Source organism: Solanum dulcamara, chromosome 1 (genome assembly GCF_947179165.1).
Source record: "Solanum dulcamara chromosome 1, daSolDulc1.2, whole genome shotgun sequence".
NCBI lineage: Eukaryota > Viridiplantae > Streptophyta > Magnoliopsida > Solanales > Solanaceae > Solanum > Solanum dulcamara.
This window is the reverse complement of record NC_077237.1, coordinates 8,441,927-8,514,015: the sequence shown is the minus strand read 5'-3', so window position 1 is coordinate 8,514,015 and position 72,089 is coordinate 8,441,927. Positions and strand designations below refer to the sequence as shown.

At 32.7% G+C, this 72,089-nt stretch overlaps 3 protein-coding genes and 1 long non-coding RNA gene across 4 annotated transcripts in view; 2 read left to right on the top strand and 2 right to left on the bottom strand.

The window, feature by feature from the left end:
- Window positions 1–814, bottom strand: part of LOC129886792 (cell wall / vacuolar inhibitor of fructosidase 2) — a 929-nt gene extending 115 nt beyond the window's left edge. The window contains exon 1 of the mRNA XM_055961644.1: window positions 1–814. This exon is cut by the window's left edge and continues 115 nt beyond it. Within this exon, the coding sequence (XP_055817619.1) occupies window positions 100–660 (561 nt within the window). The 5' untranslated portion in view covers window positions 661–814 and the 3' untranslated portion in view covers window positions 1–99.
- A 23,699-nt stretch (window positions 815–24,513) lies between these two features.
- On the top strand, window positions 24,514–27,005 carry LOC129886789 (uncharacterized). The gene is made up of 3 exons (XR_008766254.1): window positions 24,514–24,743; window positions 25,705–25,748; window positions 26,471–27,005. It is a non-coding gene; the product is annotated as an uncharacterized LOC129886789 (long non-coding RNA).
- A 4,559-nt stretch (window positions 27,006–31,564) lies between these two features.
- On the top strand, window positions 31,565–34,888 carry LOC129886781 (uncharacterized). The gene is made up of 5 exons (XM_055961627.1): window positions 31,565–32,105; window positions 32,188–32,698; window positions 32,942–33,143; window positions 33,682–34,158; window positions 34,380–34,888. Exons 1-5 carry the CDS (start codon window positions 31,808–31,810, stop codon window positions 34,773–34,775), a joined length of 1,884 nt encoding a protein of 627 aa, XP_055817602.1. The 5' UTR covers window positions 31,565–31,807; the 3' UTR covers window positions 34,776–34,888.
- Window positions 34,889–45,108: 10,220 nt separating this feature from the next.
- Window positions 45,109–49,183, bottom strand: LOC129886772 (uncharacterized). Its single transcript, XM_055961615.1, has 5 exons — window positions 48,761–49,183; window positions 48,026–48,536; window positions 47,720–47,921; window positions 46,145–46,621; window positions 45,109–45,783 (listed from the first exon to the last, which is right to left on the bottom strand). The coding sequence occupies exons 1-5, from the start codon at window positions 49,107–49,109 to the stop codon at window positions 45,331–45,333; spliced, it is 1,992 nt and encodes a 663-aa protein (XP_055817590.1). The 5' UTR covers window positions 49,110–49,183; the 3' UTR covers window positions 45,109–45,330.
- Window positions 49,184–72,089: the final 22,906 nt, after the last annotated feature.

The following is a 72,089-nucleotide window of genomic DNA, read 5'->3' as shown; positions in this document are numbered from 1 at the left end:
GGGGGACCGTGGTACGTAGTCACATGCTTTAATCCTCTGAGCTACAGGCCCCATTCCGTCTCCACTTGATCTGTTTCCGGGAGTAAAAGCAAAAAAAATTCACCAACCAAGAGCATCAAGAATACCTAAAACCACATCACAAATATGTTTAAATCCATCTTCCCTAATAGCAAGTTGAGATGGATAATCTAATCTTGGATTCCTCCTAAATCCATTGTGACAAACATTAGGATAATCAGCCGCGGCCATAACATGCATGTAAGCATAGTCATAAACTTGATTATTCAAATCTTGAAGTGAATCTTGAAGTGCATTAGTGGCTAATGTATATTTATCAGCACAATCTTTGAGGAGTTTCTTCATTAATGCCAAATCATTATTTGTGTAATTAGTAGTATTAACTACTAATTCAGGTGAAGAAAGAAAAGTGTTTGTGGCTGTGGCATTGACCATTCCAATTTTGACCATGATAGTTGCTAACCCCTTTGTGTCTGCTTTGAGACTTGTGGAATCTGATTTGAGAGATGACACACAAAGATCATAGTATTTTGTGTTCTTACATGTTTTTTGGATCAAATCAATTGATGATGATGTGGAAATTGTTGGTTGGAGTGAAATCAAGAAAACAAGAATCAATAAGAAGTGGAAATTACAAGTCATTCTTGATGATTAAAGATTGATTTGCTTTTCAATATTTTGTTTTCTTGTTTTGGATATATATGAAGAGGGTATTCGGGGATAGAAACTAAAAAGGGATTTTGATGTTAGATTTCTTGGTCTAGTATAGATAGAATAATATAGTTGTATGAAAAGGGGGTTATTTTCTCTTTTATACTAAGGAGAATTTCTAAGTGGAGAATATGAAAACTAGATATACACTTTATGGGAATTTATTTTTCAGAAATATTCTAAATGGGATGAGATAAAGATGAGTATTCATAAATGTGTTAGGAGAAAAATGGAAAATATTCATCATAAAGTTATGATAGAATGAATATGATTCTACCCTTTAATTAGAGCTTTTGGGATCAAGTTCTGAGAATGAATTTTTTTTTGATAAAAGTAGAATTGTCTAAGTTCATATAAAGAGATTATTTATATTATTAATAATTATCAATGTGAGAGATTTTCATTCTTCAACATCACATCTGATCACATCCAGGGGGCCCAACTCTAGACATCTGATACCATTTAATTTTTTTTTATCTTGAATCTAACTCAATCATAAAAGTTAGCTCATGAACAAAGAATTGTTCAAACCCATATAAAGACATCAATCACCGATATAATTCTTCAACAATAAGAAGTGTTTTGCCTTAAATGGGCTAGTACTCGTAAAAAATGTCTTTAGTTAGAATGTAATGAACATTAATCACAATAAATAACGAAAATTCTTAAATAGGAAATGACAGAATATATGAGTCTTCAGCACCACTTTTTCTTGGTTTCCCATTAGATGTATCGTGTATGTTCGATATTCATATTGAGGTTCAATATAATTTAATTAAATTCGTATTGAAAAGTCTCACAAAAAGGTAAAATATTTTTTCTTTCAGTATAATAAAGGTGATTTTGTATGTCTCAAATTTAAAATTTTTGATTAAATTAAAAATAAAGAACTACTTACCGGTTCACTGTGGCCCAATTTATTTTTGAGTGCCTCTTAGGTTTCTTGGTATTTTTTGTGATCTATCTGTTTGTCACTATCGAACTATATATGGTACCAATATAAAATTATGGACTTTATTTTTTAGTTGTTTTTGTATTTTTTTCTCCTAGTTGTAGGTAAGGGTCTGCTTGGCAGGGACAGTAACAATTAATAGGCCCTTTTTGGAACTTGCCTACCTTCCAAAATGAGTTCACGGGAAACACTGTTAGGAAAATATGGACCCCTTCAATTAATCATGTCTGGAATATTTGTTTCTTTTGTACTAGGCTTTAGCTAGCTAATTCATTAACACATCACCCACTTTCCAAGTACATATGTCTTTGATGTGAAAGAGTTTCACATTGGTTATTTAAACGATGTGTTTTTTTAGGGTTTAGCCGTTTAGATTGGTTAGTGTCTATTGTTATATTAATTATTGTAGTGTTTACTTTTGATATTTATTATTATCTGTTATTTATTTATTGTGTTTTGATTATTACATTATTTTGTTTCTTTTTGTTATTGCGTTTTGACTCATCTCCTCAGTCCCCACTTTAGAATTTCATTGGGTATGATATTGTTGTGGTCTCTTTTATATGATTTGGATAATCCTCATTATTTGAACTAGTTTATAAGATAGAGTTAGGTTCAATATCTAATTTTTTAAAATCATGGAATTAGAATCGGATCCATCTCAATTCTCATTTTTCAACGTTGAGCGTTCATATTAAATTATCTATGCTCTGAATGTTCAGCTCCAGGCGCGAGGAGGGTGATGGGGGTGGGCCGTGGGGTGGAGGTGGGAAGAGTCCCACACCAGTCATTCAAATTTCAAGGAATGCATGATCTCTTTAATATATTTTGAACAATTCTCACTTTTTAAGCTAATTTTTTGGGTTAAATTAGACTCAGTGTCTATTTTTTTATCAGGATGTCTACCATTATTGATTCCCTTTCAACATTTTTGTTTCTTATTTTTGAAAATCGATCTTATGGTAAATTTAAATACTTTTTTAATTATATGTCCTTTTTAACAGGAAATATATTAATTATAATCTAATTTTTTTATCCGACAATAATGACTTAACTCTATGTTTTTGCAATAGAATATATTACTACTTCTGTGATTTTAAAAAAAGACAATATACAATAGTACGTACATGGACGTTTCATTCAAGGGTGCAATTCTGATATTTTGCAATGTTTTTTTATAAAAAAATTGCATTTTTGAATTTGTTATCTTATCACATTATTCAAGAAATAGTTGTGAATAATTGTGAAAGTGAATCATGCATGTGCATGTTACGTAATTCCATCCTTGTAAAGCAAGATTGTCACTATGTGAATTGACAAATCAAATTAAAGTCAATAAAATCTTTCATGCAAGTGGGTTGAGATTTATGTCAGCTAATGGCCCATTATTAAATCATATATAAAGGTAAGTAAATAAAATAATCTTATAATTAATAGAATTAGTAAATTAAATTAGAGAAAAGCAAGTAACTTTCTATAGTATTCTAAAATCATTATACAGAAATAAGAATTACAATAAATAATTCACCATTAATCTGTCGCTAAATTACACAGATAATACTTTATTAATCCACCATTAAATTAATGGGACTAATGATTATTGTTTAGTCATTAAATTATCGGTCGCTAGTTTTTCTTTATTGTTATAATGAATACATTGGTGATTGGTCAATTATATCAAAATATTCGTTACACTATTATTAGTGCAGATAATTAGATAAATCTTATCTTTATTACACTTTTTGTCCGATATTTTTGTTTGGTTAATCTTTCGATTTGTAGATCGATGTCCCAAATTATTTGTAAAAGTATTAGTATATCTATATCAGTTCCCTCTATGTACATTGAACAAAGAGAAAGCTCTAATAAAAATAATTAGTATTCATAGTCTTTCTCAAAATCAAGTTTAAGTTCCAGTCTTTGTATATGCTCAATGATCCATATATATATGGATGTAATTTTACAGCAGTATCTTTTAATTTATATTCTCGGTATAATTGTCAATACCTAGATCTTAAATCATGATGAGCTGGATGTTTTTTCATGAACTTTTCTTGTTTTAAGGTTTCCTAGAAACTTCTCGCTCTAATATCAATATAAAAGGATTTGGATTTTTTCAATGGTTTTGAAGACTATTTAGTCCGTATATTATTGCTAATACTTCTGCGTCTATGCTACTCATATTTCTCTTTTCCTTATATTGTTCACTTTGGTAGGCACAAATTTTTTCTTCATTTTTATGGTTGTATTTATTAGGTCTAGATTTTAAAATGGCCTCCCCATCCTAGCTTACTTCCATCTGTCTGGATAATTAAATAATCTGATTCTAATGGTATTTTGAGATTTCTTAACCTTTTTCTTTAATTTGTTGGACTAATTTAACGTCTTTCATATTGAAATGCTTTTGTCCTGTACTTCCTGTTTTTGCATATAAGGGTCCTGCTATCTTTCCTAGATCTTGTATGAAGTTTCGTGCATAATTTACAAGTCCTAAAAAATTTTGTAAATCTTTTGTATTATCTAGCTTATCTGGCATAGCTAATACTTTTTACGCTATGTGTGGCTGGAGTTTAATCTTTCCATCTCTTAGAGTTACTCCTAAAAAATTATATGTCTTTTACATAGCTCCATCTTCTTTTTGCTAATTATTATTCCATATTTAACAAATAATCTAAAGATTGTTTGTAAATGTCCTAAATGTTCTTGGATATTTCGACTAAATACTAGAATATCATCCACATTCTATGCTTTCTGGATGCATTTTAACCTGCTAATATCCTGATTTACAATTGAATTTACTAAATATCTTCTTTCCTTGTATCCTATTAATTAATTCATTTTTGTCAGAAAGCTTGTATGCATCTGTTCTAGTATTATCATTTAATCTTTTATAATTTATTATCATACGAGCTTTTCCTCTTACTTGTTCACTATGGTTTCTAACCACGAATGCCGCAGATCTATGGTTGGATGTAGATCTTCTTATTACTTCTAATTTTAATAGTTCTTTAATTTGTTTACTAAATTATTCTGTATCTTCAATAGATGTTGTTTTTATTGTATACTCGGGATTTATTATATCTAATTTACACATGATTTTATTAGCACCCCAATGTACTACCGGTTTTTCTCCAATTATCTCCATTTCGTCTAGTATTGCTACTATATTGTCTAAATCTTTTGGACTTCTTATTGTACCTATCTTATTTATTCCTGCTTGAAAATTATAGAATTTTGTTTCAATATTTATTAATGTATAGTCTTTTCCTATATCTTCTAGGTATGCTAAGTTTTCTACATTCGATTCTTGTTCTATGTCTTCTATGCTGCCTTTTTCTTCATACGGGTCTTTTAAAGAGCATTTATTGTTATTGCCGCAGCCTTCACAACATGGTTGCGAACTTTCGGCTAAAGTTGGGGTTTCTTTATTATTTACCTAATATCTACCTTTTGTTTGGAATTGTATAGTTTGTACTGGAGTATGAGTTGTTTTCTTAAATAACATTATCCCATCTCTGAAAAATAAGCAACTTCCATTATTTTGTAGAAGGAATTGTAGTCCTATTATTAAATCAGTTTTAATGTTTAAGTCTCTTGCTAGTATTTTATACATATTGTATGTTGATTTGTAAAACTCATTACATGTATTTATAAAACTTATTTGTGCTTTTTCTATGTAATGGTCATAAGTATTATAAGTTCCATCAATTTGTATTACTGAAATTGGTTCTTTTAAAACTTCTAGCAAATCTTGTGATACTATTTTCTTGTTTATTAGGCAGCTAGTGCATCATGTATCTACTAAGGCTAAAGTTTCTATTTGTATATCTTATATCCTAATTTGGGCTAGTACTTTTATTGTTCCAAATTTTTTATCCTCATTACATATGAAACTTGTATTATTTTCTTCAATATTCATTAGTTTTGTTTCTATTTGTTCTAGATGTATAGTTCCTTGTGTAGATATATTATCTATTTCTATTTTTTATTTTCCTTTTTCTAGCAAAACTAATCTTTGTTCTAATTCGTTTATCCTTGTTTCTAATGTTAGTAGTCTCATATTAGTAGCTTGATCTCTTATTTGTGTATTTTCTTGTTGTTTATTTATTTTTATTTTTAGTTTATCCTCTATACAACTAATACAGGCTTCCATATAACATTTTTGACATTTATGTGATGACCCGCCACATCATCACGCCACATAAGCGCCATGTAAGTGCCACATATCACAAAGTTGCCCTTGTGGAAGCCTTACATAGGAAAAAGGCTAGTCCATAGTGGAAGGTTCTAGAGACATGTGGAGAATTTCCTTGGAAGACTTTAGAATTCCATGGATTTGCATGAAAAGTCCTTAGAATCTTCTAGTTGTGTAGAGAAATCTAAAAGAGGGACTAGTTTGTAAATATGGAAGGACTTGTGTAGTAATTTTTATTTACACTTAAGCCCCTTAAGAGTAGTATAAATACAAGGGGCCATTCATTTGTAAAACAATCAAGCATTCTTCCAAAGCAATACAAAAGCCTTCTTCATAAAAGCTCTCTTGTCTTTCTTATAATCTAGCATTCCCTTAGCGATCTAGTTTTAAAGGCTTATTTAAGCTTGCAAGATCGTGAAAGATTCGTAAGTAAGTTTTCAAGTGCCGCACGAAGGTCTTAGTTGAAGTCTAAGTCTGTGACAATGTGGTATCAGAGCGAGGTTCTACTAAGGGATATGGAAAGTGAGGGAGACATCAATGCCACTACCGCCACAAACGTCAAGCAAGATGTTGGAAAGAAGCACCGCAAGGGAAAGAAGAACTCTAAGAGAAATGAGGAGATGCCGCTTGAGCCTACACCAAGAGAGGCCCTAACATCCTACTCACCCTCGGCAATTGAGGTGAGTGACGATGAGCAAAGTGAGGAACCCGTGGATGTCACGCTCGGCATTGAGTGGATCGCAAGGGTGGATGCTGCCCGATAGGCCGTAGAGATATTGGGCAAGCGCTTGAACAAGTTCGACGGCAAGTTCAAGTCTCTAGAGGAGTTTACCCTTGAGGAGAATGACAACATCCGAAAAGAGTTGGAGGTGCGCAAGGCTGCCGAGTACGAGATGAAGGAGGTGATCACTTCCTTGGAGTGTCGGCTCATGGACGTTCTAAGCACGATGGAGACCATGAGGACCGAGATAGCAACACTCAAAGGAGACATAGATGCTGGGAGATGCATGACGTCCAGTGAGGAACGGGAGGCCAAGATTGAGGCTCCCAAGCCATCGATGTTCAAAGGTGCCCGTGATGCACAAGAAGTGGAGAACTTCCTTTGGCACTTGGAGAATTACTTCAAGTGTCACAAAGTAAAGAATGACGAGAAGAGGATTAACACGGTCGTGCTATACCTCTTGGAGATGGCCATATTGTGGTGGAAGCGCAAGGAGTCCGAGATCGAGAAGGGTCTATGCACAATCAACACCTGGAGCAGTTCTGGGGCGAGTTTAAGAAGGCCTTTTTCCCCAACAATGTCATCTATAAGGCCAAATGCAAGTTTTGGGAATTGAAGCAAACGGGTTGCATACGGGCCTATGTGAAGGAGTTTACTACTCTCACGCTTCAGATTCCCAACCTCACGGATGACAATATGTTGTTCCACTTCATGGATGGGCTATAAAATTGGGCCAAGACGGAGTTGGAATGCCAAAAATTCAGGACTATCGATGAAGCCATCACACAAGCCGAAGCTTTGACAGACTTCAAGCATGATAAACATGATCGAGGAAGAGGAGACGAGACGATAGGTAGTCATGAACAAGGTGGGGGAGGTTTTAAAGAGAAACAACCTCATCCAAAATACCATGACAACCTTAAGTCCGATAGTAAGAAGGCTGGACGACGAAGCGATGCCGATAGAAAGGCACAGACTGCGAAAGGGAATGGATGCTACATATGCGGAGGGTCGCATGGCTATGCAAGGTGTCCTGAACTAAAGAACCTTGGTGCCATCCTATGGGAATGGAAGGAGAAATATGTACAAGGGCAAGAGAAAGGTACAGACATGACACAATTGGGCCTGATTGGACTATGCAGAGCTATCACAAAGCAATCAGGAAAGCCAAAGAAGTACGACGCACAATATATAGACATCATGATCAATGGATAACCCGCCCGTACAATAGTTGACACAGGTGCAGAGGCTAACATAATGACCAAGTCAGTAGCTATGAAGTTGGGGCAAAGTTACAGTCCAAGTGACGCCCGCCTCAGGATGGTTAATGCACCCCTGACACTGGTGTGCGGAGTCGCTAAAGGAGTAGACATCATATTGGGTAAGTGGCGAGGTAAGACCAACTTTACCGTGTCTCCCTTAGATATCTTTGATATCATCCTTGGGCAGGAGTTCTTCCAGCGATGCCATACGGTGATCAACCCCTACCTCCAACAACTCCTGGTTATGGAGCAAGAGGGATCGTGTATGGTGCCCCTAGTCAAGGTGCCGAAGATGGAAGAACCAACCCAACTTTCGGCCATGCAGCTTGAGAAGGGCCTAGAAGAGGGAGTACCGACGTTCATAAAGACCATTGCGAGTTTGAGCGAAGACAATGGTGCTAGAGAGGCATTGCCACCTTGCATGAAAAAGGGCTTGATGCCGAAGAAGTTGCCAAGACACTTGCCTCTAAGGTGCTTAGAAGAACGAAGGCCAGTGTTGACTGAACCAAGCAGAAATAGGGACAATAGGACACTGCCATGTTCCTCGCCCACGGGAAGAAACAATCTCCGAAGGCGGCCACATAAGAATGGTATGAAGACTTGTGGCAGCTTAAAGACAAAATCCGGGAGCTTTTGTAGAAGCAGTGCGCCGAGGTCACCGCAACATCAAATGGGGGAGAGTGTGATGACCCACTACATCATCACGCCACATAAGCGCCACATGTCACAAAGTTGCCCTTGTGGAAGCCTTACATAGGAAAAAGGCTAGTCCATAGTGGAAGGTTCTAGAGACATGTGGAGAATTCCCTCGGAAGACTTTAGAATTCCATGGATTTGCATGGAAAGTCCTTAGAATCTTCTAGTTGTGTAGAGAAATCTAGAAGAGGGACTAGTTTGTAAATATAAAAAGACTTGTGTAGTAATTTTTATTTACACTTAAGCCCCTTAGGAGTAGTATAAATAAAAGGGGCCATTCATTTGTAAAACAATCAAGCATTCTTCCAAAGCAATACAAAAGCCTTCTTCATAAAAGCTCTTTTGTCTTTCTTACAATCTAGCATTCCTTTAGCGATCTAGTCTTAAAGGCTTATTTGAGCTTGCAAGATCATGAAAGATTCGTGAGTAAGTTTTCAAGTGCCGCACGGAGGTCTTAGTTGAAGTCTAAGTCCGTGACATTTAGCTCTATTGGTTTTGCTGGGGTACCATCTACATATAGTACATTGATTACTATCTATTCCTTTTTGTCTTTCAAAGTTATGATTACATTCTTGGATAACATTCATCATAGTACTAATTTGTAAATTTTCTAGGTTTAACTCATTTACTTCTAATTCTATTTCATTTATTAGATTATCTTCTTCAGAATCAGATGACTCCGATTGGGTTTTGTCTTCTACTTCTATACTCATAATAGAAAATATACTTTCATTGTCTGACATATATTCATCTACATTCAATAGGGTTTCTTGAAAATCTTCTATCAATTTGGAATTTCTGGTTCTGCTGTTATTTCTTTTTGGACATATGTTTGCTAAGTGTTCTATACATCCACAAGTATAGAATTCTAATTTATTTTTATAATTTGTATCATTTCTATTTTTTCTAACATGTCTATCTTTATTTAAGTATGGCTTTTTAGCTGAAGATTTACGTAAGTAGTATTTTTTACGGCTATATGGTCTCTGCTAAGTAGATCGTCTTCTATATTTCTTTGGTTTACATGGTTCTTTATCATAGCTTTGTATTGTATATATCATGGTTTTACAGAAATTTATTTCATTTTATTTTAGTTATTTTTGTATTTGTATGTTGGTACATTTTTCGTGTAATACTTCCATTACATGTTGTATTTTTTGTCATATATATATATATATATATATATATATATATATATATATATATATATATATATATATATATATAATTCCATTATTAATTTCTTAATTAAATACAAGAAAAAGATAAGTATAAATCCAAAGTATTTCATACATAAAATTATTTATATATCGTGCTCATAGAAATCCTCAAATTATTCATATAGGATGGTACAAACTAGCACTATATTTAATGACCCTCAAGGTCATTTTTTGAAATTTTCATAAAATGACCGTTTTACCCCTTTTGATAGTTGTTCCGAGTCATTTTTGATTAGTGTTTCGTGTTGGTTACATTTTGAAAATTCTGTGAAAAATCTAGAATTTAAGAAGTTTTTGAGTTTTGAAGGCTTAAGTTGTTCAAACGTGGTATTTGGGACCAACCAGAGCTACGAGTCTCGGAATAGAATTTCGTTAGTTTCATCAGCTCTAAAATGTGAAATTTGTTCTAGAAGAATCTTCGTTTCTGGAATTGAAGTTGTTTCGGGAATTTGAAGTCTTAAGTTTGAAGTTGAGGTTATTTTAGACTAAGGTTTGATTTTGATCAACAATTGGAGTTCGGATGCTCGGATTGAATTTTTGATGATCTGTTGGTTTAAGGAGGTGATTTCAGGCCTACAAAGAGTTTTAGTGTATTTTTCGGGAGCTCTGAGGGTGTTTTGGTCTTTTTGAGGCCTAAACTAGTTTAGTTGCGACTAAACGGATTTCGGATCAAGGAGATCTCAAATTCAAATTCTGAAAATTCTATTGAGTCTGAAACGTCGAATTTACTAGGGTGGCATGTATGATTTGTCTTCACGAGATTCTGAACAAATCCTGAGGGTCCATTCAGAAGTTTGAGAAGTGGAAGAATTTTTTGAATGTTCATATCTGGCGGCCTTCGCTTTTGCGAAGGGAGGATCGCGAAAGCGACCTCCACTTTAGCGAGAGGCCTTTCGCTTTTGTGACCAGGACCCTTAGGGAGGCCTCGCAATTGCGACCAGGATGTCGTGAAAGCGACCCTGTGTTGCTTAAGTGACATCTAAAAGGGGTTTAGTCGGGGTTATACCCCATTCCTCTATTTTTGGGATCCTAGAGCTCAGAATAGATGATTTTAAAGTGATTTTTCAAGACTTGTTGATTGGGTAAGTATTTTTAACTAAGAATCTTCAATACCCATTGATTATATTGTGATTTCAACTCTGAATTCTTGATTTTGGGCATCAAATTTTGGGAATTTTATCAAGAACTCAAAATTTTCTTATATTGGTGATTGAGGGTTGTTTTTTATTCTGTTTTTGAAATAGTTTTCACTAATGGATTCCAAATGCTTTGAGGAATATTTTCAGGTATTAATTTTCTTATTTTAACCTCGTTGTTAGAATCGGGATTTTTAGTCGTTTTGACCACTTTTCCCTAATTTTGTGATTTTGGAGTCGTTATGTAACACCCCAAATTTTTTTCGCCAAGACTTGAACCATTCTTCATATGTGTGTAGATTCGAACTGAATGACTTATAATTTTATATATGAGTTAGGATAAATTCCTAAGTATTTGAAGGGTATTAGATGTGGTTTATGTTACACCTCAAAATTTCTACGCTAAGATTCAGACCATTCTTCGTATACGTATAGGCTTGAACTTGAAGACTTCAAATTGTATATATGATCTAGGATCAATTCATAAGTATTTAAAGTGTATTAGATGTGATTTATGGTCATAAGGGATCCCTAAAACCAAGCCAAGTCCAAAAAATTTCTATCGGCTATGTTTCTGAATGAGTTCGTATAAGGATCAACTTCAAATGACCATGAACTTGTCATTGGCACCATTTAGGTAGTAAAGATAGAGGCTTTATAGACTAGATAGTGATGAATTTATTTTGATGTCTTTAACTCTTGATTAGTTTTATTAGTTTTCTTTCAAACTATGTTTTTGATTTGAATGATGGAGATTGATGATTGAGTTAGCCCACTAAGATTTGTTTTTCTCTTAAACTAAGTCTTCCGTTGATCAATAAATGTGTGATCAGGTCAAGTGGTTCGCTTGAGAGCCAGCAATGGCTTCTGAGTGCCGGTCACGCCTAGGGTACCCTCTCGGAAAGTGACACGTTAGTACCAAAATTTGATTATAAATCATTGTTTGATTAAATTGTGGTGATTTGGACATTATTCGAAAGGGAAAAACTCAAGTGTATGATTGATCGAATATTGATTAAGGCAAGTGAACTCCTAAACCTTTGTTAAAACTTATAGAATCTTGTATTTCTTGTTATGTGCACTGGGGAGTAATATGAAATGGTTCGCATTACTTGTTCATTTTGTTTGATCCTAATAATGTAGAAGAGGGATGATAAAATGACAACTCGATGATTTATATTGGTGCGATCGATATGATGATGACTTTGACATATCGTAGACATGTGAAATGATTATATTGATGTGAAATGTGTATTGTTGTCGATATCATCCTATTATCATAATTTGTATGAACATTTCTTATTTGCATTGGTTCTGATATGCTGTGATGAAATTGAAATAATGATGATGCCGAAGGGAAATGGTTCCAGCGATTGATGATTATGCCGAAGGGAAATGGTTCTGGCGATGTCGAAGGAAAATGGTTCCGACAGATACATGAACCATGTGAGTCCTCCATGGGTTCCGGCCAGCTAGTCAACAGATGTGTATCATTAGGACAGACATGCATCACTATACATGACATTTTATTGCATTGCTTATTTTTTTCCATTGTGGACTGTTTTTTTTCCCCTTTGTTGTATCCGTGAATGATAGTGTTGAACTTGATATGATTTGATTGATACATCGTTGAGCCATTCTTGATTGCGAGCTATATGATATTTGAATTGTTAGATTGACTGATTTCTATGCAGGTTGTAGTTTAGGAGGTTTGGTTGGGATGACAAGAGTACTTATATTCTTTTTAGCTTTTCCTAGTTTTAGTTGTCCATTTGCTGAGTACCGTGTTGTTGGTACTCACTCCTTGCTTCAACACTTGTGTAGGTTGTGAGTCCGGACCCGCATGAGTTCTAGCTTTTCTACCACATCCAAGGCTTCTGTTAGAGTGTTGAGGTAGATGTTGAATCCTTCTAGTGAACACTTCTTACTCTGTTTATGTTTTAGTCCTGTTCTTGAGACGAAGATATTATGATTGTATTTCTTTTCTTATTTTATTTTTCATTAGTGGCATTTACACGTGACAACCAGTCTTGAGGAATTTTGGGTATATTTATCCTCTTTGTTTAAGTTAAGCCTTGTTCTATCTTATTTACTTCTGCATCTACTTTTTGTTAAGTTTTAGGCTGACTCATCTCGGTGGGTTGAGATGAGTGTCATCACATCCGTATTCGGATCGTGACACTATAACAAATGGGACATGATTTTTCTTTTAGCGACAATATTTATTGCAACAAAAATATTTAGTGGCAATAGAATTAATGCTAATGTATCTAAAATTGCTAAAGCCTTTAGCAATATTTAAATAAAGCATTATTATAAATACTCATATTTATTATCATCGATAAATATTATCATCACTAAAGTAATCGATTTGGGATGTGGATACAATTGTAAATGAAAAGAAAATTCTTCATAGGATTAAAGTCATAATTATTATTTTTAGGCAAACTATTTAACACTTGGAATTGCAGCTTTCACAAGCCTGCACATAAAAGTAACAACATATATATTTAGGACAACACATGTTACTCCTAGATATATATATTTGACTCAAAAGAGAATCAGATGAAAGAAATCAATTTTTTTAAAAGTAGAACCATCTTAGTTTCTTACATAAACTTGAAAATTACAAAAGCAATAAAATAAAATAGAAACTGCTGCTGTTTATCTTTGATCACATGTTCGGATCCACTAAACATCACACAATCTAAAGAGTAAACACTAATTTATGTTTCATTATCATCATTAATGAAGCATGTATTAGTGTAGGCTCATTTGGTAATTTCGTTAATCAAATAATCTCACCTCCATTGATATTGACGTCTTGTCTTTTCTAGCTTTTACTTCTTCTGTTTAATTTTACTATCTCTGTTCCATATTATATGAGCATTTTACTAAAAATATTTGTCTCATATTAGTTGATCACTTACTAAATCAAGATAGAATTAATTAAATTTTTTCTATTTTACCTCTACAATTAATATGGCCTTTTGAATGTAAACAATTTTCAATACTAGTTATTTCTATATTCTATGTAAATTGCATTGATATAAACAAAGAAAATCTTTCAATGTACTAATAATTTTTTAATCATCGTGTAAACTTAGAAGTGCCCATCTAATATGAAAGGGGTAGTATTTATTATATTTGAATTTGGTATATCCATTTAAGAGAATAATGATTGGCATGTTATTTATCACTATCATTTGTTAATTAATGTTTAGTAATAGGTTTTGTAAAATAAGTAATTGATGTTAAGGATAAAACATGAGAAAAAAATTATCTTTTCTTGACATTTAGATAAAGCATTATTATAAATATCCATAAAAATTTATTTTTAAAATAACTAACAAGTAAAATAAAGGTAATAAAAAAGAATTCTCTAACTTTTTGACATCTATTGGAAACACAACCCTAGTCCTCCTTATCTATAGAATTAGTTTCATACATCAAACGTTAGCATTAAAATCAAATCAAAATTATCTCCTCCTTGTTGCTGAAGGACTTTAGACTTTAAGTTGAGCATTATACTGAACATGTAAATCCCTTCACCTTATTTGATATCGATGCTGCTGAAGGACTTTAGACTTTAAGTTGAGCATTATACGGAACATGTAAATCCCTTCACCTTATTTGATATCGATGCCCATTAGGAGGTGCGAGCAGTTGGAGTTAGGGGTTATGAGGAGGGGCAGTGGTAATCCGAAAAAATACTGGAGAGAGGTGATTAGACAAGATATGACGCTACTTCATATCACCGAGAACATGACCTTAGATATAAAGGAGTGGAGGTCAAAGATTAGGGTAGAAGGCTAGTAAAGATAGAATGGTGTCTGGTCGTGTGCCTGTTTAGGGTGGTCGTAGGTTTAGGTGTCTAGCCGTGTGCCGGTTTAGGGTGGTCGTAGGTCTAGACATGTTTTTATAGTTGTGTTGTTATTACCTTTGATTATCACTTTATCACATTACTTTGCTATTGTTATAGTTCTTATTATTGTTCTTGTCATGTAAAATTTGCACCGCTTTTCATTATTTTGTGTCATTATGCTATATATATTATTTTTCTATTTTACTTGGAACTGTGACTTTTGAGCCAAGGATCTTTCGAAAACAGTCTCTCTATCTCCATGAGGTAGTGGTAAGGTCTGCGTACATCCTATCCTCCCCAGACCCCACTTGTGAGATTTCACTGGATATATTGTTATTATTGTCGATATCATTCTAGTTGTGTTTTATATTTGATTCAACAAACGCTTTATACCGTTTAATGGTGTGATTTGGACATATCAGAATCCTCTTCGTTTTTTTAGTTTTCATTTTCAAAATCTGTATAACATAATGTATAAAAATGTATATATACTTTTTATACATCATATATACATTACATATACACCTTTTAATAATATTTCTCATGAATCAATTTGAATAATATATAAATCAACTTTTAATGAATTAAAATAAATTGAACTAATAAATACACGAATCAATAACTTGTCCAAACTTTATTGGACTCTATATATGTATACGATTTACAGAAGAAGAGAGAATTAGATTTGGATTAGAACGGAGTGACATTACCAGAAATCAGTTATTCTTCTTTCTTCTCTTTGACTAGTTACAAGCGTTCGTACTAGTACAAGCCCAACATATGTTTTTTTTTCTTTAATCAATTATGTGATACAAATAGAATTTAAAGAGTTAATTAATTTTTTAATTATTATAATTTATAGTATTTTTTATGTAACTTTCAATAATATATGTTACTCTTTTTTGCCCAATTTATGTAACAGTAATAGATTTTTATTTGTTCTTAATTTTAAATTGTTAATTATTGTGATTTATAGTACTTTTTATGTCATTTTCAAAAAATATATGTTACTTACTTTGTTCCAATTTATGTTGCACATATAAAATTTTGAGACTCAATCAAAATTTTATGTCTTTTAAATATTTTAAACTATTAATTATTGTGATTTATAATTTCTTTTACGTAAATTTTAAATAATATATGCTACTCCCTCTATCCCAATTTATGTGGGATTGATAAAATTTTGAGAACCGTTTAATTTTTTTATATGTCTTTTAAATTTTCAAGTTGATAGTTATTATGACTTATAATACATTTTACATCATTTCAAATAATATACATAAATTAGGATGGAAAAAGCAACATTTATTATTTGAAAATAACAAAATATAAATCACAATAATTAGCTACTTAAAAATATTTTAATCTTCAAATATGCATTTAATTAAATATTTATATGATTTAGATTTTTCTTCTTCTAATACTTCATATTAGATAATTTATCCAAATGTACATGATTATTAGTGTCAAATTAAATCATATACAAAAGCAAAGAGATCCAAATTTTCTCCTGCGTGTCAAAGCGTAATGACAAATCGTAAAACGTGTCCATGTAATTTTTCGATCCCTACAAATTAATTTTTAATGCAAAGTCGAGTGAATATTTTATAAAATAGAGCTACCTATATGTAGCATCCAATTTAAATGAAAAAGCATAAACTTTTTTGGTCGGTAAGCAGCAAACTACTATATCCGTGTTAACATGGGCCCAATAATTATTTGAAATTTTTAATATTTGATCTTATTAAAATAAAAATATTCAAAATTAGCTTTAGCAATACTTTTGCACAATAAATTGTGGCAATTTATCATAGTTTTGTGGTCAAATTCTTGTGATTTGCTAAGATTTGTGATAAAATATCTAGAGATTTGTTAAAATTTGGCTACAAATTCTCATGATTTGTTAGGATTTATGAAAAGCAAGTTTCTATCGCAATTCAAAATAGGTTATGAGTGACATTCACATTTAACCTTCTAGGTGAAAGAACCAACGATACAAACCCCAACTTATATTAACTATTCAACTTATGAAATACTATAATAATGCGGAAGCACAAACCTTATTAAAGTAAGAAACAACAATCCGCTAGGGTATATTACATATCATTTTCAAAACCTGAAAGTTATCACATCAAGGACATCTAATTCTAAGATACTAAGTCTGGAATATCAAATGTTAGAATGAAATAAATAACATAGTTCGTGTCCGAAAACTAAAGACATCATGTCATGATCAAAGGAATCCAACACGAGCTAGAAGACATAGCTCACCCTGAAATATGACATGCTGGACACTTGCTAGAGCTGAGGGCGAGTCGAAGTCGATGGTACACTCGCTGCACTCCACAAGATAAAACAAAGAAAAATACAAGTAGGGGTCAGTACAAGGCAACATGTACTGAATAGGTATCATCGACCGACTCGAAATAGAAATCAATATGCATAAAGTAATAGCTGAAAATCAACTATAACACTTAACAGGTGGCAAACAACAAGATCAATATCAAGTGACAACATAATGAAACAGTTACGTAATCAGTCAACAATATCCAAAGTATACATAAGGACTCAACCCTCCACACCATGCTCTTTAGGGAAATGAGTTATTTGAGATTGGGTAGTATTAAGTCATTTTAATATGTTTTCCTTTAATATTATCGTGCCGGAACATGACACCCGATTCAATAATATCGTGTCGGCTCGTGACACCCGATCCAAATATACAGTGTCGGAACGTGACACCCTATCCAAATATACCGTGTTGGAACGTGATGCTCAATCCAAATATACCATGTCAGAACATGACACCTAATCCAAATATACAGTGTCGGCTCGTGACACCCGTTCCAAATATATCGTGTTGGAATGTGACACCCAATCCCAATATAATTAATTTATCATTCTTTATTATCACATTTCACTTCATTAACAATATTTCATTAAGCCTTCTTTATTCAAGGTATCACTTTTGATAAGGCAAGTTCAAAATTATGAATTTCACGGTCTTGGAATTGTAGACCAATCACAACAACATATCAACCATTCAAACCACAACAATTAAATGCATAGTAAACTTCACACATTACTCAATGACTATCAATCGCAATTGAAAGTCTATCTATGATATAGAATAAACCATAACCTACCTCAACTGAAGAACTGAAGTCAAGCAAGCTAATTCACCAATGTTGTCCCTTTCTTCAATGCCTCGCGTTTCCAATCTATCAAGTATACAATATTTATAAGCAACGAATTCGTAGACACCAATATTTATGTCTAGCCTAGACCCACACCTATTATTTAATTACCTATCTTAATATATCAAAACTTGAATTATAATATGATAAATAGAACTTAACTACACAAAACAGTACTTAAACCATGAACACACTTAATTAACCCACCAAAATTTTCCTGTACACTCACCTATATGCCTGAATTTTACTAGTTAACATATTATCTTTTCTATCCATAATAATTTCATTATATCCTAATGACTAATATATGCCAAGAATTGCCCAGGGAGAATTAAATGATTGTCCCCCACCAAGTCCAAAAAAACCATGAATAACATAGCAACTCAACTTAATAATATCTACAACGTACACCTTTTCCTGCCACCTCATTCTCTCCTTTCAATTATATAATAACAATAGCAAGTAATATATGACTATCTATATTCGTAATAGGAGAATTGAGCGTGGGATGTTTACCTGAAGAAAATTGGTATTCGTTTTGCAGTCGATGCACCACCGGAATTTTCTTAACCTAATTTCCTCCTCTCTGTTCTTTTTCTAAATTAATCATCTACTAAAAGTATAAACCCTACTTATTTTAATAATATAAGACAAGTAGTATAGGGTATAAAATAAATTATTAATTTAGCCCACTAATTAAATTAGTTATCTAAAATTATCCCTCAACTAAATAACCATTGTTATCAAATAGTCCAAAATATCTATTAAAAATTTACGGAATAAGTCTTTTATGAAATAAAAAGTTCTAATACTAAAAATGATCTAATGGGTCATTATAGTTTCACACACTAATTTAGATTGGTTAAGATTTGTTTTCTTTTACAAAAATGCATATTAGAAAATATTAAAAATTGCATGTTATCATCATTAGTGATAAATCATGCATGGATTGATTATGAATGAATTTATATATTATACATATATTAGTTATGCAAGATTTAGTTATTCCATCTTTAATAATGCATAAAATAATATATACATTCTCTATTTTATTTGGTAAAACAACTTGAACAAAAAATGTCGCTTAATATTTTTTCCAAAGAACAAATCTTCATATGCTCAACCTACGATTCAAATTAATGGCATTTAAAATGCAGAAGGTATTCTGCAAATTAATTTCAAAAATAAAATTAATGAAGAAAGAAGATATAATTAAGTCCTAATTTTATTCAATGAAAAATAAAATGATTCATAATATTGTTGCTAATAACTTGAATATGCTATGTTTCCTTCTTTAGCGGTTAACAGTTCATAATCAACGCAGATATTTTTAATTTTATTTTTCATACAAAAGAAAACTAAAAAATTGATCTTACTACTCAATTTTTTTCTACATAAAATAAAAAAAACAGAATAATAAAATCGATCTATTTCAAAATTAAAAAAAAACTAAAAAAAGTTACAAACCAATTACAACTTCTGAAATTAAACAAATTCCGTCGTTAGAGCACAAGATTTAGAATAAAAACATGTGAGAAAAGAACTTTTAATTTTATTCTCATTGTGAAAAATTTGTTTCTATTAAATATAAATAAATCTCTCCTCATATATAACAGATGATATTTTTTTCTTTTTATAATAAATTTTAGCATATTCAAGTCATTAGTATCAATAATATATTTCATTTTATCCTCCGTTGAATAAAGTGATGACTTATATTTTTTTTCTCGTGAATTTTATTTTGAATCATTGAGGTTAAGGTTTTTTCATAATAGTAATTTGAAGAAAAAATAGCGGGAGAGAGAAACAATTGAAAAAATGAGTTAAGATTTTAATTTCACTTAGGCATGAATTCCGTTAATATAAACCTAAGTTATTTATACAAAAAATGGACACAGACCAAACATGATGAGTTTTTAAATATTTAAAGGACTAAAATCAGTAAATATATAGTTAAGGAACTAAAACGATAAGTATATATAGTTATGAGACCAAACCTAATAAGTTTTTAAATAGTTAAAAGACTAAATCTGATAAATGTATGGTTAAGGGGGCATTTTAGACCTACTCATATAGCTAAGAGATTATTTCTGGCATTTTCTCATTCACATGGCATCTCTAGTTGTTACCTCTTGTATTCATGTTGTTAATTTAAATATAATTTTTATTTTGATTGTTATTTAAATTCTATTGTATCATATGTTAACTTCATCGTTATGTAACTACAAAAAGTTTCATTTTATGTAAACGATCAATTTGATATAATCAAGACGTTATCTTATCCTTTATCGTACCTTTTTATATAGTTCTACTTCTTACTCTACTTTTCTCGTGAATACATTCTATAAATTCTTGATATGTGACATTATATTATGTAATAATTGAAAATGATTCAATCTATCCAAAAGTTGTATTCATGTCACGACCACGATCCGTCGTGACTGACATCCACAATAACCCTCCAGTGGGAGAACCATTTTTACAACCCAACTTCTCAAACTTAAGAGATAATAATTTAAAACTTGCGGAAGCACGAATAAAACTAGAAATAATACTGAGTTCCTATAAACGTAACTAATAATTTTAATATCAACGAAATGCAGAAACATCCTAGGAACTGAAAGTCATTTCGTACCAAAACTCTAACCAAATGTCAATATAAATAAAAAGGAGAACACTCCCCCCAAAAAGTCATAAAACTAAACAGTGTTTGAAAATTTGAGTCATGAAAAAGAGACTAGAACAGAGAAGAGTCCACGGCAACTTGAAACAAACAGTTCACCCTTGAACTCGAATAAGTTTTACTCTTCTAACCTTGGTCTCTTCGCAGCCAGCTGAATATGCCTAGTACTCAACAAAATAGCAGAGCGAGAGTAGTATCAATACACAAAAACAACGGTGTACTGGTAGGACCACGCGGTTAGCCAGTAAGAGGATCATAGACAAGTAAATTCCACACAATAGGCATATACATATACATAATAAGTTAACTAATCTCAAGTTCAACCATATGCAGCAACTCTATATTTTCCATACGCTATAACTTCACACAAGAGTCCTCTCAAGGGACCTAAAAACAATCAACTTTGTGTCAGAACGTGACACCCAGTCCAAATATGTGTCGAAATATGACACCCGATCCAATTATGTGTCAGACGTGACACCCGACCCAAACATACCATAATCACAAATACATTCAATATTTACAACATTATATCGTCAAGAACAGGTTCATCATAAAACAGGCCAGCAGGTGATTATTTCACACATAATCTAGCAGGTTTCCCTATTCATATACACACATGCATATGATGTAGCAATTTAACAAGTATATGAAATACATACGAAAACTAGACCATTACCTACCTTAAATTCACACTTCAACAATCTTACAATGCAAGAGTTTTTCCTTTCCGGGTTCGTTCTTCTCGTTTTTGGTCTAGAAACAGTAAACACATATAAAGGATCAACATCATGGCCTAACTATCATGAAATATAACACAATTTCACCATTAGTTTTTAGTTCAAACCCTCCCCCAATGATTACCAACCATAAATTCTAGGTTCTAGGAATCAAAACATAAATTTAGGGAATAAAATCCTTACCTTAAGTGTGAAAATCCGTGGAAAATTGATAGATTTCACCCTAGGTCGTCTTTTGAAGTTTTAGAAACTAATTTTGCAGAAAAAGACCATTTCTGAACTTTGTCACGACTTAAGTCGCGAATGCCCTGCTCTGGCGGGAATAATCCCAATCTGGTGGAATATGAGAAAATAGTGAGCTCAAAGTTTTTCTCCAAGCCCCCATTTCACAACACCCCCCTTTCAAGGACGTATTAAAATATAACTTTCACGCCAACTTCGATTTGGGGAGTTTTACTCGCCCAAATGCGATTCCACGAAGCCATAAATGCTCTGTATCGTCTTGGATAACAGTCTGTCCAATCAAATTAGAGATTTGACCTCACATCATTCACATGATCTCCCTAGACTTCAAATGACTCAGAATTCGTCCAAGTCTGGCTTAGGCTAAATTTTTCGAAGTTACTACCTCAAGTTTTCTGGCCCGAAATCCTTCCCCATTTGCCTTGTTGACACCTAATTTTGATCCTCCACAACGCAAATTATCTATCAAGTTTCTTTAAATTTCGAACAATTTTTAAATAATTAGCTTTTATAAAAAATAAAAATATTTTCATGTTATTCTTAACTATTTTTATCTTTTTATAAATTTTAGTATAATATATATGTTTTTATATAACTATATCTTTTATTACTATTTATGTGGTTATTTAAAAATCATCTCAAAAGACTTTATTTTTTTACTAAATATAATGTTAGTTAGGTTAGTTTAATTATAGTTTATATTTCTGAAATTTTTAGTTTTTTCTTTAAAAAAAAACCATACTCCCACATCGAAAATTCATGAAGAACTTGGGATTTTTGGAGCCTATATAAAGACTCATATTCTTGTTAAGAAAGGGAAAGAAGTGAGAGGTTTTTTAGTCACCCAAAGTTAGAAATTTTCTTAACTTGACTAGGATCAGAGCGGTTTGATCCTCGGAATGTCTACAGACCGTGTCTAGTAGAGTTTTGTTTATCGGTGTGTTGTGCACCACATCTATAAACAGGAGGCTACAGGACATTTAGGATGTTTCATTTCTTTCATATCTAAGATCGTGCGATAGAGCCCAACAATAGGACATGCAATTCTTTTTCTAACCTTTAATATCAGTTGAAAAATGACATCGATAAAAGAAAGTGACTGATGATATTGGAAGCTACACAGTATACAGGTAAGTAATGGTGCGAAGGAGGCATGCTAGATAAGGTAAGAATATTGTAACATGATTGATATGTAAAGTTAAAAATTGATAGGAAAGTGTAACAGATGCAGTTCGAGTTGGAAATACGAGGTAAGTCCATCATTTTCATACTGTTGTTGATATTGGGCGCCCTGTGTGGCTGAGATATGATATGATATGAATATATATATATGTTGGCCCTGTGAGACATTGTTGGTATTTTATGCGTGCAGATTTTGGGATAGTATGAAATACAAAGGAAACTCTGCCCAATTTTTTCCAGAAATAAAAAGAATAAGAATTCAGTAGCAATAATGTGATTGCAATATTTTAGATACATCAAAGAAAAGTATAAGATGGTTTGAGGCACAACTAAAGAGATATAATTAGTATTGAGGGCAAAAGCCATAGTTGAGCCCTGATATCAACTGAAAAAGGTAAGAGAAAATATAAGGTCTGCATACAGACTAGTATGGCAACGTTAAGATAATTATGGGCTGATTTACGCACCTACACATATTCGTGTGAAGATTGCAATAGGATGCGTGGCAAGAGAGCTAAGAGCAAATTTGAGTAAAGGGGCAATGGAAAAGTTTGAGTCACAAATAGAGAAACAAATCAAGATAATATGCCTAAAGTATTGCAAATTAAGGTAAAGGAAATTATGAAATGATTTACCCAAGACAATCAGAACAAGTGGTTTACTGGTTACTGGATGACGGTAAGGTCATAATATGAGGAAATCCTAGCGCCAATTGATAGCCAACCCAAAGATGGAGATCAAGAAGTAAAAGCAAATGATAGTTAAAGACCTTCAAGAGAAAGTTAGAAAGTGACACATGATACAGATGACTTCAGAATACGGACTGTCACAGCAGAATAAAGCAAGTATATTGGAGTACAAAAATGTTACACCCTGTGAAATTTCATTTTACTCGTAGAACTTGGAATACGTTATAATGAACTAAAGCGATTAGACAAATGGAGGAGGTATGTGAATGGCATAATTAACTATAAGAACACTTGAGAAAATATTGAGAATTTAGAATCAATTTAACATTCGTGGACGAATGTTCCAAAGGAGGGAAGGATGTTACACCCCAGAATTTTTTTTTGTCTTACTAAGGCTATAGATGGCTTAACCGTGAGCTGAGATGGAGCCCACTTAATGGGTTTTTATAAAAAGGACATATGATAATTTATATGAATAATGTATGTGAAGTTAAACACAACTCAAGGAGGACCCTTGAGCCAAATCCAAGTGTGAGCCCTCCAAAAAGATGTTTTTAAGTTATGTTTTTGGGCAATCTGACTTGGGGAGACCATAACGCTATCATGGCTCAGGAATTTGGGAAACCTTATAAAATAAAAGTTGTAGATAATTGGATTATCTTTCCAACCATAGGTTGTGGTAATTTATTCGATATTGATATCAAGAGATATGACTATTTTACTGAACAAAGGTGCTGGCTGTGAATTTTAATTCCGAATTTTAAAAATGGCTCGATCGGTTTTCAAATTTCTACTGATATAGAAATATTAATCAAGATTAGGGATTAATTAACCATGGTTGAATTATTAAATAGGAATTTGAGATTAATTGAGATTAATTAAGTTAATAGTGGATGAAAAGTGATCCCCACTGCCACGTGGCCAATTTCTATTGGCCCACATTTTTGTAAGGGACAATTAGGCCTCTTGGGCAGCCACTTGGTCCCCCTTATTGACAAAAATCTGCATCCACTTCTTTTCCAACTCTAGAGAGTTCTCCAAGAAGGAAGAACTCTTATTTTCAACAAATGAAGATAGAGAGAAGTAACGAGAAAGAAATTGAGGGAGAGATTAAAGGGTCAAGGTTGGTGATTATTCAAGTTTATGGCAGCAAGGATGGGTCCATTAAAGAAGCAAAAACATTTTTGACCAAGCCCTCAAGTTTTCAAGCAAATTATGTCATAAAAGCCTAAGGTAAGATTTCATCTCCTTTTTCGTTTTTCCCTCATCTTGAAGGTAATTGAAGCTTGTGTGAGTTGTTAAATGAGTGATGTTTATGTTGAGGGGCTGCTGTTATAGGTCACGAAAATTTGATGAAAAGTAGTATGAAATAAGGTGTAAAAATTATAGGTGGTTTGCTTGGCTTGTGGTATGTGTTCATGAGGTTTTTGAGCATCTTTATGTTGTTAGTTAAGGGCTATTTTGATAGGTTGTTATTGTTCTTGTTGAGATTGAAATATTAATGATAATTAAGGTCATATGTTGCACTATATGTTTGTTGGGCTGTTTTAGAATTGTTTCAATAAAACGTTAACACTATGAATCATTAAAGATAATTGAAAGATGTAGTAGTTGTATGTGGATTGGAATTGTTGTTGAGTGTTATGAATGTGGGCTGACTTAAATTACCAATAAGGTTATAATGAAGATATTAACTTGTATTAAATGGACTTGGAAGCAAGAAAACCCCATGATTAGTGTTGGTATTAAAATGGACAGATTTGGAGTATTTTTGAATATCGTCTTGGCTTGTCTTGACATGGCATTTGAAGGTGTGATTATTGATGTTGCTTGGGGATTTTATGACTGATTTGGAAGTGGAAAAAAAAGTGAGCAATATAAGGGAGTTGCTGCCCAGAATTTTGTGTTTTGCAAACCCATTTTTGGATGGGACTGTTGTTAGTAAATTTAGCATAACTCCTTTTGTAAAGCTCCGTTTTGGTTGATTAAAGATGTTTTGGAAAGCTATTTGATAGATCTAAAACTTTCATTTAGACTCTAAAACCCAGTTTTACTTTTATATACTCGAAAAAGGGTGATGAAGTTAAGGGGAGGTGCTATCCAGTTTTTTTGTTTGTTAGAAATAATCTACTAACGATAAAAACGTTTTATGCCTTTCCATATCTTAACCATAACGCTTAACGTATTAATATAGGTATGAGGCAGCATATACATGTTGTGTGTGGATAAACACTAAAGGTATGTAAAGCCTATCCCTTCTTTCTTTTGGCATGATCCATATGAAATCAGCGGACGATGAATGTATAAATTCCAAAGAAACTCCTATTCTTAGAGACACTAGGATGGCTAATGTTCGTAAATTCCTAGAAATTATATCATTGTATTTTGATACATGAGTTTGATTCTAGCCATCCTATTTTGATATAATTCATCTTTTGATATAATTCATGCTTTAGTATAATTCATAATGACAATCGAAGGTTACTTGAAATAACTATTATCTTGATTTTTAAATGATAGTTATTTCAATTATTCAATTGATCCCCATATTATGTTTTGAAATATGGAAAATGATTTCTGAAAAATTGTTTTGACATAGACCATCGTAACATAGAAAAGAAGTACACTATGATTATAGCTCAGTTTATTTTATATGACTTGTCATCAGGATTAAGCTATTGAGTCTCTATAAATGTTTTTATATTTTAAATTGCATTTAGTTTCTCATTACTCTACTCGTGCATACTGTAACCATTCTTTCACTGAGTCTGGGCCAGGATATGTTATCAAGCGTACTTCTCTGCATTTTTTTTGCCATGCCCCGACGTGAGGGGGCAGGTATGACATGTACATGGGTTGTGGTATATGTTATGCCACGGAGTTATGCTGTGCCATGTACATATATAATATGATATGATTTGATTTGATATGGCCATCTGATATGATATGATCTGTTACAGAGATATTTCCTACTCTGGTGTTATGATGTGCTGTGGCGCCAATGACAGGAGGGCGACCACGTTTTGTTCACCGAGTCCCATGAAATAGGGCCGGATACGGCATATGTATTTGCATATATGATTTGGGATTATGATAAGTATTTTGAAATTCTGAACATTTATTTCGTTTTCTGCACATACTATTCCGATTATGATTTTAATTTATTGTAATTCATGCTTTACATATTCGGTACATTTTTCGTACTGACCCCCTTTCTTCGGGGGCTGCGTTACATGCCCGCAGGTACCGAAGTTCGATTTGCTGATCCACCTGTTTAGGATATTTACTGCGTCGTTGACAGTGCTCCCTTGTTCGGAGCTTGTATTTTGGTACTGACTTTATCTCTGTATATTTGGATATTTTGGTCAGGGGTACGACGGGGCCCTGTCCCGTCATATGACTATGCTATCATCTGTAGAGGTCTGTAGACATAGTTATGTTGTGGGTTTTGTATATATGTTTTGGGTTGAGTGTGTTTCGTGATGGCCTATTGGCCCTCGTGCCTACATCTATTTTTGTGATCTATTTAGCAATCTTTCCTAATCACTACCTATGTTTATTCAATTAAAATGTTAATTTGGGATAAGGGTACATTTGGGTGCCCAACTTGGGGCACCAGTCACGGCCTACGAGGTTGGGTCGTGACAATGATATATTCCTTGGTTTAGCTTAAAATGAGTAAATGCTTATATAATTTTATTTTGGTGCATGTGATATTAATTCGAGTCCATCTTTGGACTCCATCCTTGTATATCATTGAGTTTTGAGTCTCCCATCATCTTGCTCGAATTACTGGAAAGTTGATGCATGGAAAGAAAGCTAATATACATGGTTTGAATATTGATATTGAATTATATACACGGAATAGAGATGGAAAACAGTGTCATATACACTGATATACAGTATCTATACAATCCGATATGTAAGAAAACAATGTTGTATACATTGATATAATATATATATATATATATATATATATATATATATATATATTATAGTTATATACAATAGATACATGGAACAAACAGGTGGCATACTGTATGTAGATAGTTCCATATACAGAAATAATGTTATATACACTGTATGCACCGTATATACAGTACGATATACAGTGTATATATAACTGCGATATACAGTGGAATTGTGCTTAAGGCCCAAAACGCAGATGACCCAACAACTTAGTCCAGGCGTACATAAACTAATACAGAATCTAAGTGTCGGTCCATACTTTCATGTGTTATTTATTGTTTATTTATATCGATTCGGGTTGTAATAATTTATTTACTTATGTTATTTATACTTGGTTAGATATTAATTTTAATTTGTTTTAACTTAATTAGATTTCCCTAAAGATAAATCAATTCATGTTAATTTACTCTTTAAATGATTTTCTACCTTTACTTAGTCATTTGATAAACTTTTTACTTTTTTTTTATATACATGTATATTATTTTCAATGTTTAAGTTTCATCATTTTTTCTAAAAAATAATTTTAAAGCCTTTGTTTCCTTTTAAATTAATATTTTCAAAAGTTAGTCAAATAATTTTTCAAATCGTCGGATAACCGTGCGTTAGCTTCCACTTTGAATGCTTAACACCTTCTCAAAGTGGAAATAAGAACTTCGTACCTTTTTCTCTGAATTTTTAAAACTTAAATCTGTTAGGGTCTTTTAAATTAATTTTTTTCTTAATTTCTTTAAAAAATTAAATGGCGACTCTTTTTTTCTAAAATTATTTTTTTCTCTATAAAGTTAAAATTAATTTTAAACCGTATTTTTTCGATATAACAGGCCTATTCCTAACGATGAGGATAGATTATTATAATTCATCAAAACAATCCAATACATATAACACATATAATATAATATAATACAATATATTATGAAGCAATGTAATGCGATTCTCCAAGCAAATGTAATTGTTTCTCCAGTGCTTATGCAAAATTTGCTACACATGTCTATTCCCTATAGAGTTGAGATAGTATGGGATGTGATTATGGTACCATAGCCACAAGAAATATTTGATCTTGTTGAGCTCGCTTGGTCCAAAATATAAGACACTTGTAATATTAAAACATGTTAAGTGACAACGTGTCTCACCATGAAACACTTATTATGCTTAAAAAATTATATTTGTCTTTGTCAAGAACATTATGCCTCCAATTACTACTCAAGGAAAATAAAGACGAAGACGGATTTCTTTACATGACATATATCGGCAAAACGTTTCATGAGTTCCTCTTGGAAACTAATTTGTGATTTAATTGCTAGTTAACTTTTATATTTTGGTTAAAGAAATGCATATATATATATATTAGGTGATGTTGTGCCTCACCATAAAACGCTTATTATGCTTAAAAGATCATATTTGTCTTTGTCAAGAATATTATGCCTCCAACTATTACTCGAGGAAAATAAGGTCGGAGACAGGTTCCTTTACATGCTGTACATCTGCAAAAATACGTTTGAGTTCCTCTTGGAAACCAATTCGTGATTCAATTGCTAATAAACTTTTATTTTTTGGTTAAAGAAACACACACACATACACATATATATATTCTTCGATGCATGGATGTCCTGAGACCTTACACTGAACCGTAAAAGTAAATTTCAGAAGAAAAAAAAGCATTTGATACCAGTTCAATCTAATTTTTTATTTTTTAGGTATTTATGCCCACGCCTAGCCTAGAGGTAGAATTAAAAGAGATAAGGATATTTATAATAGTTTGGCAGTTTTTTGAATTATTGGGTCTAGCCATTAAAATAAACTAGCTGTGTGTATGTGTATATCGACATTAATAACAATACATATTTAAAAAAGAATAAATTATTGTGTATACTTATATTATTAAATACATAATATTTTTAAAAATAACATAAAATTTGTAAGACAAAAAATGTACTTAAAGATATTAAATTAATTTTGTCAATTAATCTACATATGATTAATATAAAAAAATTAAAAATTGAGAGAATAATTTCACAATAAATAAGATTTCGTTTGAAGACTACGTTATGAATGTCATTATAGTCCATAATATTTTTCTCCAAAAAAGAGGTTACCTAAATATGAAAGTTCGATCTCAATCTATCTAGAGTTAAAATTAAAAGAGGTAAGGATATTAATAATAGTTTGGCAGTTTTTTGAATTATTGGTTCTAGCCATTAAAATGAATAAATAAATAAGATATATGAGTTGTCTTTTTCTAGATTTTTTTTAGGTGTATCAAATTCATATCAGAAATCCTCATTATGGATTGTTCAGCAAAGTAGTTCATACACATTGAGAAAATAAATGTAAGAGGCATGGATCACCCTACCAAGTGAAAGTAGCCGGACCAATATGGATTGCGGTGATGTGATGAGACTTCTTTATTCTTAATTAGAGGTCTCGGATTTGAGCCTTGAGTATGAAGATTTTTTTTTATTGGGAGCGCCACCTCCGATTGGGTCCTGCAATGCGAGATCTACATTTAGTCGGGGTTTCAATATGAACTTCGAACACTGAATACGAAAAAAAAAAGTAGCAGGTACCTACCATATCTTGCTTCGGGATAGATCTTTTATATTAAAGCAAATAAATTGAATAGTTTTTTATATTTTATTTATTAATTTATTATTGTATGTCTCTTTCACCCCTACTTCCCAATTTATTATACGTATTTCTAATGAAAAAGGTCGTGTACCACAATTTGAATTTAAAAGAAGAAAGGGGTTACTATAGAAAGAAAGATTTAAGAAATTAGACTTATGTACACTCATAATGTGAAAAAAGAAAAAGTTACATCATCGAAGTAGTTGAGTAATTAAATGGAAATAGTTAGAGTGATTTTTGTGTTATAAAATAAAGTTGAATGACTTTATGAAATAATTACTATTAATTGAGTAATTTTCCCGCTTTACAAAATAGGTCATTTCACGATATGGTGCCAATTCAAATTTTGTACTATTACAGACTTGTTTCATAATTTTCAATAGAGAAGCAAAGCCCGTATGAAAGTAGAGTGATCTTTAAAATGAAAATTATTAATTGAATGACTATGCAGATATGTGAACTTTTCTTTTAAATAAAGGAAGTGCTCTAATTTGCATATACTCACAGAATTTAGAATAAAACACCAAACAATAATTCTTATTTCAAGAATAATTTTCAAAAGTATTTTTATTTTATTTAAAAATCTTAACTCTTACACACTTTTCTGTTATAACTCCTAGCAAAAGTAGATGCACGAATAATGGACAATATTTGTTCCTATTGTTTTGGATAAATCGATGGGTGCAAAATAATAGAATTATCAATCATATAAAATAAGCTAGTTAAACCTTCAACCACCCATGAATAAACAAACCAAAAGGCGCCAGCAGCTTGGAAACAATAAACTGCTGCACGTTTTTCAAAATATTTAAAACCTTTTTTCTTTTAGAATATTGAAATTAATTAAACTTTTAGTTAATATTTTTGTTAGGATCAAACTATCATCGTGTCAAAAGCTACAGAGCACACATCATGAGCAGAATTTTATTTCTTAATCAAACCTAAATCAAGCGACACTTTTGATCATTTGGATTCGAGGCGAAACCCCTCTCCTTAGAGTCAAGTGGCTTTAACTCTAAATAGGGACCCATCACCTAACCAGTCATAGGTAGGATATAGTCACACATGTCTGATGCAACTTATTGTTGTTGGTCCTAATACCAAATACTTGTTAGGATCAAACAATTATCATCATACTAAAAATTACAATTCGTATCAAAAGACAACTTTATTTTTTAACCAAGTTTATCAAGCAAGCGTCATGTTGAACTATGATTCCGATCTTGACTATGCCCCACCCATCACAATACCTCACCATATAATATTATTGTTATTACTAATTAATACACATCACAACAAAACTCATGGTTTCGATATTTTGCCCGATAAAACTAGTTCCTCATTTATATATAGTCTCATAGGTAAACAAAGGGAGCAAAACCATCAAAAAGAGAAATAGACTAACGCAACTTCATGGAAAACATTATTTCTTCATCACTTTGCTCGTCAATGATAAAATAAATTAATTGATGGATCTAGGTAGAACGACGTCTATATCTTTCAAGTTAACATTAAAATAAATACTCAAGTATTGTGGAAATACCAAGTGATCGACAATTCCTCTAACTATTTATTCCAAAAAATTCAAACATACCAAACATAATTATTAATTATCTCTTCTAAGCCTTCTATGCTCTTATTATAAGTTTTGTAACATTGAATTTGAGCAGCACATATTAAGAGAAAACATAAGAGGCCAAACCATGGAACACAAGAAGAACTACAATATTGAAACATGTTCTGATTCTGCTTCCACTGTTACTACACATGAAGACTTCAGGATTAGAATTGAGTCATTTCATGCGCGAGAGAAGGACATTTCTAAGAAAGATTCTGCAGAAAAGAAACTTTCTTGGTTGCGTTCTCAGATAATTGGTACAAATATCAATTTTGAGACACCATTTGGAAAACGTAGGCTTACTTATGCTGATCATACTGCCTCTGGGAGATGCCTTCACTATATCGAAAACTATATCATCGATAATGTCCTTCCTTTCTATGGTATGTTTTTTATTTTACTAGTCACTGGATAATCATTGCATAAATGTGGTATCACCATAAATGATGTTATTCTTTTGTACAGGTAACAGTCATACTAGTGACAGTTATGTGGGATACCAAACAACAAAATTGGTGCATGAGGCAGCGGCATACGTGAAGAGATGCTTAGGTGGAAGAGAAGAAGAGGCAATTATATTTTGTGGTTCTGGTTCTACTGCTGCAATTAAAAGGCTTCAAGAAGTCATGGGGATTTCAGTCCCTTCTATACTAAGAGAAGAAGTACTCACAAAATGCTTTAGCAATGAAACGAAAGAGAGATGGGTTGTTTTTGTTGGACCTTATGAACATCACTCAAACATCCTTTCTTGGAGACAGAGTTTAGCTGAGGTTGTGGAAATTGGTTTGGACGAAAACGGGCTAGTAGACATGGAAGCCTTAAGGGTTCAGCTTGAGTACTACAAGTATACGAATAGGCCAATGTTGGGTTCATTTTCAGCTTGTAGCAATGTCACTGGGATTTACTCTGATACAAGAGCCATCGCTCGTCTTCTTCACAAAAATGGAGCTTTTGCTTGCTTTGATTTCGCAGCAAGGTATACTAATTTAGTCTGTTTCAATAGAGAAAACCTTTTTTCTTTTTTTAGAACTTTCCACGTAACATGTTTAAGACCACGAGATTAAAGAGCATTTTGATACATATAAGATCGAACACATACCAAAGTCTTGTGTATTTTCTTAAACTCCATGTCAAGTAAAAACAATACAAACAAATTGAAACCAAAGGAGTATTTGATATCCTATGTTTTACTTCTTAATTTCCAATTTACATCTTGCAGTGCTCCTTATGCAAAAATAGACATGAGATCAGGGGAAATAGATGGATATGATGCTGTTTTCCTCAGCCCCCACAAGTTTCTTGGAGGGCCAGGGACACCTGGAATCCTTCTAATGAAGAAGACACTCTATCGGTTGAGAACTTCACCTCCATCAACTTGTGGTGGTGGAACTGTTGATTTTGTCAACCCCTTTAATGAAAAGGTAATTTATGTCTAATATGATGTCTTTTTCTTTCTTTTCATCTTCATGTCCTTTTCACCTACAGTTTCTTTGTGTTGAATTTTTTTTGCTCATAAAACATTCGAGTGAGTGTCGTCTAGTGATCAATGAAGTAGTGGAGGGTTCAAATCTCAGCGAAGACAAAATATTCTAGATGATTTTTCCCATTTGTCCTAGTCTTGGTGGCCAAAGTTACCAGGTACCTGTTGCTGGTGGAAGGTGGCATTGTATTCCACGAAACTAGTCGAGGTTTGCAAAAGCAAATCTGGACATAAAAAAAAACATTCCAATAACTTGATAGATGAGTTTGACTGCCATTTGAAGTATAAGCAGGAAACAAACTAGTATAAAATTAAACTTCTGAGCTCTAGCTAATATAAACCACACTAAACTTGCTGTAGTCATTATATATAAATATTGAGAAGAAATTATAATTTTTTCTTCAGAAAATGTTTATCCTTCTGTACATGTTTACTACTATTTCCTTTTGTATGTCCTTGATATAAAATACTTTTACCAGGACACACTGTATGCGGAGAACATCGAAGAAAGGGAGGATGCAGGAACACCACCAATCATTCAGAAAGTAAGAACAGCACTTGCATTTTGGGTGAAAGAGTTCATAAGTCACGAAGTAATTGAAAGAATGGAGCATACCTACATTGAACTTGCACTACAAAGGCTTCTCCCAAATCCTAACATATGGATTTTGGGAAATGTAACAGCCAAGAGACAGGCTGTGCTTTCTTTTCTCATATATACCACAACTTACTCTTCATCAAGTGATATCAATAGTGAGGAAAGCGAGTTTTACTTATGGGGAGAAACAGCAAACAAAAGAGATAAGCCTCTTCATGGTCCTTTCGTCGCTAAGCTTCTTAATGACCTATTTGGTATTCAGGCTAGAGGAGGATGTGCTTGTGCAGGACCCTATGGACATAGCTTGCTCAATGTTGATGAACCTCATTCTCTTGCTTTCAGAGATGCAATTCAAATGGTGAGTCTCCATATACAAATCTAGTCTGATTCACTAAGTTTTCGACATTGCATTTCTACATGTGCAAATATTTTGCTCACAAAAGAACTTGTCCTGTTCACAATGTTTTACATCAATTGCAAGTGCTGATCTCGATAGAATTTCTTTTTGATCGCGTTTAATGTTAATGTCTTAAGTAGTACTACTACATCATTTGACATAAGTTATCTTTGACTTGACAGAGTTATTGTGGAGTAAAGCCTGGATGGACAAGGGTCAGCTTCCCCTACTACATGTCCAAGGAAGAATTTGTGTTCATTCTAGCAGCAATAGAATTCATATCGATTTATGGACAAAGGTTCCTCCCTTTGTACCATTTCAATTGGAGGAGTGGTGCCTGGACTTTCAAGACAAAAGCTTTCAATTGCAACTTTTGCTGCTCACAAATGATGAAAGTATTGAACCATGACACAAAAGAAAACAACCATGGAGGAAGTGCTACCAAGAAAGGTCTTGTTTACAAGTATGTAAAGTACCTTGAGACAGCCAAGCGCATCGCTAGTCTACTTCCCAAGTTTTCACCTCAACGGACGATACCTGAAGATATAGACCCCAATCTTGTACCCTTTAGAGTCTGAAGAGAATTAGCTTGTTCTGATCCTTCTCCAATATGATCATACACTTTGCCAATGCCTGGTTAGTAAATTCAAAGTTGACATGTAATAAACTAAAAGTAGAAAAAAAAAACAATTTTGAATATAATATACTTGTAAAGGAAAATCAAAATAATGGTTCTCAACTTCTCATCATATGAGTTATTGGTTTATCACAGCTTTAACAATGTGTTACATATCAACAGAGTATATTTGGTCTTCAATCTAATCAAATTTGGTTAGTAGCCATATAGACACGTTGGGCCAAGCTAACTCAATGTTAAAGTTAGTTCATTAGGTGAGAATTGCCCAAAATAATAAAAAGCGACAAATATCCACATCCCCACCTGATGTGGGAACTTAACACCTCCACACGTGAGGGGGCGTGTTGAGGATATAGTCTAAGTAAAACAAAAATGTACAACTTATTACAGTTTTGGTTGTTGGTATTCATATCATTGTATCACTCAATCTAAGTCAAGTCAATTTTACCATCAAGTTAATTATCAACTGTCCCAATTAAGTATGTGTTGTTTTTGACAAGAAATAAATGACAGTCAAATTCATTCATTAATCTCTTTGGATTAAAACAAATAGTACAAAGTTTCATAATTGACAAATGTGAAAAGGACATAACAAAACAGCATCATATCCATCTATTTCACCTGATCTCATCTCTATTTTTGCATATGGAGCACTGCAACATCACAACAAATGAAAAATAAGGCACAAAATTAGTTATCTTTTCATGATGTGATCATTGTAACGATTCTTATACGTACTGTGAGTATATAGAACTATATAAGTCAAACTCAATTAGCATACCTTGCCGCGAAATCAAAACAAGCAGTATTAACTTGCAGGTATACTATAAACATCACCACTAGCGGACTCTATTCAATTGCCACAGCAGCGTCAAGTATTATGTGATTCTCCATGCTGTTACTATCCACTGGCTGTAGAATGTTTTGTTGGAATTCTTCGTAGAATTCATCCAAGGTCACAAGTAAATCACTAGACAGAGATTTGAATACATAAGAATGAAAAGGGAACACTAACCTTTATCCATGACAATAACTTGATTGAAGAACTTGATTTTCTAAACCTTGAAGATTATTCTTTATGGTATTCTTTATCTGAGATGGAGAGAAAAAGAAAAGAAAAATATTATAGTTTTAGGGACCATGTTTATTTATAGTTTTAGAAGTGTCTTTTCATGTTGAAAGATATCTTTAATTAGAATGTTTTTTAATGAAAGGTACATTTTCTTAGAATACCTTTTCATGAAAAGATACATTTTCTTATAAGTTTCCATCATAATTATAAGAAAAGGTTCATGAATGATAGCATATCTATGTACAAATATATTAATATGTGAGTCCATAAAAAAGAAAATTACTAACAATCTCCCACTTGGACCATATATATTTATGAAGAATCGTACATATATGAAACTTTATTGTGCACAAACTTTTGTTATCTTAATTAAAATATCTCAAAACTAGGGGTGGGCATAAAATACCGAAAACCGAATTACCGAACCGAATCGATTATTTCGGTATTTCGGTATTCGGTATTCGGTATTTCGGTCCGGTATTCGGTACCTAAATGTTAAATTTCGGTATTTCGGTTTCGGTTTCGGTATTTTATAATTTTCCCGTTCGGTATTCGGTATTTACCGAATACCGAATTTATTTCTATTGGCAATTGGGCCTCCTATAATTATTTCTGTTGGGCCCATTCGTATAATTTAACTATATCTAACCTACCCTAAGTCCCAGCCCAACTATGTAACATACCCTAAGTCCCTAACAGCCCATTAGCCCAATTAACTTATCCATTTCAGCATTCAATATTATCTCTATACTGCCCAACGCCCCAACCCTAATCTTCACTCTTCACTCATCACTCTTCACTTCTGAGTTCACCATCACCACCGCCCTTTAGCTTCACGCACGCCGCCTTCAGCCCTTCACGCACGCCGCCTTCAGCCCTTCACGCACGCCGCCTTCAGCCCTTCACGCACGCCGCCTTCAGCCCTTCACGCACGCCGCCTTCAGCCCTTCACGCACGCCGCCTTCAGCCCTTCACGCCACCATCAGCTTCATGTTCTCCATCAAATATCAAATCTTTTGGAAAAATTTGTATGGAATTAGTGAAATAGAAGTTCCAGGTAAGAGATTCATGTTGATTGATGTCTCTTATTATCCTGAAAATCTGAAAATCTGAAGTGAGTGGAACTGTAGACAAGAACTGTATGGAGGGTTCGACATACAGCTGAGTCAACATGTTTAGTCTGTCTTAGCAACATACATTAGAAGTTGGTATCAGATTTTTGTGTCCATTCTTCACAAAGTTAATTTCTTTTTATTGTTCGACTTCTTTGTGTTTTCAGAGTATAAAGTTCATATTTATTTCTTTCTTGTCAATGGTAAGGAGGAGGAAATTACAATATGCAAGAGTCAGCAAATGATTCTGTGAGCTTCAATATTTATGCTAATGTATTCTGACTTACCTACTCTCCAAGTTTTTGTTTCCCTTTTTTTTCTTCCATTTTTCGATTAATTTGTTTTCTAGAATTCAAATTGGGGATGCTGTTCAATTCCTCTTACCTAGTTAACCATGTTTGTACACATTTACAAAACATAAAATCATTCATTTTTAACCGTGTTTTGTAGGTGTTTGCCCATTGTTCTTCTTCTAATGTTTTTTTTACCTGCTGACTTGTTGTTCTGAGTTCTCTGTCTACTTACTTGGGTCCTTTCTTGATTTGTTTTTTTTCTAATATCTTTCGATGTTTAGATGGAAGATGAAACAAGTCGACAACTAATGTTAAGTTATAGGTTTCCAAGAGAGGTTTAAGCTAACATCATTCTCCTACCTTGCATTTCTCTGTTAATTTTCTTGAAGTATTTAAGATGTTACTCCTTTAATCCTTTTGGTATTATAGTCAGTCATTGAGAAAACTTAACAGCCTCATTGGCTTCTGTCACTCTTTATGCCTAATCTGGTTAATGCTCTTTCCAAACCCCAACAATTACACATCATCTTAATCTGCTGATATTTGGGATTATGATATTTATTAGCTTGTGTTTGTTTAATGGTTACTTCTTGTTAGTCAAAATTCCAGTTTCATTTGCTCATGTTGTTTGTTGTTTATGATATTTATTAGCTTGTAGTGTTGCAGCTTATGTTGTTTGTTGTTGTTGTGTGTTGCAGCTGAATCATTTTGTTGTTGTTGTTGCATGTTGTATGCTGTTGTAGGTGCTGTTGACTGTTGTGTGTAGTGTTGCAGCTTATTGTTGCAGCTTATTGTTGCTGCTGGTTGGCTTATTGTTGTTGCAGTGCAGCCTGCAGCCTGCAGGTGTTGTAGTTTGTTGTTGCTGCTGGTTGTAGTGTGTGTAGTTTGTTGTTGCCTGTTGGTTGCTGCAGGTGTTGTTGCTGCTGGTTGTAGTGTAGGGAGCTGCTGCAGCCTGCAGGTGTTGTTGCTGCTGGTTGTAGTGTGTGTAGGGAGCTGCTTGAGTGTGTTGCAGCTTATTGTTGCTGCTGGTTGGCTTATTGTTGCTACTTGGTGTTGTAGTGTGTGTAGGGAGCTGCAGTTTGTTGGAATTGTTGATGCTGAAGAAGGTGCAACTTGTTGGAGATATGTTGCTGCTGAAGAGGTGCTGGAGAATAGCCATGTAGTGCTCTAACAACTTCAGATTGGTTGTTGTTAACTTAATCTGACTTTGCTGCTGACTGCTGTTGGTTGTTGCTTGTTGTTGGCTCCAAGTAAATTGCATCCTCCAAGTTGCAAAACCATTTTGAGTGCATTAATTTGGTGGTAGTCTCTGCTGTTGTTGTGTGATGTTTCTGCATAAGATGCAAAAATTTGGGTATTACCGAATACCGTACCGAACCGAATTTTTATTTACCGATTACCGAATTACCGAACCGAAGTTTGAAAGTTTGGTATTTGGTATATACTTTGAATTACCGATTACCGAATTATCGAATCTAAATTTTGAAAATACCGAACCGAATACCGAACGCCCACCCCTACTCAAAACAATCTGGTCTATTGATAATACCAGTATAGGATCAAAGTGGTTTTTGTAACACATATATTCGTAACTAAACCCATCAATGGCCACAAATATCAGGAATATCAATGACATAGATCAAATACGTAAATTACATGTAAAATGATCTAAGTCATGTCTATTTTCAACTGGTCCTACTTTATGACTTTATAGTCCAAAATCACTTTCTTATACCTTATGGAGAAAAAAAACGAAAGTAAACTTTTTTCTTTATCAGAGTTATCAATAAAACATGAAATTCATAAATTTCATAAAACTTCAATCTATACAGAAAATAAGCTTTAACATGTCCAAAAACATATATACAATGACAAACTCCCTCTAAAGTGACTCATCATCTAATCTGACAATACCCATATGAGTCACATGCCCATGAAACACTTTAGGCGGCAAACCTTTTGTGAGCGGATCCGCAATCATCGAGTTTGTACTAATATGATCAATTGACACAATACGACTCTGAACTCTTTCCTTTACAACCAAAAATTTAATGTCAATGTGCTTTGACTTTGACGAATTTTGATTGTTCTTTAAATATAACTCAGCAGCTATATTATCACAATAAATTTTCAATGGTCTCTCTATGCCACTGACTATCTGTATTCTAGAGATAAAATTCCTTAGCCAAATTCCTTGATTTGATGCTTCATAGCATGCTACAAATTTAGCTTCCATGGTAGAAGAAGCTATTAATGTTTGTTTTACACTCTTCCAAGAAACAGCTCCTCCAGCCAACATAAAAACATATCCTGATGTGGATCTCCTACTATTAAGACATCTGGAAAAAGCTGAATCGAAATATCCTACGATCTCTAAGTGATTCGACCTTCGATAAGTGAGCATGTAATCTTCAGTTCTTTGAAGATATCTCATAACCCGTTTTGCTTCTTGCTAGTGATCCATTCTCGGATTACTTAAATATCGGTCTAATATTCCCACAATGTACGCTATATCTGGATACGTACAAACTTGTGCTTACATGAGACTTCCCATTGCTGAAGCATATGGGATTTGTACATCTTTTTATTCTCTATGTCCAAATTTGGACATTGGTGCAAACTAAATTTATCACCTTTTGCCACAGATGTATCTCCTAGTGCACAATTTTGCATACCAAATCTACTTAATACCTTTTCGATATAAGTCTTTTGCGACAATCCAAGTATGTTTCTGGTATGATCTCTATGGATCTCTATACCTAAAACAAAGGACGTCTCACCAAGATCTTTCATTTCAAATTTACTGGATAAAAATTTCTTGGTTTCATGAAATAAACCTACATCACTGCTTGCCAGTAGAATGTCATCTACATATAGCACAAGAAGAATAATGAATTTGCACCAACTGAACTTGAGATACATGCATTGATCAACGGTGTTTTCTTTAAAACCAAAAGAGGTTATCACCTGATCAAACTTTCGGTACCATTGAGGGAATGCCTATTTCAAATCATATATGGACTTCTTAAGTTTACACACAATGTGTTTTGAATTTTGAAACTCAAAAGTTTCTGGTTGCACCATGTATATTGTTTCTTTAATGTCTTCATTGAGAAATGCAGTCTTTACATCCATTTGATGTAGCTCTAAGTCATATTGAGCTTCAAGTGCCACAATGATTCTAAAAGAGTCTTTCGATGAAACTGGCGAAAAAGTCTCTTTAAAATCTATGCCTCCCTTTTGAGTGAATTCCTTGGCAACTAGACGTGCTTTATATCTTTTGATGTTACCTTTTGAATCATGTTTGATTTTGAAAATTCATTTACACCCAATCAGTTTCGATCCTTGTGGTAACTCAACAAGATCCCAAACGTCATTATCTTTCATAGATTTCATCTCATCTTTCATAGCTTCAATCTATGTAGCCGAGTTTCTACATGATTTCACTTGGCTAATAGTTATAGGATCATCTTCTAATCCCATATCAAAATTATGTTCTTGGAGATAAACAACATAGTCATCTGAAATTGCATTTCTCCTTTCTCTGTTAGATCTTCTTTTAGGCACTTCAACTTGAGGTGATATCATTGTGTTTTCTATATAATCCTAATTTACAGGTTGAAGAATATTTGGTAAAGATACTAGATCATTTTCACTAGCAGAATGAATATTATCAAATTCATCTTCAAACACAATTTATTTGTTTTGATTGCTCCCTTCATAATCAACATCCTCAATAAATTTGGCATTCCCTATTTGGAAAAAGGATCTGTTTGAGGGGTCATAAAACTTAAAACCTCTTGACCTTTCTGAGTAACCTACAAAGTAGCAACTAACAGTTCTTGAATCCAATTTCTTTACATTAGGCTTGTAAGGCCTTGCTTCATATGGACATCCCCAGACATGTAAGTATCTAATACTAGGCTTCTTACCAGTCCACAATTTGTACGAGGTCTTAGTTACTTCTTTGCTTGGAACTCTGTTTAATATGTAAACTACAGTTTTTAGTGCTTCTCCCCAAAGCGTTTCAGGTAAAGAAGAATGACTAATCATACTTCTTACCATATCTTTAGAGTTTGATTTCGTCTCTCAGATACACCATTTTGATGCGAAATTCCTGGCATAGTGTATTGAGGTACAATTCCACTTTTATTAAATATTTCGCAAAAGGCCCTGGACTTTGTTCACCTGATCCATCATATCTATCATAGTATTCTCCTCCACGGTCAGATTTGACAGCCTTAATTTTCTTGCCTAATTGAGTTTCAACTTCAGCTTTGAAAATTTTAAAAACATCCAATGATTGCGACTTCTCTTGAATTAAATAGAGATTCATATTGGGAGTAATCATCTATAAAATTAATAAAATGTTGTTGACCATTCCATAAAATCGTAGGGAAAGGATCGCAAATGTCTGTATGTATCAACTCTAAAGGTTCCTTACTCCTATAAGCACATGTTTTTCTTATATTTGTTTGTTTTCCCTTAATGCATTCTATATAAATTTTAAAATTTGATAAATCAAGGGAATCAAGAATTCCTTCAAACACAAGCCTTTGTATTCTTTGTTTTGAAATATGACTCAATCCCTTATGCCATAACATTGATGAATTCTCATTTATTAATCTGCGCTTAGTACCAAAATTGCTGGAATACAGGTTTTCATTACTATATGAGGCTTGACGATTTAATTTGTATAATTTATCAATTAGAGTACCAGTTCCAATAATATTAGAATTTTGAGAAATACTAAAAATTTCATTTCCAACAAAACAAGTATATCTAGATTTGTCGAAATAAGAATAGAAATTAGGTTCCATCTAAATGAAGGTACAACAAATATTTCCTCTAATTCAAAATAAAAATTAGTATCTAATTAAATTCTAAAGACACTGATAGCCTCCAGAGCTGCCTTATTTCCATTACCCACATAGATGTATCTTTCAGCATTAATTGGCTTTTGATCCCTTAGGCAATCCTGCATAGTGACATTTACGTGAGTAGTTGCACCCGAATCTATCCACTAAGTATCACTAGGTACCATAGCCAAATTAACTTCTGAACAAACAAAATTGAGAAGTTTGCTTCTTCTTTTTTTCACGCCAAGCAGTGTATTTGGAACATTCTTTCTTCATGTGATCAAGTTTCTTACAAAAGAAACAGGGCTTTCATCCTTAGGCTCCAATGTTTCTTTGTTTTCAGTTTCTTTATCCTTAGTCCATTTTTCGCTTATGTGAAACAGCTTTATTTTCAGAGGTAGACATCAGATGAGCATTTTCAATTCTCTCTTGTTTTAGTCTGTCCTCTTCTTGCACACATTGATCTATAAGCTCATTCAATGTCCATTTTTCCTTTGAGTATTAGATGAAATTTTGAATTGACTAAATTGTGCAGGAAGAGAGATTAAAACCAGGTGCACAAGTATGTCATCAGACAATTCAAGTTAAAAGGTCATGAGTTTTGTCACAAGATTAGATATTTCCATAATGTACTCTCTTATGTTTCCTTTACCCTTATATCGCATTGAAACAATCTTATTAAGAATAGTACTTGTTTCAATCTTTTCATTAGCAGCGAATCGGTCTGCGATTTCTTTTAAGAAACTTTTGCCATCTTCATTCTCTGTTATACTGCCCTTAAGGATTACGGAATTGAGTGTTGCATCATCACAAGCTCATATGATTTGATCACTCTCACTTTTCATATGCAGACATTTGTTCATTAGTGCTAGTTTCATTCAAGTCCACATGACGATCAAATCTTAATGCATAGTCAAGATCCATGCAGCCAAGCACAATCATGATGTGCTCTTTCCATTTCTTAAAATTTGTGCCGTTAAGCATAGGAATGTTGTTCATATTGACAGATATAGAAGACATTATAAAATAAAACAAGTAATTCTCACAATTAATCAATCAAATAAATCATGTACATGTGAAGATAAGTAAATTAAATGAAGTTGTAGCAAATTCAATAAATAATTTAAAATACATTTATCAAACATACACACATACACATAAAGGTGGGCCCATCTCAAGATACATAATACAACATTATCATTTAGTCTTTGGACTGAAATAATAACTTTTAAGTGGTACTCTTATACATAGTTCATAAACATTGATTACTAAAGCGGCCTAACAATATGCCTTTCTTTGGACCGACATATTATTAGCATACATTACAAATGTATCACCTATTCATGACTATCCATAATCTGGCCAAAATAATCTTCCTTTGGGATAATTATTTCGCATAGATATAACATGTTTACATGTTCAATGTAAATAGAATTTAGGAAATAGAGGTTACTTTGGCAACATATTGTTTCAATTTATTTATTTAAGAACCAAAATCATAAAAAAAAAAAAGAATGGCACCAAAATAAAATAAAATTGGGAAGTAACAAAGTTGACCGAATTCTTCTATTGAAAAACTTAACAGAAAATAAAATTATCTTAAAAAGAAGAAGAAACTGCTTCTCAAAAATTGTTTAAAGGGTCTCAATTTTAAATGCCGCTTTGCGTCAAAATGAAAATAAAATAAAAATAACCAACAACAAACAACCAGAGGATTCTCATTTGTTCCACTAATGACAAATAGAGAAATTGCCTCTAAAGGATTCTTTAACAATGCTATACTTTGGATTATATATCCAAAAAAAATTTATATACAAAGGAAAGAACCGAAGCTTCAAAGCCTTGTTTTAAAAAAATAAAAATTGAAAAACCGAGGAACAAATCAGTGCTTTAAAGCCACTTTAAAAATTGAAAAGAAAAACAAAGATCAAAACAAAGCCACTTTGAAAATTGAAAAAAAAATAGCATTAAATTCGATAACAATCAGTGAAATCTTAGATGACAATACTTCTCATGGATCATTAATGTCTCTATATCACGTCTAATAATCTAGCAAGACCGTGCTCTGATACCACTTGTTGGAATTCTTCATAGAATTCACCCAAGATCACAAGTAAATCAATAGACAGAGATTTGAATACATAAGAATGAAAAAGGAACACTAACCTTTATTCATGGCAATAACTTGATTGAAGAATTTGATCTTCTAAACCTTGAAGATAATTCTTTGTCGTATTCTTTAGCTGAGATGGAGAGAAAAAGAAAAAAAGTATCTTCTGATTTAGGAATCATGTTTATTTATAGCTTTAGAGGTGTTTTTTCATGTTGAAAGGTACATTTAATTAGAATGTCTTTTAATAATACCTTTTAATGGAAAGATACCTTTTCTTATAAGTTTTCATCATAATTCTAAGAAAAGGTTCATGAAATGATAGCATATCTATGTACAAATATATTAATATGTGAGTGCATAAAACAGAAATTATTAATATGTTTTACTTGTCTACTTCAACAATTTAACTCGTCTGAATTCAGTTCAATATGTTCATTTGACATCCCTAGGATATAGCAACTTGTTGACTTGATAGAGCAATTGGTTTTGCCCATCTTCATGGCTTCCCACTTGTACTTATAAAGAGTATCATGATTGTGTTTTACTAATTAATTTAAAAAGCACTTTTATCAAATATTAGAATAGTGATTTATGCTTAGCCAAGATTTCAAATTAGTGCTTCACGAGAAAAAAAAATGTTTTTTTAAACAGACTAATAAAGGTGGATAGCTATGATTTCCACAACCTTTTATGTAGTGCATTACACATTATTGCAATGTCACCTCACATTAAGGAATACATTAGACAACTTTATAAAGACAAAAACACAAAAGCGCATGTGAATTGATCAAAATTTAGATTGTCAAAACATAGTAATTGTAAGTGATTTAACCAAATAAATACTTGATTGATATTTTCTTAAAGAAAATACAAATACATATAGAACACGTTAAAGAAAAACGAATAAGGCAGTACTACTCCTGCCATCTTCTACTACTTTTAGTTTATTACATATCAAACTAGATTTTGCCCAACTAGACATTAGACAAAGTTTATTTTCATATACATATTATATGGAGACATAGAAGAAGCTTATGCTCTTATTCATCAGACTCTAAAGGACACAAGATTAGTGTCTAATTCTTCAGGTATTGGCCTTTGATGTGGGAACTTAGGAAGGAGGCTAGCAATGCGTTTGGCTGTCTCAAGGTACTTTACATACTTGCAAATAAGGCCTTCTTTGTTACTATTAGTGCATAATCCTTCTACTTTTGTGTCATCATGGCAATTATTATTGCCACCACTTAGGTTCAATTCCTTCATCATTGGTGAGCCACAAAAGTTGCAATTGTGATCCCTCCCACCCATAAGAGCTTCCTTCAAAGCTTTCTTCTTGAAAGTCCAAGCACCACTCTTCCAATTGAAATGGTACAAAGGGAGGAACCTTTGTCCATAAATTGATATGAATTCTAGTGCTGCTAGAATGAACTCAAATTCTTCCTTGGACATGTAATAGGGAAAGCTTATCCTTGTCCATCCAGGCTTCACTCCAGTATAGCCCTGTTATGTCATAAGACAACTGTCAGATCACCTAAAAGATAATTATATGTAATCGTCCATTTTATGTCATTTTTAGCAGGTTGAAACAGAACGATACATTTCTATATTAGAAACATTTTTAATTTTAAATATCTTATTTTACCCTTGATGACATGACTCTATAGTCACGTAAAATGTGTCTATGGAATAATTTAATTTAGACCACGATTTTCAGAAACCCTTCTTTCTTTCTTCAATTATATGTCCAGTCAAACACCATATATAACTTAAATTGAGATAGAAGGAGCAGTAATATTATCAAATCTCTGTAATTTGCATTGTCAGTGTACATAAGTTAAATCCTTTAGTCATGGAAACTCACCATTTCAATTGCATCTTTGAAGGCAAGAGAGTGAGGTTCATCAACCTTAAGCAAGCTATGTCCATAAGGTCCTGCACAAGCACATCCTCCTCTAGCCTGAATACCAAATAGGTCATTAAGAAGCTTAGCCACAAAAGGGCCATGAAGAGGCTTATCTTTCTTATTCCCTGTCTCTCTCCATAAGTAAAGCTCATTGTCTCCACCATTGCCATCACTTGATGAAGAGTAAGTTGTAGTATAAATGAGAAAAGAAAGCACAGCCTGCCTCTTGGCTGTTACATTTCCCAAAATCCATATGTTAGGATTGGATAGAAGCCTTTGTAGTGCAAGTTCAATGTAGGTGTGCTCCATTCTTTCAATTACTTTGTGACTTATGAATTCTTTCACCCAAAATGCAAGTGCTGTTCTTACTTTCTGAATGATTGGTGGTGTTCCTGCATCCTCCCTTTCTTCAATGTTCTCCACATAGAGTGTGTCCTGATAATTTTATTGCATATCAAGAGTCTTTTAGCTTTAGAATTATCATAACAGTCATATTTTCTCAATTTCAATTTGTTTGTCTTAATAACAATTTGAACGGTCAAAAGATATTTTCTTTCAAAACATTTATAAAGATACTATGTCCAAATTTACATTAAAAATAAAGATTCTATGTCCAAATTTACAGTAAAAATAACTAGTTAAGTTGACCCTATTACTCTGAATCAAGTCAAACAAACAAAGGGAGAGTAATAATTAAGCATACAAAAATTGATCTTTAGCGGCAATAACTTAATTACCACTAAATATATTCTTAGAGGCAATTATTAGTGACAATTACTCTCTCCGTCCCATATTAGTTGTCATGTATATTAAAAATAGTTGTCCCAAAATAGTTATCAATTTAAACAATCAAGAGAGAATTAATTATATTTTTCAACTTTACCCTTACATTAATTATTTTAGTATTAAGAGGCACATAAATAAATAAAAATTAAAGAATTAATGAGTATATTAGTCAAATAAGCTCCTAATTAATATTTTCTTAAAAATTGTGCAAAATTTTATCATGACAACTAAAATGTGACCGAGGGAGTACATGCTAGAACTTTTTGTACATGTTCCTAAAATCTATAGAGACATTGGATCCAATAATAATTAACTAGTGTCAATAAAAGTTTTAACAATTTTTGTTAATGTGTATATTTATTGTTGCTAAAAGTTATTTCTATCGTAATTTCTTATCTCCTATATATTTAATTATAACGTATTTATCCTTTAAATATGACGTACCACTTTCAATATCATGGTACCAATAAATCTAAGTCAAAGTCAATAATAATCACTAAAAGTACAATTGTTTGGCCGTCTGAATTCTTTGATATTTTTTTTCTTTCAAAATCAACAGCCACAAGATCTATTGTTTTAGAAGGAAAATGACAAGAACCACGTGACATCAATAAATGGCAGTCAAATTCATCCATCTTGCCCTTTGGACAAACTTGTCACATAGTACAAAATTTCATAATCAACAAAAACTTTTATTATAATAGGTTATATACTGATAATATAAAATTTAAATCCAAAATTCATTACCTTTTCATTGAAGGGGTTGACAAAATCAACAGTACCACCCCCACAAGTAGATGGAGGTGAAGTCCTCAATCTATAGAGTGCTTTATTCATTACAAGAATTCCAGGTGTGCCTGGACCTCCAAGAAACTTATGAGGACTAATAAAAACAGCATCATATCCATCTATTTCTCCTGATCTCATCTCTATTTTTGCATATGGAGCACTACAACATCACAACAAATTAAAAATGATACACAAAATTAGTCATATATTTTCTTGATATACTCAGTATTATCAGTATATAGAAGTCAAACTCAATTAGCATACCTTGCTGCAAAGTCAAAGCAAGCAAATGCTCCATTTTTATGAAGAAGACGAGCGATGGCTCTTGTATCAGAATAAGTCCCAGTAACATTACTACAAGCTGAGAATGAACCCAACATTGGTCTATTCGTAGACTTGTAGAACTCAAGCTGAACCCTTAAAGCTTCCATGTCGACAAGGCCATTTTCGTCTAATCCAATTTCCACAACCTCAGCTAAACTTTGTCTCCATGAAAGGATGTTTGAGTGATGTTCATAAGGTCCAACAAAGACAACCCATCTCTCTTTGGTTTCGTTACGAAAGCATTTTGTGAGTACTTTTTCTCTTAGGACTGAAGGGACAGAAATGGCCATGATTTCTTGAAGCCTTTTAATGGCAGCAGTAGAACCAGAACCACAAAATATAATTGCATCTTCTTCTCCTCCTCCTAAGCATTTCTTCACGTAAGCTGCTGCTTCATGCACTATTTTTGTTGTTTGGTATCCCACGTGACTATCACTGGTATGACTATTACCTGTATCAAATAAAGAACACTTTTCAATTTTGTGGTCCTAAATTAAAGTTATGTCAAATATTTCAAAATGCCCTTTAATCTTGTCGTCTTAGACATGTCATGTGAAAACTGAAATTAAAGTGTTGTCAAAAAAAAATCATTCTTTTTGAAATAGACGAAAAAGGAAAATACGTCATTTTTTTTTTGAAACGGTGGGAGTATAAAATTAAGGAAAACGAACGTACCATAGAAAGGAAGGACGTTATTGATGATATAGTTTTCGATGTAGTGAAGACATCTTCCAGAGGCAGTATGATCAGCATAAGTTAGCCTACGTTTCCCAAATGGCGTATCGAAATCGGCATTTTCACCAATAATCTGAGAACGCAGCCATGAAAGTTTCTTTTCAGCAGATTCACTCTTAGAAATAGCCTTCTCCCTCACATGAAATGATTCAATTCTACTCCTCAAATCTTCATGTGAAGCAATTGAAGAAGCACTACTACTAATAGAACTACTAATATTATAGTTCTTAGTCTTGTTGTTGTTGTGGTCTCTTATGTTATCTCTCAATATTGGCTGCTCAAATTCCATTTTGATCAAAAAGTAATACAATAAAATGGAGAAAATAAATAAATAGAAGGAAAAGGCTTAAAAATTAAGTGAGAATATTGCTGTGTGTGTTTGAGATGATTGAAAGTGCGGGGTATTTATAGGACAAACTTTAGGAGAGAGAATTAAATAGCTAGACGGATAATCATGAAAAGAACATTATTATTTAGACTACACAACAACCCAACAAAGTTCACACCAAAAATAAACATATTTTAATTTTCTATTTTTACAATTTTTTTCTAGAATAGTCTCAGATCTTTCCTACTAATTGTGACTTCGTATGTTCCATTATACATAAATGGTTTTAAATATAGTACTTTCTCTCATCTATATTAAGTGAATTGTTGACATTTTTTTCATAATTTAAAATAAGAGAATTTTTCAAAGTAGTGAATTATTGGGACTTTTTATCATGTATACACTTTATTTAATAAGGTTCTTAACTACTTTATATTTTCTAGTAACATATACTCCTAGTTCCTTTCATGTCTTTAATTAAATATCCAGATTGCTCGTGCCTAGGCTAAATTGGATTAGGTTGTTTTTTTAAATTAAAGTTAAGATTTAAATTAACAATCAAAATTGTAAAAAAGTGATACAAAAAATTTCTTTTATTAAATGAAATGACAAATTATTAGTTTCAAATATCTTATTAAACGAAGTTTATAAATAATCGAAAAAGATTCATTGGTTTTTGTTTCTAAGTTGTTGTTCCCTTTTGACTTGTTTTATTCATGCCATGTTCAAAATTTTAATTTACTAGCTTAATTATTTATTGCATGCTTGACGAAGCTATTTCCATTATTTTGCACCCATCGATTTATCCAAAATAATATATTGTACATTATTCATGCATCTACTCATAATTTACTTGGTCATGATTATGAGTTGGAGGTATAACATAAAAGCGTGTACAACTAATATTTAAGAAATTTTCAATGGAGAATTTGTTTGAGAAAAGCTTTGGTTATTTTAAAAAGTTTGTAAGTATATTTTAAAAGGCGCTTACAAGGAAAATATTCCCTCCGTTCATTTTGCTTTTTCTAGTATTAATGAAAAGAACTAGGAAAATATATATATATATTTTCCCTCCACAACCAAGCATTGTGACTTAGGGTCTGTTTGGCCAAGTTGTAAAAATCAGTATATTTTGAGAAGTATTTATTAAAAGTGATTTGAAAGAGTAGTAGTTTATTTTTGATAGTACTTTTATTAGTAATATATTATTTTAAAAAATATTCTAATAGTCAAAATTATAAAAATAAAATAAAAAATTATTATTGAATAAATAATCGTAAGTGTTTTTTTATTAGTAATATCTTGTTTGGTCAATATTTTTAGGGATAATTCCCTTCAGGTTTCGCTAGCTCTATAACACTCACTTTCCTTGTGGTTAATTTACGAAATTACGTTTACCTTCCTTATTTTAATTTTTTTTGTAACCATTCTTTAAATCTATTAAAAATAATATAAATTAATTACGATTTTACAAGCTTGCCCTTCTTTATATTAATTTATTTCATATTCATATTATAAAAAATAACTTACTTAATAAATGTTTTTAAAATAAATCAACATAAATAAATATTATTCACATTCTTAAGAATCGAAAGTCCTCTTCTATCCTAACTTCCACGTTCTTGTTCAATTTCTCTTTATTTTTCTTGGTAAAAATGGTGAGTTACCGTGAATGAAATCACCAGTGAATTAATTCACTTTACTTTGCAACGACCTTTTATTTTTGTTTGGTAATTAAAAGAATACGTGTATATATACATGATACATTATAGTTCTAATTTATTTGTGCTGATTTAGTATTAACTTATTTGTGTTGATTTATTTTTAAAGTATTATTAAATAAGTTATTTTTTAATAAGATGGGTTAATATGAAGAAATTAATATAAATAAGGAAAAAAATTTCAAATTTTAATTACTTTATATTTATTTTAAATAAATTTAAAAAATAGTTAAAAAATCAAAATAAGAGAGGTAAGCGTAATATTATAAACCACAGGAGAGGTAAGTATTCTAAAACAAAACCTTAAGAGAGGTCTCAGAAATTATCTCATATTTTTAAAAAGTATTTTAACTGTCAAATCATGAAAAAGGAAATACTGCAAAAAACTAAGTAATTTGGTAAATGTAATTAATTGATATGTGTAATTCTTATCTGAAAAAGAACATTTTGTTTTTGGAGAAGTTAATATAGCTACTCATAAATACTTGTTTTTTTCACCAAAAGCTTGATTAAAACACTTTCATTCACTAGAATTATTTTTTCTCGAAAAATTGCACTTTTATTCTTTTAAAACCGTGACCAAATAAACTAGGCGAAATGACCTAGAAGACCCTTGTACTTGGCTCCGTTTGTTACCCTTATACTTACGACTTTGCCAATTGAAACGTTAAACTCACTGAAACACAATATTTTAAACTCTTTTTGGACAGCTCAGTAGTGCGTGAATTACAACCGATTACACATCAATTTCCACGTCATTTAAAACTGTCACATGAAAAATTGCATGTTAAAAGTCTAAAACCTCATATTTCATTTTCTCTTTGTTCAAACAGATCCACATAATTTTCTCATGCTAATTTTTGACCTTTTGATCCCATGATATTGTCGATTATTGATGGTATTTAAGTGCGATTTTCAGTCTCTCTTTTTATGTTTATTAACCTCGTCTTAATCTAGAATAATATCTGTTTTGTTCATTTAAAACTGTCACATGGAAAATTGCATGTTAAAAGTCTAAAACCTCATATTTCATTTTCTCTTTGTTCAAACAGATCCACATAATTTTCTCATGCTAATTTTTGACCTTTTGATCCCATGATATTGTCGATTGTTGATGGTATTTAAGTGCGATTTTCAGTCTCTCTTTTTATGTTTATTAACCTCGTCTTAATCTAGAATAATATCTGATTTGTTCATTCTTTTTTTGGTCTTTGATTTTTGTGCATGTCGAATTTTAGTCTTTAGGAATTTTATAAGAATTATCGTGGAATTTTTTGAAATTTTGCTTCTCTTTTTTGTGTGTGTGATAAAATTGAAGAAAGTAGAAATCTATTTTCTTGGTAGTTGATGAAAATGGAGTAGGATGGAAGAATAGTTTTTTTTTCTGGGTGTTTGATGAAAATAAATAAATAAAAATTCTAATGTGATGAAATTGTAAAAAGAGAATTGTTTTTTTCTTGGTATTTGATGAAATTGGACAAAATTGTTATATTAAAAATGTTAAAATTTGTGGATCTAATCAGAAGATTAAGGTGGAGGAGAAAGTTTTGTGAAGAGTGATTACTGAAGAGATATTTATATAGGTGGTGGGACAGATAAATAAAGCTAAACAGATGAACAAGCATCAAAAAGATAAAATCAAAAAATTTGAAGAAGAAAATCGACTAATAATGAAGGATCTGCGCAAGTAAACGGACCTAGAAAAAAAAAGAAGAAGAATAGCAGGAAAAAAAATTAATGGGGAAGAAATTTGAAAAGAAAAATTGAAGAAAAGGTCAAATTGAGCTCAAATTTTGTTCAATAATGATGTTGGACTAATTGGGAAAGAAGATACATGTTATAAAAGTCAAAAGTGACCAAAATTGGTTTTTCAAGATGGCTCAGCGCATAAAATATGTGTATCACATGCACATAAGACAAAAAACACCACATAGGATGACATATCACCAAAAAGATTTAAATTATTGTGTTTCAGTGAGTTTGAGAATTTAATTGGCAAAACCATAATCATAAAGATCCAACTTACAAACGAAGTCAAATATAAGAATCTTTCAGATCATTCCAACAATAAACTATTATTGTTGTTCACCGCACTTAAATGGCTTTAAATAGTAATACTATATATGTTTGTTTCATCATATATAATACTAGTAAACTTGCTTTCTGTCTCATCATATATAATACTAGTCAACTTGCTTTCTTGGATTCAAATGGAATGAAACTTCTCATGAATTTTTCAAATTTGAGAAAAATTATAATATCCATTCCTACATTTCATGTCTTAATATTTAAATTTAAAAGTTAAAATGAATTAATATAATCATATATTATATAAGCTCAGTATGATATAATTATCTAATCATCTAATCGATAAAATTATCCAATCATCTAATTATATTACTCACTTTTTAAGGGTTGATTGGATAAATTTTTAAAATAAAATAGACATGAGAATTATCTTTTCTAATAGTGGTTTTGCTTACAATTATTTTATGTACTTTGACTATTTTATTATCTTCTTTTTTTTGTTTTCTTCGATATTTATATTAAAGTTTGATTAATTCAAACTCGTGCCGCATAGGACTCCACTAAAAAAAAAGTGCTTTTTATCAGAATTTTTTTTTTACCCAAAACTCTGGCACAATCTCTTCCAATGCACCATATCCCGTAACAACAAACGGCCCATGCATGTTACTATCAATAAGGCATTTATGTGTAAACTCTAAAGACAGAAAAAAAAAAAAAGAAGCTTATATTTGAAATAAATTCTAAGTTTAATTTTTAATTACTATTTTTTTCAGAAATCCCTCTCGGTCCTTATCCTGAATGAAAATTTATTACACATAATATAGTACAAAAACAATAAATTTTATTCTAAAATTCACTCTATTCACGACTTAGTAGGAGTCAACTAAAATATCTCTATGCAATAACTGAAAGCTACCGTACTTTCTTTGTCAATAGCGCCTTAAATTAACTGCAGCATGCAATAAACAACAATAACATATCCGTGATATTTCACAAGTAGAGTCTGGAAAATGTAGGGTGTACGTAAATTTTATCACTATCTCATGGAAATAAACAGAGTGTTTTCGAAAGACCCCTCAGTTTAAAAGTATCAGTCCCAAAAAAAAGAGAGCAATAGTATATATACATATCATAGCATGCAAATTCTACCAGACAAGAACAATATCAATAGCAAAATAAAGTGATAATCAAAGAGCAATAACAATACAACTATATTAGCACGCCTAGACCTAAGACCAACCCTAACCCATCACAGGGCAAGACAACAGTTTATCCGTACTAGCCTTCTACCCTAATACGCGACCTCCACTCCTTTCTATCTAAGGTCATGTCCTCAGTAATATGAAATCGCGCTATATCCTGTCTAATCACCTCTCCCCAATACTTTTTCGGTCTACCCTTACCCCTCTGTATAACCCCAGATCCAACCGCCCACACCTCCTAACTGGAGCGTCGATACACCTCCTCCGTACATGCCCAAACCATCTCAGTCTCTCTTCTCTCATCTTGTATGCCACAGAGGCCACTTTCACCTTCTCCCGAATCGCTTACTTTTTTCCACAGACTTACTAAAATCACTTACTTTTTTTATGTTCTTTTTAAATTATTATTAAAATCAATTTTAGAGTTAAATCGGATTAGATTGCTTTATTAAATGAAATGATAAAGCATTATTTTTTAAAATGTTAATTAAAATTTTAAAATTAGTTTCACTATTATAAAACCGAAATTTATAAATATTTGAAAAGGATGCATTGGTATTCATGTTGATGAATGCAACAAGTCTGACATTGATGGTTAATGAGATGGGTGATCTCCCTATAAAGTTTAGACAATCCTCCTCCCTTTGAGCTAGCTTTGGGGGTGTCATGAGTTATGACCAAGACCAATTTCAGCATGGTATCATAGCAAGACTCATCTCACCTGATGTTGAACCTCCAAATTAAATTGTCCACGCTTCAGATGTCTAGCTCTGCATGTGAGGCATGGGGTATTGAAGAATAAAAAAATCTCACATTAATTGTTAATGAATTATGTGGTCTCCTTATAAGGCTTGGACAATCCTCCCCCTTTGAGCTAGTTTTGGGGTGTGAATTAAGCCTAAGATCAATTTCAAAATTTGTTTCTTGGATATAGTGGGTATGAGGAGATGTAGAGGTAGGTCAAAAAAGTATTGAAAAAAGGATGATTAGACAGGTACATGACGCACTAGCTTCAACTGACAGATGACATAATTTTAGATAGAAAGGTATGTAGGTCATGAATTAGGGTATAGAAGGTTATTAAATAGTGGAGTGTTATCTTGCTTTTCGACAGTATTAGTTTAGTGGTAGTATGGAGCACCGTGTCTGTCATAGTATATATTAGCCTTATTCGGCATAGTTTATTGCTTCTGATATCAATTTATTACCATGTATGTTGTTTGAATTGTTTCGATCGTAACACTATTTTATTGTTGTCAATGTTCCTTTTTCCTTAGTATAGTTGCCATATTTTATCACTGCTTTTTTTCTTTTTTATGATAACTATTTTAATTTATTGTGTTTGAGTCTATGATTCTTTAGATAACCGTTCTACCTTCACGAGAGATATAAATAAAATTTGTGTATACTACTCTTCATAGAATTCAATTGTGAAATTTTATTAGATATATCGTCGTTGTTGTTGCATTGTATTTGCTTCTAAGTTGTTGCCTTTTGACTTTTTTTTAGTCATGCCGCGTTACGTTCAAGATATACCTTGCTTATTTTATTACATGCTTGACGAAGCTATTATCCAAAAAAAATATTGTCCACTATTCATGCATCTAATTTTCTTGAAGACTCAGAATTTACTTGGTCATGATTATCGGAGTTGATTATGATGAGTTGGAGGACTTGAGATTATAAAACTTTCTCAATAGAGAATTTGTGTGATTAGAGGCAGGTCGAGGATTTGAAGTTAATGAATTTTTATAATAATTTTAAATTAATTTATAATGATAATTGTATTTGCAATCAAATATTTTTAAATTTTAATAAAAATTTTAGTACATAAATATGAGCAAAAATTGTTGGGTTCCAGAAACTCACTTAAAGATTTGAATACTCCCCTATTGTGTCCCTCACTCTACAAATTATTTTAGAGAACTGTTTTCAAAACAAATGTCTTGTATAAGAGCTACTTTCTATGATGAAAAAGATATATAATAAAATACAAACGCTAAATTTTCTTTTGCCAACACACAAAGATAAAAACAAAGAACCAAGTATATAATATATATGAATAAATATTGAATGCCATTTAAAACTTCTATTAATTTACTTTTACGTGTTTTGGACAAACGTACCTTGATTTGTTTGAACAAGTCTACAATACATATATATATATATGTGTGTGTACACACAAATTACTATTCTTGCTCATACATTCTTGTCTTAATTACCACTTATGACTTTACTATTGACAATTGACAATCAAATTCACGAAGTTAGTAGTTAATTCCGTTTTGGGTCCTAAAATATTATTCAAACAATAAACTATATATTTCACGTGTGAAAATAGTACGTAAGTTGGCCAAGTCATCACAGACTGCATGGTGTGTGTTAATATATCCTAATTACATATATCTGATTTAACAATAGGAGCCGATTTATAAGCTTGTCTACGTGTTTAATAGAATCTAATAATTAATTTAATTTGACACAAATTTTATATTTATATTATAAAATCTACTTAATATATATAAATAATTTATTAAAAACTCAATAAATTAATTTCTCTAAAATTCAAAACTCATAAATTCAAAATTCTAATATCACCTCTGTTAAATTCTAATTTATTCAGAATAGTCGTGCCAAATCAAATAGTAGAATTTCCATATGAGGAAACATTATTAATTAATTCATCCCCGTGAAACTCATAATGTAAATTAAAGATGAGCCCACAAACATGGACTAGACCACTTTGGTGATCAAAGGAACTAGTCAATGTTTAAAATTGGAAAAATTACTAGAAAAACCACTTTTTAATAAATGATTACTGATTTTAGCGATACTTTTTATTTATTATTATTTATAGCAATATATAACAATATTATGATATATCTACTATGTATTAAAAGTGAATTATGCATGCAATATAAATATATTATAAGTGTTTTAAAATATATTATACTTGTTTGGTAAAAAATTGATACAATATATTATAAGTGTATTAAAGTATGTAATAAATTAAGTATCCATGAATAAAACTTGTATTATATGAGTTTTATAAATTATTCTCGCTAATATCTATTAAAATTGTATTATAATTGTATTATAAGTGTTCAATGAAAAAAAATATTATTGCTATAAATAGTAAATATTTTCTTAATGTTGTACATTTATGTAAATTTCCCTTTAAAATTTTATGTTTCAATTTGCTTAATTCCTATATTTGTCTTATTTTTAGACTTTACTATATATATCTTCATCATTCTTTTTTTGATTGAGACTCTTGGGGAATATGACAATTAATTTATTTATGGGGAAGGATCATATTTTTCTTACCATTCCCTCTCCCTTTTTCAAATCACTTTTCGTGGTTCATATCAAATTATCAATAGTGGAATGGTCTTATATTTAAGATTTTGTTTTTTTGAGAAGAGAAAGGGTCAAAAAGTTTGAAAGTGGTGATTGGTCAATGATACATATTTGTTGGTAACAAGAAAATACATGGGTAGTCAAACATATACTATAGAATTAGTTTAGCCGAGTGTATAACGATAATGTTGAATAGGATGTATTAGCAATGCTTACAGGCATAAGCAATATTAATGGTAGTTCTGTTGGCAATATTACTTACAGACCTCTTATGCAGAAAATATTTCGTATATATTATTTGATTTGATGTATTAAAAATAACATGCATTGCATAATTTTTAAAAAAAATCATTAAATTACCCTCCACAAATACGGTGGAATGAATATAAAAAAAGTTTTGAAGGGCAATTATGTATTTAACCATGCTAATGCATGCATTCAAATACTTTGCATTATGTACTAATACTATGGATGGAAGTGTATTGTATAACTGATGCATAGGTGAAAAAAGTCTATCAAACATAATACGAATAATACACAAAGCTAATACATACATTATTTTTTCTAATACACTCAATAAACCATCCCTAATTAGTCCCACTATGAGAGACATTATTTTCTACTTCCAACATACTACAACTTACCTTAACAAGAAAAAGAGTATTCTAGTTTGTTTGGCCAAATATTTCAAATTAATTTATTTTGAAAAATATTTTTTAAAAACATATTTTTGGTAAGAAGTAGTTTATTTGATTAAAATTTAAAAATATTAAATAATGTAACCAAAAAATTCTAATATTAAATGTGTTTGTATTAGATTCTATAATATTTAATTTAACTTATCATAAAAAATTGTGTTTGTGTTGGCAAGTCTCATGCAACTCCTAAAACCCAACAGGTTTAAAAAAGTAAAATTCAAAAATATTAAATGACGTATTCGAAAACCATCATCTATTCGATGTGGCGTGCCGAATAATAATCTTATTTATAAATTATTTATCTGTCATATTTATCAGGGGCGGATCTAAACCATTAAATTCAATAACTTTTGCGCATATTTTAGATTTAAATATATTAAAAAATTATTAAATATGTAATAAATATTTGTTGAAAACCTGTAACAAAGTAATCCCTTGGTTCAATCACGGAAATAGAACTTAATTAAGCTTTATTACTATAAGGATTCCGTTTTCATCTTGGACACTTACAATAAAGTTTTTTAAAAAATTTAATTTAAAATTATTGAAAATATATAAACTTAAAATTTTGAATCAATCTATAACATTTATGACGAACTATATATGATGATATTCGACTTGAACCTACCATGACATTCTAACGATAATATAAGACGCATTCATAGTGATCTTTTTAGTTGTGGTCGAAATTCAAATTGGACAAATTGAAATTATAAAAAAGAATCATATCGAATTTGATTAAATTTGATTTTGATACAATATTTGGAGAAATCGATATCGAAAATATCAAACTGAAATCTGTAAAAATCGTATAGAACATTAGAACCAACCTATGAACACTTCAATATATTGAATAGGATCTATTTATAAGGATCTTATATTATTTTTTATGTCTCAATTTATGTGACACATTGTCCTAGTTAATCTATCCTAGAAAGAATGTTACATTTTTATAATTAAAAATAACTTAGTTTTAAAGAGATAGAATCAATCCGATTCTTGAAATGCTTTTTTGGATATTCCATAGTGTCTCGACTTTTTACGGAACGTGAAAAACAGATGATTGATCATTTGTTTCCTAGATGACTTGTTGCCGATGATTTTCAGTTATTAGAGTCTTCAATGAAAATAAGACATCCACACAAATGTCTATGATTTGTTTTAAACTACTTTAATAATCTTTCTTTTATTTATTAAACTTTATATTTAATTAAATAATATTACATAAATTAAAATGGATTGAATATATATTAACGTGTTCCTTTCCCGTCAACAACGTAGTTTCTTTTCTTGTAGACGTGTGACAACGTTTGCCTAAATTCTCTGAATTATAGTACTTGTTAGTCAATGTTGACTTCTCTAGAAAATATATATAGACCCCGTTTGAATGGGCTTAAAAAAAGTATTTTTTATGTATGAAGTGCTTTTAGAACTTTGAAGTACTGAAAGTTATTTTTATAAATAAGCAGTTGAGTATTGGATAAAAGTGCTTAAATGAGAAAAATGATGTAAATTTTAGGGTTAAAAGAATAAAAAAGGTAATTTGGGAATTTAGTTAAAATATAAAGGATATAAAAGTAATTTTTATGATCAAAGAAAATAACTTTAAGCACTTCGAAAAAAAAATTAGGAATTCTAACTTTTCATTTTTGACTGACTTTAAAAACTTTATGACTTTAAATTGATTTTGACCAACTTCAAGCCCATTCAAACGGGCTCATACTAATTCTAGTAGATTGAAAAGTCAAATATACATCACATGAGAGGCTCAACCAATTTGTACAGAATTCAATTAATGTGCAACTTGTCAGCAATGTAGACTTCACAGGTTAGGGTCTATTTTTACCTGCCATATAGAATTATGATTTGAAAATAAATTAATTTGAAGTTGAAGTTTTATTATAACATGTAATATTTTGGTTTTTTTTCATAAGTATGAAAATTTCATAATTATAAAAGTATTAAAATTTTCTCAATTATTATATATTCTTATCAGATGAGCGGATTATAGTTTATTAAAAAAATATCGATATATCTTAAGCCGATGTATTGATAAATCATATATCGTGTTCTTTGTATTACAAGCTTTCAAATGCACATAATTTTATAAAGATTGACTAGTCAACAACAGTGATAACTAATTATTCTTTAATATAATCTTTTCACATGGTCCGAATCTCATCACGCTAAATATGCGTCTTTTTCGCAAAACTTAAAATGATTGGTCTTTTTTTTTTTTTACAAAATGTAAACTTATGAATCAAGTTTTACATTTTAAAATATTTGAAATCATGATTTAAAATCCTAAATAATATTTTTTTTTTAAAATTGGTATATAAAATTATAACCCCAAATCACATATCCAAACGATGAAATCATAATTTCATATTACATTTACAAATGGGTGAAATGGTCTGGTAGACTCTTATACTTGTATGAGTTGTATTGTAAATTCTTCTACTTACCTCTTTGTCATCTGAACCCCTGAAATCCATGAAACACAACATTTTAAACGTTATTTTTGACTTGGCATCTTATGTGACATGACCAAGCAAGGAGCATGTAAATCACATTTTGTGGGAGCGTGAGACACCTTAAAAAATGTTTAAAATCAATTTTAAAAATTTTAAAAATAAATAAAAATTTATTTCTTCTTCAACCATCTCCCCCCCCCCCCCCCCCGCCTACCCACCCTAATTTTTCTTCTTCTCCAGCGCTAACCCTCAACTTTCTTCCCTTCTTCTTCAACAAATTCACCCACCACACTCGTTTTTTTCTTTTTCTTCAAAATCACCTACCATACTCTCTTTTTCTTCTTCATCATCATTAGCCAACTCTCCTAACAAGGGACCTACAAACAATCAACTTTGTATCGGAATGTGACACCCGATCCAATTATGTGTCGGAATATGATATTCAATTCAATTATATCGTATCGGAATATGACATCTGATCCAATTATGTGTTGGAACATGACATCCGATCCAAGCATATCACAATCACAAATACATTCAGTAATTATAATATTTATATCACCAAGAACAGGTTCATCATAAAAATCACAAAAAAGGGCCAACAAGTGATCATTTCACATATAATTTAACATGTTTTCTTATTCATTTACACACATGCATATCATGAAACAGTTTGACAAGTCTATGAAACACATACGAGAAACTAGACCATCACCTACCTCAAATTCAAGCTTCAACAACTTTACAATGCAAGAGCCTTCCTTTTTCGGATTCGTTCTTCTTGTTCTTGGTCTATAAAACAGTAAATACATATAAAGGATCAACACAATGGCCCAACTATCATGAAATATAACACAATTCACACCCTAGGATAAACCCATGATCCTAACCCCACCCTAGGGCTATTTCACACCATTAGTTTTTCAGTTTAAACTCTCCCCCAATGATTACCAACCATAGTTTCTAGGTTTTAGGAATCAAAGGATGAATTTAGGGAGTAAATCATTACCTTAAGTGTGGAAATCCATGGGAAATCGATAGAAATCACCCCAGGTTGCCTCCTGAAGATTTAGAAAAAGTTTTTGCAGAAAAGACCGTTCTGGGGTTTTTTCTCGACTTAAGTCACCTCTGCCCCGCTCTGGCGGGACCCATCCTGCTCTAGCAAATCCTATTTTGCTCTGGCGGGAGATATCCCACTTTGGCGGGTTGCACGAAAGTAGAAAGCTTGGAGTTTGTGCTTCAAGCCTCCATTTCACGACGCACCCCCTTCCAATGACATATTAAAATATACCATTCACGCCAACTTTGATTTTAGGAGTTTTACTTGCCCGAATGGGAATAAGCGAAGACTAAAATGCTCCATATCATCTTGGTTATCAGTTTGTCCAATCAAATTAGAGATTTGACCTTTTATCATTCACATGTTCACCCTAGACTTCACTTGCCTTAGAATTCATCCAAGTATAGAGTAGGCTAAATTTTTTGAAGGTTACTACCTGAAGTTTTCTAGCCCGAAATCTTTTCCCATTGGCGTATTTCTAACAACGAGGACAGGTCATTACAATAGATACTAATTTACCCATCACTCATCCTCGAGTGACTAAATAGGGAAAATAGGGTTAAAATAGTGATAGGGTAGTACCTGATTCATCGAACAGTTGAGGATACTTGTCTCGCATGTCTTTCTCAGTTTCCCAACTAGCTTCCTCTACCTAATGATTTTTCCATTGCACTTTAACCATATTGATCTCCTTAGTCCTCAACTTTCGAACATTACAATCAAGAATTGCAACTGGCTCCTCCTCATACTAGAGCTCCTTCTCTAATAACACTGATCCCCCTTTAATGATGTAGTCCCCATCTCTATAGTACTTTTTCAGCATTGACACATGGAATACCGAGTGTACCCCAGACAAGCTAGGTGGTAAGGTCAATCAGTATGCCACTGGCCCTACACAGTCAAGAATTTCAAAAGGGCCAATATAGCGAGTGTTGAGTTTGCCCTTTTTGCCAAACCTCATTACCTCTTTAATGGGTGACATTTTTAGAAGTACTTGCTCAGCAACTTCGAATGTCATATCCCTTATCTTTTCGTCAACATACTCTTTCTGACGACTTTGAACTATTAGAAACATAGCTTGGATGCTTCTTACCTTATCCTGAGCATCCCCCACTAAGTCACCCCCCAATGGCTCCACTTCCCCAGATTTGAACCACCCATTGGGAGACCTGCATCCCCTTCCATATAGGGCTTCGAATGGTGTCATGTCAATATTGGAGTGGTAGCTATTGTTGTAGGAGAACTCACACAAGGGCAAAAACTTGTCCCAATGTCCCCCGAAGTCTATCATACATGACCTCAACATATCTTCCAGCACTTGGATAGTTCTTTCTGACTGTTCGTCTGTCTGTAGGTGGAAAGCTGTTCTGAAAGTGAGTTGAGTGCCCAACACTTCATGCAACTTTCCCCAAAATTTGAAAGTAAACTAAACCACGATCTAAAATGATAGTGAGGGGTACCCCATGTAGCTTTACTATCTCCTTCACATAAATCTTAGCCAGCTATTGTGCATTGTAGTCCATTCTAATTGGGATAAAGTATGCTGACTTTGTTAACCTGTCAACCGACACTCAAATGGAGTCATACTTTCCCAAAGTCTTGGGAAGTCCCACCACGAAGTTCATGGATATTCTCTCCTACTTCCATTCATGAAAATTTAACTAAAATTTTATAATAGATATTAAAAATAGTTTCTCTCTGTAAAATAATTTTAATATTAAAAGTGCACTGATACTTGTCATTTTTTGTAATTTGACTTTTAAAAGTACTTTTAAAAAAAATAGTTAAACATAATCTGCTTATCAAAGTACTTTTCAAATGAATTTGTTAAACACAAATTGTTTTTTTCAAAAGCACTTTTTTCAAAAGCTAACAACAACAACAACAAATCCAGTATAATCCCACCATGTGGAGTCTGGAGAGGGTAGAGTTTACGCAGGCCTAAACCCCACCTTGAAAGGTAGGGCGATTGTTTCCGAAAGACCCTCGGCTCAAGAGAGGAAAACAAGAAAAAAGATCAGATAGGGATAAGCATATCGAAAACAAGGAATAACAAAAGTGAGAAAGTCATGGTAGAATAGTATGAAAAGAAAGAGACATTAACTACTATAAATAAATAAGATAATCAAAGTACAACAGCCCCACACCTATAAACAACAATACAATGTAGAAATCAAATGGCAATAAACAATGAGCAGAACTACAACTACTATGGTGTAAAGATAAGTCACCTAGCCTTTTATCCTAATCTGAGTCCTCCACAAAAGAAATTATAGTGCGCTAATGCGCTTACTAATAGGGAAGAATAACGAGACTATGTACTAGCCTTCTACCCTAATGTGGGTCCTCCACACCCTCTTATCTAAGGTCATGTCCTCGATAAGCTATAACTGCGTCATGTCCTGTCTAATCACCTCTTCCCAATATTTCTTCGACCTACCCCTACCTCTTCTGAAACCATCCATGGCCAACCTCTCACACCTCCTCACTGGGGCATCTGTGTCTCTCCTCTTCATATACTATTTTTAATAAAATATTTCTAAAAATAAGCAGTTTTTAGTAGCAATACGAAACAGGCTTTTAATTAGAACCTGTTTGAATTGTCTTATATTAAATATTTTTAATCTAAAATAGTTTTTAAGCTCTTTTCAAGTGTTTGAGTAAATTAAATAAAATGCTTATAAGCACTTGGTTTTAAGCTAAAATGACAAATATAAATCATAAGTTAGGAATCTTAACTTATGGCATTTGACTTATAAATCAAAAGCTAATTCAAATAGGCTTTTAATCCGGAGGTCAAGCACATCACCTACATAATAAATCAATAAGTCAAAGATAGAAATATAATACCCGTGAAATTTTTAATCTTTGAAAGAAATCAAATGTTGGTGCCTCAACTATGTTTCAAATATTTTTTAAAATTTGAGCTTTTTGTATACTAAATATGTTGTTATTATTATCGTTTTGAGCTTCACGCATTAAAAAGAAAGTTTCAATATTTCGGATCGATCCTCAACCTCCATAGTTAAAAGTTGGATCTTCTTCTATAATTTGCACGTCTTCGGTGCACTCAAGAAGGTTAGGCCAAGAGAGGGATAGTGCATGTAAGCACTCAAAAAAGAAAGGGCTAAAAAGTGGTTGTCCAAAGAAAGGGTTTTAGGCTCAAAGTGGAGAAAACTAGGGATTAATGTTATTTGGTAGGCTTTGAAAGGCACAATTGGGTCAAAAAAAGCCTACAATCCTTTCTCAAACCAAACATTACTCAGGATTTCGCCTCAAAGAACATTCAGGCCAACTTCTAGATCAGCAGTGCGATGCAATTGAATTTTAATCTAAAACTCACCACACAATGCACATGAAGCCATGAAGTTGGTTTTATTCTTACCTTGAATACCTGCAAGAGAATTTTCAAGCATCACAAACATACAAATAAAAGATACCAACAGAAGCTATTATTTACCACAAAGCTAATCATTTTCATCATACCGAATATTTCGCATACTCCTAACTGTATTCGTCCCAATTAAGAAGATATGACTCTTAAAATATGTACATAATTTATTATTTTATTTAATTATTTTAATTATTTTTTGTTGAAAAAGAAATATTGAACCCATGAAGGGTTGCCTACATATCTCACTGAGATGAGAATCAGGTATGCGTAGTTCTTGCAAATATGATATATAAAATAATTTAAATATTTAGACAAACTCAGAGTGACGTCTCGTAAGTCTAGTGCTCTTTGACATCTTCAGTTGGGGAGTTTCTTTTGCCTATTTGCATCAATACGTTTCGTGTCATCTCAACCATCAGTGATGACACCTATCGTTGTATTATTTTTCAAATATTCTTCAGAGATTATACATTGGTGAGTTCTTCTAATTTCCTGCAGGAATCACTTGTTATTGTGTTCTTTTGGGGGATTATCTTTTATGACTTGAATTCTTCCAATTATTCACGAGAATCAAACATTGTTATAACCATCTTCGACTATCGTCGGGGATGATTTTCCTACAAATATATGAGAACAGTGTTAAAGCAGGGCCATTATAAAAAAAAATAAGTAACAAAATATAGGAGTAAGACTTTATAGTCAAAGACTCATCCGATTTATCTTTTAGGCTGTGTATTGGTGTCTTGTGAAATTTAAGGTAATCGTTATTTTTCCATGAACTCTTTGTCCCTACAAGATCCATAGGAGAGAGGGTTATTGTTTTTCTTAGATTAAAGAATTGAAAGAGATTAGGGTTAAAGTTTGTGGTTGAATGTTGCCGCCGATTTGAGATTGCTGTGATTCCCTCTCTTGAAATAATGTCGTCTCTCTTGCGTACAAAGAAAACTTCTTAGTTAGGGAGGAGGTGTTGACCTCTCAAAATTGAGATCCAATCATTTATCGCATGATGTCCTTTGATAAATGCCTCTACAAAGAAAAAAAGAATCAACTTTGTTGAACCCTCGATTTTTGAAAAGTAAGCAAGTTTGATTTCCGACACAAATTAGTCTCTTCTTGAAAAAGAAGAATAACTCAAAAGCCAAAATATCAGACAAAGAACTAAACATATAAATGTTACTTTAGTTGAATACAAACTAATCCATGGATGAAAAAAGATTAAATGGACAAAAATTGACCCATTTTAATTTTAGGATTGATGTGTGAGAAAGATTGACTTGTGTTGAATCATGGATTTCTTGCGCTTCAACTTTTGTATCCTCATTCTTCTTAGATGTAGAAGAAGTTTTTAATTTCTTTGAAAGAATGAGGAAAAACTAAGAACTTCAAAGACAGGACCGAGCCTTGAAAGGCTGCCTACGTATCTCACAAAGGAGAATTCAGGTCCTACGTAGTTCGACTAACTTGATTTTTTTTCCAATGAAACATCAACCCATTTTTTTGAGATGAGAGCAAGCTTTATGATTTGAGAGTAAAGTTCGAATTTTGTTGGGAAACTAAAGACTCATGGAGTAATTGGACGCACTTTTGATAGTGACTCGATATTTATGCCTATGAGGCTCTAGAAAAAATTTGAAAAAGAGTAAACTAGCATGTCTCCAAATTAAGCAACATATTCACGAAATGGTTATAGCATATAACACATAAACAGTTATTGCACATCCTAAACAGATATGTGACTTTTTGCGCCAAGGATAGGCCTAACGATTTGAAGGATGTATAACGTCATTTGAAATATTTTATTGCCCCAAAAAATCATATTTATACAAGCTTTATGAATAAACTGAATGAGGATACATAATAGGAAAATGAGATACAAATAATCGGTCTCACACAGCGATACAATCCTAAACTAAGGCTTCGTGGAAAATCTTTCATTCTTGACATCTCCGAACGCCAACGCCTTTTGAATAGAATAGCAACTCGTGAAGATTCTATTTTTTTCGACTAGACTAAACTATTAAAATAAGCTCTCATCCCCAAGGAACATTGGTTCGCCAAACGACGTATACAACCTTCAAGTTTAAACACATAAGTATGATCGTCCGTTTAAGCGAAGGCCATTTTGGACTCAAGGTGGTCTTTCTAATGGGCCCAATACGCCTTGGGTATTGGGTCGTCTTGGGCCAATGCGCTAAATCAGTGTTTTGATTTCACTGTACGCTAGGTTGACTAAGAGTGACTTTTGCGAGACTGGTAACCCAAGCGGACAATTATGGCTGGAACTTAAGACAATCATTGAACGCATGATGTATCAATAAATTGTCGATCATTTCGAAAAAGGGTCAAGTATAAAAAGTCCGGCTGGATTCCGCAAAACCGTTCTTTAATATAGTATATATTCAATAGGAAGATGCCACAAAATGCAAATGACAGTTTAATATATAAGTTAAACACATAATTGTACAATTAAGAAAACCAAGAATTACTAATTATTGCAAACCCAAATAGTTAGTCAAATAAGCAATCAAATCTAATGTTATAACCTAATTAAGTCCCCAGCAGAGTCGTCATTTCTGTTATGTCGGAAAAAGACAGTTTAAAATTAATTTCAACTTTATAGAAAAAAATCAATTTTAAAAAAGAAGAGTCGCCACTTAATTTTTTAAAGAAATTAAGAAAACTTAATTTAAAAGAACTTAACAGATTTAAGTCTTAAAAATTCAGAGAAAAAGGTACGAGGTTCTTATTTCCACTTTGAGAAGGTGTTAAGCATTCAAAGTGTCCGCTAACGCGCGGAAATCCGACGATTTGAAAAAATATTTAGCTAATTTTTGAAAATATTAATTTAAATGGAAACGAAGACTTTAAAATTATTTTTTAGAAAAAATAAACTAACTTAAACATTGAAAATAATATACATGTATATAAAAAAAGTACAACAACAACAACAACAACAACCCAGTACAATCCCACATCGTAGGGTCTGGGGAGGGTAAAGTGTACGCAGACCTGACTCCTACCAATGTAGGACGGCTGTTTCCGAAAGACCCCCGGCTCTTTAGAAGCATAAAAAAAGGTCAGACAAAAGTATTAAAAGTAGATAAATAGATAACGAAATAATCAAAGCACAAAAGCAGTAGGTATTATTAGATAGTAACATAAATACCATAAATCAAAGTACAAGATACAAGAAATCATAGTGCCTTAATAAGCCTACGGCTAAGGGGGAGAAATGCCACTATTTGCTAGCCTTCTACCCTAATGTGTGTCCTCCACACCCTCCTATCTAAGGTCATGTCCTCGGTAAGTCGTAAATGCGTCATGTCCTGTCTGATCACCTCTCCCCAGTATTTCTTCGGCCTACCCCTACCTCTTCTGAAACCATCCATGGCCAACCTCTCACATCTCCGCACTGGTGCATCTGGGACTCTCCTCTTCACATGCCCAAACCATCTCAGTCGCGTCTCTCGCATCTTGTCTTCCACCGAGGCCACTCCTACCTTGTCTCGAATAGCCTCATTTTTAATCCTGTCGCTCCTAGTATGCCCATACATCTATCTCAACATTCTCATCTCGGCAACTTTCATCTTTTGCACGTGGGAGACCTTAACTGGCCAACACTCCGCCCCGTATAACATAGCTGGTCTAACCACCACTTTGTAGAACTTGCCCTTAAGTAGTGGTGGCACCTTCTTGTCACACAACACACCGGAGGCGAGCCTCCATTTCCTCCATCCAACCCCAATACGATGTGTGACATCCTCGTCGATCTTCCCGTTGCCTTGCATTATAGAACCAAGGTACTTAAAACTACTTTTCTTTTGGATGGCTTGGTCCCCGAGCCTAACTTCTGCGCCAACCTCCTGAGGTGTCTCACTGAACTGGCACTCTAGGTACTCTGTCTTAGTCCTACTCAGCTTAAACCCTTTAGACTCCAAGGTGCGTCTCCAAGCTTCCAACTTAGCGTTAACTCCGCTATGAGTCTCATCGATGAGGACTATGTCGTCCGCAAAAAGCATACACCATGGCACCTCACTTTGAATTTGTCGCGTCAATACATCCATCACCAAGGCAAATAGAAACGGACTCAAGGCTAATCCTTGATGCAACCCCATCACCACCGGGAAGTGTTCTGAGTCCCCTCCTACTGTCCTTACCCTGGTTTTGGCACCCTCGTACATGTCCTTGATCAACCTTATGTACGCTACCGGTACACCTTTAGCCTCCAAACATCTCCATAATATCTCTCGAGGGACTTTATCATAAGTCTTTTCTAAGTCGATGAATACCATATGCAAGTCTCTCTTCCTCTCCCTATATTGCTCCATTAGTTTCCTCATAAGATGGATGGCTTCCGCAGTTGAGCGTCCCGACATAAATCCGAACTGGTTCTCTGAAATAGACACGCCTCTCCTCACCCTCATCTCCACCACTCTTTCTCACACTTTCATAGTATGGCTTAGAAGCTTTATACCTCTGTAGTTGTCGCAACTCTGGCTATCCCCCTTGTTTTTGTATAGAGGGATCATGATGCTCGACCTCCATTCTACGGGCATCATTGCAGTCATAAAGATGACATTAAATAACCTAGTCAGCCATTCCAAACCTACCGAGCCCGCACTCTTCCAAATTCTCCAGGGATCTCGTCAGGTCCGGTCTCTCTTCCCCAACGCATCCTACGAACAACATCTTTAACCTCATCGACCGTAATACTGCTATAACCCCCAATATCGTGACTCCTTCCTGTATGTTCCAAATCTCCCAACACAATTTCTGTGTCCCCACTGTCATTCAAAAGTTTATGGAAGTAAGACTGCCATCTTTGTTTGATAAGGGTCTCCTCTGTCAGTACTTTTCTGTGCTCGTCTTTAATGCACTTCACTTGATCCACATCGTGTGCCCTTCTCTCCCGGGCCCTGGCTAGCCTGAATAACTTCCTGTCCCCGCCTTTCTCTTCTAGTTCAGTATAAAGGCGTTCAAAAGCTGTCGTTTTTTCTGTTGCAACCGTCAACTTCGCCTCCTTCCTCGCTATCTTATACAGTTCCCCATTCGTCCACTTCTCCACCTCATCCTTGCTCTCCATCAACTTAGCATACGCCAGCTTCTTTGCTTCCACTTTCCCTTGCACTTCTTCATTCCACCACCAGTCCCCTCGATGCCGTCTACGACTGCCTGTTGAGACTCCCAACACTTCCCTTGCTACAGCCCTAATACAACTAGCTGTCCTATCCCACATACCGTTCGCATCCCCACTATTATCCCAGGCTCCCATATCCTTCAATTTCTCTCCCATATCTAGGGCCCTAACGGTTGTCAAACTCCCCCATCTGATCCTAGGTCGTTCTTCCCCGACCCTCCTCATCCTCGTTTTCTTAATCCCTAAATCCATCACTAAGAGCTTATGTTGGGTTGTAAGGTTATCGATCGGGATGACCTTACAGTCTTTGCACAAACCTTTATCATCCTTCCTAAGGAGTAAAAAATCTAGCTGAGTTTTAGCCACTGAGCTACGGAAGGTTACCAAGTGGTCCTCCTTCTTTGGGAAACTCGAGTTGGCTATCACTAACCCGAAAGCTCTTGCAAAATTCAGAAGTTAGATTCCTCCTCCATTTCTGTCCCCGAAGCCAAAGCCCCCATGTACATCATCATACCCTCTTGAAATAGACCCGATGTGCTCATTGAAATCCCCTCCCATGAAAAGCTTCTCAGTAGGTGGTATGCCTACCACTAACTCGTCCAAATCCTCCCAAAAGCGCCTCTTATCCTCCTCGCGTAAGCCCGCTTGCGGTGCATAGGCACTAATAACGTTCAACGTGATCCCTTCAATGACCATTTTAATCGACATCATCCTATCATTGACTCTTCTAACCTCCACCACCTGATCCCTTAAATCACTGTCTATTAAAATTCCTACCCCATTCCTATACTTCGATTTACCAGAAAACCAAAGCTTATACCCGTCTACCTCCTTAGCTTTAGAGCCTACCCATTTTGTCTCCTGGACACAGGCTATATTAATCTTCCTCTTCTTTAGAATCTTAACCAGTTCTATGGATTTACCCGTTAACGTCTCAATGTTCCAAGAACCTATTCTCAGTCTAGACGCTCCTTTAGCCCACTTACTCCTCGTTACCCTTGTCCCCGTCCATGAGGTAAAGGTAGAAAATCATTTAAAGAGTAAATTAACATGAATTGATTTATCTTTAGGGGAATCTAATTAAGTTAAAACAAATAAAAATTAATATCTAAGCAAGTATACATAACATAAATTAATAAATTATTATAACCCGAATTAATATAAATAAATCATGAAAATATGGTCCGACACTTAGTTTCTGTACGTCTGGACTAAGCTATTGGGTCATCTGCGTTTTGGGTCTTAAGCACAATTCCACTGTATATCGTAGTTGTATATACATTATATATCGGACTGTATATACACTATATACAGTGTATACAATATTATTTCTGTATATCGAACTATACACACAGTATACCACTTGTTTGTTCCCTATATCTGTTATATATCACTATATATCAAATTGTATATATACTGTATATCAGTGTATACAATATTATTTTCTTACATATCGGACTGTATAGATACTGTATATCAGTGTATACGACACTGTTTTCCACCTGTATTCCGTGTATACAACCCGATATAAAGTGTCCAAAATCCTAACCAAGCTAAGAAAATTTCTAACTTTTGGGTGACTAAAAAACCTTCTATTTCTTTCTTCTTCTTAATGAGAATATGAGCCTTTATATGGGCTCCAAAAACCTCAAATCCCTCAAGAATTTTCGACGTGGGAGATTGGAATATTTTTTTTTTAAGAAAAAACTAAAAATTTTAAAAAGACAAATTATAATTAAACTAACCTAACTAACATTGTATTTAGTTAAAAATAAAATCTTTTTGAGATAATTTTCAAATAACCACATAAATAATAATCAAAGATATAGTTATATAGAAATATGTATATTATACTAAAATTTATAAA

What these genes read in the sequence shown, in the direction of transcription:
- LOC129886781 (XM_055961627.1), top strand. Translation starts at nt 31,808, where the DNA reads ATGGAACACAAGAAGAACTACAATATTGAAACATGTTCTGATTCTGCT. An exon ending in TGCTTTGATTTCGCAGCAAG is followed by an intron (nt 32,699 to 32,941) that starts GTATACTAATTT and finishes TACATCTTGCAG; the next exon opens with TGCTCCTTATGCAAAAATAG. An exon ending in TCAGAGATGCAATTCAAATG is followed by an intron (nt 34,159 to 34,379) that starts GTGAGTCTCCAT and finishes TTGACTTGACAG; the next exon opens with AGTTATTGTGGAGTAAAGCC.
- LOC129886772 (XM_055961615.1), bottom strand. Translation starts at nt 49,109, where the DNA reads ATGGAATTTGAGCAGCCAATATTGAGAGATAACATAAGAGACCACAAC. An exon ending in TAACGTCCTTCCTTTCTATG is followed by an intron (nt 48,537 to 48,760) that starts GTACGTTCGTTT and finishes TATTTGATACAG; the next exon opens with GTAATAGTCATACCAGTGAT. An exon ending in TCAACCCCTTCAATGAAAAG is followed by an intron (nt 46,622 to 47,719) that starts GTAATGAATTTT and finishes TAAAATTATCAG; the next exon opens with GACACACTCTATGTGGAGAA.